Consider the following 72,089-nt stretch of genomic DNA (forward strand, 5'->3'; position numbering starts at 1 on the left):
CCCACCCCTAAGCTGGACGAGCTGAAGTGGACACTTCTTTTTAAATTCACCCATCTTGTTTGAAATTAGGCCACAAGGATTAGTGTTATGCTCACTTCCCAGCAGATGTGGTCATAAAAACAATGTAGTTACCCTAAAGGTGAGTAGCCCATTGGCTACCACCTGTCACTCACTGTAACCCTCCCTAAATTCAGTATTTATATGGCACCCCTGAACCACCCCCCCGGAACTCAGATTCCTGACAACCTAAGAAGAACCAGATGCTACAGAGTCGCATCAGCAGAGAAGACTGCAGACACTGACTGACTTGGCCCCTGCCCTACCAGCCTTGTCTGCAACCCTCGATGATCCTGTCCCAAAAGACGACCCGACCTGCAGCCCACGGATCTCCAAAGCTTTGGGAGGAATGCCTGTCTTCAACAAAGATCTCCCAAGAACAGTGGACCTGTTCAAGAAGAAAACTGCTTTAAAAGAAAAGAACTGAGGAACTGCGAAACCACCTGCAGACCCACCTCTGCACCCGACGCCCACAGCCCATGTCTAAGTGGCCCACTCCATTGGTCCTGCAAAGTTCCCCAACGATTCTGAGTCCGAGGTGGGCTGTCCTCTGCTGGACCCTGCCTCAAAGCCTGCAGCCTGAACTCAAAGACTCCCCTGACCGCGACCTGCCTGGTAAGTTGTTCCTGACCAAAGGACACCCCTGCATCAGGATCCCTTAGGACTTGGGAAGCTGGACCTTTGGTGTTCCTACATCCCCTAGGATCAGAACTTACCTGGGCAGCTGGTGGTTTCTTCATTCAGCCTCCTGACCCAAGCCTAAAGCCTTTTTCCAAAACTGATCCCCCTCATTGAAATGCATTGGGCACCCAATGCTGTGTTGGCACTCTGCACCAGGCTGCCCCTGTGCCGCTGAGGGTGTAAGTTTGGTGCTGCCTGTGGCCCCCTCTTGTGGTTACCTCAACCCCAGGAGATCGACCCTGACACCACTTTACTCACCCATGAGCAGCCCATCCTTGTTCTCCTCCTAGTCTCTTTTGGTTGACATTGTGCACCAACTCCGAATTCGACCTCTGCACCCAGCCGCCCCTGTGCTCCTGTGGGTGTACTCTTGGTACTGATTTGAACCTTGCCTGATGTTGACTCCTGAAAACTGCATTTGTAAGTCGTGTATTTACCTGCAAAACTACATTCTAGTTTTTCTCCCTTAGGTTAACATTGCCAAACTGAAAAATTGCACTGTGCTGATTTTTAAAACTTCTAGGTATTTATCTTTGAAAAACTGCTTACCTTATAACGAAGTTCTTTGGTTCAAAGAATATATAAAAGCAAATGTAATTTTTCAAAATTGGTCTTGGATTTATTCATTGAGTGTGTGTCTCATTTATTGCCTCTGTGAGTACTACAAATGCCTAACACATCTCCCCGATAAGCCTAACTGTTTGCCCACACTACCACAAATAGAGCATTACTCCTATCTACTTTTGTCTCTGCAATACCAATGGGGATTCACTGGACTCTGGACAGTGTACTTCATTTTAGTGCCCTATATAGAGAGTCAGCCTCCTACAATGTGTTTTAGTGGTGACTCCATCATAAGTTGAGCAGTTTTTGTGGGACAGATACCTCTAGCTTTTATGGTTTTAGGGAACCTTAAGTTCTAGTCTGGTAGTGGGGAAGTATATACACAGGGATTGTTAGTTCTAACTACTTTACAATGAGCTCAGCATTATTTATAGATGCATCAACATGAATATTTCACAATCACAAATAGCAATGCCTTTCTGGGAGGATGGTCCAAGGCCCTCTCACCCCTAGTCGGTCCAGAGCGCCCCGCCGCGTAACCGGGGCCTCGACACTCATGGGTGGAGCTCCAGGCCAAGACAAAGTAAATGACTACTGCAATGGAGAGGTCAGTTCAGACAGGGCCCCTTATGGTGCTCATCCCCAATACAGCTCTGTTGTAGTCGTCCACCCCTGCCAACATGAGGCAGGCCCAAATCGGGCAGATGCTTCCAGCAACAGGCCACCAAAATACGGGAGAGGTAGGCCACGTGCAGTCTCACCTCGTGCACGGGAGGGCCACACAGGGAAAATCAGCAGACCAAGGGGAGGGCCCTTCCACAATCAGGGCCGGCTCTAGACAGGACCGGGAGCATGTCCTCTGCTCCAGGACTCCCCAGGTAGGGTCAGGACTCTGCAGCACAGGCCACACCATGGGTCAGGTCTTCAGCGCTGACTGTCCCAATCCACCAGTCCCAGTGGCTACACGTTGTGGTGGAGGTTGTCCCTTGTTGCAGTGTCTTCGGGAGGGCAAATATCAGCTGAGTGGGGACCAGCCAGACTTAGGTGACCGCAGTTAGATGTCAACAAGCCCCAGTGCGGGCAGAAGCCAGCCTCCAAACCCTGCATGCACTCACCATGGTTCCCATGAATGGTGCGTCCTTAGGCTTTCCCTCATTCCTCAGGCCTGGTCAGCAGCAGCCAGCTCATTGGGGGTGCACCCCAGCAGGCAGTCTCTCCCCAGCCGGCCAGATCAGCAGCGCGCGCCTGACATCTGAGCCGCCATTTCAGGAAAACCTGTGAGGAGACTGCTGGGTCTCCTCAGCCACAGGGTAGTGTTCAGCCCCGGCGTCACCAATATGTTGACTATAATGCAGGCAGTATTTCACTAAAGTCTGGTGATGTGGGAGGCTTTCTGTTAGGCGGCAGATGGCTGCGGATTACGAAGGGGTCTGGAGCACTCCTAGAGGGAGACCACCATCTTGACGCACGAAGCCACACCCCATCTTTATTGAGATTTTAGGCAGTAAGGTACAATAGACGTCTTCATCAAACATATGTACAACAGTAGTATTGAAGGTAAGGTGTAACATGACTCAGTACATACAAACACTTGTGTATAAAGTCATGGCAGTTTAAATATAAAGACCAGAACAGCTAAACCAAATCTTAAGCCTCAAAGAAAACTTGTGTCATATGGTGCGTAGTGGTGGCATGTAGCCTGCCTGTTGCCCCTCCACAGTATCAGGGAGTTACAACAGCACAGTGCATGCAGCATGGCAATGCAGTACATGACTCGTGCCTGTGTACTAGGGTGAGGTATTGGCAAAGTTGGTAGAGGGGGGATGGGTAGGGCCATCCAGGAAAGAAGTTAGAGCCACCATGAGTAGGGATATTCTCAATAGTCAATTGTGCAATGTGCAATTTGAGGCAGTGTAACTATCCAGCATGCCCTGAAAAGTGGACAGCAGGTTCTTCATTACACAGCTGCAGTGGGGTGCTTCTGCATCCCACAAGCTTCCTTGGGTGGAGCGCTGTGGCCTCTGCCCTGCCTCATTTGATGATCGCTGCTTGCCAAGTAATCACGCCTGTAAGTGCACTGGCCTTCCAGTGCATTGCAGTCATACGTCGTATCACTAGTGAAGGTAGATCAATGAAGCGGGCAGAGGTGTGGCCAGTTTTCTTACGCTTATACAGGCCTAGCAGACAGCTGGTAAATTTTTATGACAAGAGCCCTAGCTAGCCAGGTGACAACCTGATGACCAGTGCTCATTGCTAATTGTGTATAATGTTTGTGTCAGTGGGTGTGGATCGGGCACTGTGTCCACTATCCTCCGCAGTTACCCCAGCTCTCCTTTCAGGTGTCTACATGCTAGGAATTGACCCACAGGGAGATCCCTGTGCTCTGTCAGGTCATTAAACCCCATCTTGCAACTGGTCCCCCACGTAGGAAGCTGGCCTCAGAGGATGCGCAGCCAGGGAAATGTTGCAGTTGCTGGAAAGAGCCATGGAAACAATGTTGCAAGCAGAGTCGTCGCTGTTGATGCAGATTGTCGGTTCCTGGAGGGTCCAGTTGCAGTACTAGTGGCCGGAAGATGACATAAGCAATGCAGAGGAGTCCTGCTGTTGTCTTGCACATTGGATCTGAGGACCCACCCAAGAGGGAAACCCTAAATAGCCCAGGAAGGGGGTTGGTCACCTAGCAGGAGGCTGTGATGTTACCTGCCTGTCCTGGCCACTCAGATGCTCCCAGAGGCCTCTGCCCTCCTTGGATTCAAGATGGCAGAATCAAGTGGCCACCTGGAGGAGCTATGGGCACCACCCCTTGGGTGGTGATGGACAGGGGATTGGTCACTCTGGGTACCATATACTAGGGACTTAGATGGGGGCACCAGTATGCCAAATGTAGGGTGTGTGAAGTCAGTAACAATCAAATTTAGAGGGGGAGAGCACTGGTTATCCTGGTTAGCAGGATCCCAGTGAACGCAGTCAAAACACACTGACAGCAAGCAAAAAGTGGGGGTAACCATGCCAATAAAAAGGATACTTTCCTACACCCCAGGGTACCGAACGGCCTGAAAGGGGCACAAAGGCATCTCCCAAAAGTATTGCAACATGCCTCACATGGCCCGTAGCGCCCGTTTATACTTCTCATGTGCCAACATAAGGAGGCCGCTAGCAGGCAAGGGTAACACTGCATTGAGGAGAAAGTGTTCTCTGGCGAGTCTAAGCGCCCGCTCCTTAGACCTCAGACCTATCCCTGTCAAATAGCGCCCTGCCAAACAGCATGTGGGCCACTGTAGCTGTGCTGCCTGATAGTAATGCTCAAACATCGGATCTCCAAGCCCCTTCGCTCTGTCGGAAGCTGCAGTTTGGCCAGGCCGACTCTGCGTCTCCCCTTATTCCATAAGAGGCTACCAAGCATTGCATTCTGTGACCTAAATGTGCTTCAGGGGATGCTCACTGGCAGCTTAGTGAAATAGTACAGGGATCGCAGGAGCATCACCATTTTGGCGAGAGATAGACACTCGGCCACGCATTGTGAGGGGGAGCAGAAACCAAAATATGATTTGGAGCTTTGGGGAGGAGATCCCCTACATGAGGTTTCCATCAAGTAAATCTTGTGGTGTATGGTACATATAAAGGGTGAGGTTCCCAATGAATGGCGTGGGCATCTACTTCAGTATTCTGTGGGGGGCAGTCCAAGTGGAGCGGGAATGGGCAGGTCTCGACTCAGTTGACTCCCAGCCTTGAGGTAGACCGGAAGGCATCCAGTGTTTGAGCAATGTCATCTATATCCTTGTGGATATCTCTAACATAAACCAGGACGTCATCAGCATACAGGGAAACAGCATGAACCATGCCTCAAAGAGGTATTCCCCATATGCCATGTGCCTGGTGGAGCCGCTGCACCAGTGGCTCCATCGCCAGTGCAAAGAGCAGGGGGAAGAGAGGCCGCCCCTTACGCATGCCCCTGCCCACTGAGAAAGGGGCTTGTATTGTGCTCCCTATCTTCACCCTAGCTGTGGGATTTGTGTATAGGGGTTTGATCAGTCTGTGCAACCTGCCCCCATGCGAATTGAGACCAGTACCACAAACATTTTGTTCCAGTCTAAGGTATCAAAGGCTTTTTTCGAGGTCCAGAACCAAGCAAGCAGCATGTGTTGAATGCTGCATGGCCTCCTCTAATGTTATGTGCAACCTATGGATGTGGAGGGTCGTAGACCTACCTGGTATGAACTTATTCTGGTCTTAATGGACCAGGGCAGCATGTGGTCTAGTAACCGCATCGCTATACCCTTACTTAAGATTTTATTAGTGTTACCCGACATAGACAATGGATTGTATGAAGCTATCTCAAGGGGGTCGCGTCCCACCTTCGAGAACAAGACCAGGAGTGCTCCTCATAGAGTTGGGGTGGGCTTCCAGCGGCGAAGGTGGCTGTGCAGAACTCCAGCAGTTTGGGGACCAATGCACTTTCCTAGGCAATATAAAACTCAATTGGCAGGCCATCCAGGCCAGGGTTTTGCATGTGGGGGAGTTGTGGATGACCCCTCAAATCTCTTGCTGTGTAGAGGGGTGTTTAGGGCCTCCCTGTGCTTCGTCATCACTGCTGAGAAACTCTCAGATGTGGATCTGCCGCTCCTTAGGCATCGCATTGTATAGCGTGTGGTAGTATGCGCAAAAGAGGCTGTGAATCTCGTCCTGGTTTGTGACAGTAGACATCAGGGAAACATGCATGGCAGTCACAGGTGAATTATCATTATCGGGCTGCAGTAACTATGCTAATAGTTGGCCTGGTTTATTGCCTTCTGCATGCATTTTATCCTGGTACACCCTATAACCTATACAGTGGAGTGACTCCAGTATGCAGGTGTGACAGTCGCTCTGTTTGGACAGTGCACCCCCACACACACAAATGCCCCCTTGGGGGACATTTTCCTGTGCGTCCCTCTCCAGGTCCCCAAGGTACGCCTCCACCTGAGCCAGTTCCTGGTTGAGAGTGCATTGCCCACCCACCACTGTGTGAATGCAATGCCCCTGTACAACCATCTTAAGAGCCTCGCTTTCCATCAGACTTGCGGTAAGCGTTCCACTGTTTTCAGCTATATAGTTCATCAGGGTATCTCGGGTCGAGTCCCAAAACGCAGGGACCTCCAGCATTGTGAGTTGCAGAGGCCAGGTTGGCACTGGCAGGAGGGGTTCTCCCCATGTGAGGTGTAAGAAAAGTAGATTGTACTCGCACAGGGTCTTCCCTCAAATACTCCGTCTCTGGGACTTTGTTGTGTAGTGCGGTGGCAAAGAACGCAGCCTAGGCACACATGCAGGTCATGCAGTCGTGAGTAGTAGGAGAACTTTCTGGCAGCTGGATATAGTGTATGCCAGTTGCCGACCAATGACCAGTGTGCAAGCAGTTGTGATAGGTGTGTCACTGCATGTGCTGAGATGGATTGGGTCAGGGGGATGCAGTCTGTCCAGTTGGGGGGTCTAGCACACAGTTGAAGTCCCGCCTCCCACTCCCCCTCCCCCAGTAATCCATGGTATGTGGGAGCATCTGATGAGAAGGGACGATATGTGGTCAAAAACTGCTTCTGTGCCACATTTGGCGCAGATGCTTCTCAGCAGCTCGGACCTGCCCTCCAGTCGCCTCACAACAAAAGAGTATTGAACTTCCGGATCAATCTGGACCCCCAATGCGACTGTACGATGAAACAACGACTGCAAAAAAAACTACTGCCTTAACAACGAGGTCAGAACACCGACCTCGTTGCTACTACTAATGATTTTACCACGAATGCCTTAACAACGATATTTTGTTGTAAAGGCATTCCTGATAAAATCATTAGCAATAGGCACCATTCACCCTACATTCCTCACCCCACCCCCCCAACCCCACCCCAAAACCTAAAACCCCCTGACCCCCACCCACTCCCCAAAACCAAAAACGCCCCACCCCCCCAAACCCACCCCAAAACCTAAAACCCCCTGACCCCCCCACCCACTCCCCAAAACCAAAAACGCCCCAACCCCACCCTAAAACCTAAAACCCCCTGACCCCCCACCCACTCCCCAAAACCAAAAACGTCCCACCCCCCCAACCCCACCCCAAAACCTAAAACCCCCTGACCCCCCACCCACTCCCCAAAACCAAAAACGCCCCACCCCCCCAACCCCACCCCAAAACCTAAAACCCCCTGACCCCCACCCCCTCCCCAAAACCTAAACCCACACTTACCTTCGCCAAGTCCCTTCTTTGTACCTTAACCACGCATGTTCGTTGTTCAGAACATACGTAGTTAAGGCACAAAAAAACGAAGTCGTGGTTAAAAAAAGCGTTGTTGCGCTTTCGTTAACCACGACCTTTGGAAAAAAAAAGTCGTAAAAAAGGATGTTTCCCACCTTCAATATTTCTAATGTAGTTTTCAGCTAAAACATGGTGCCTGGAAGGCAACATCTAACCAGTTTCTTGTTCTAACAGGATTAAGTAATCCTAGACTAATGTACAAAATTGTCTGTGGGCTAGGAGAATAGTCCTTATTTGTTTGTAGCAAGACAAGAATTATGGGGATCGAGATCTTACAAGAAAATCTCAAGGGTATATCTCATATTAATGACATTTGCATCATAGATGACTCGATTGAACATCGGACTAGGGTGAATGAACAGTGACTGACATTGCTAGCTACATATGGATACAAATTAACCTCAAACAATCACAAATTGTATTTGTAAATATAATCGTTCTTAGATACAAGTTAAGAAGTGAGGGTAAAGGTTTGGCACAAGACTTTCTACAGAAGTATGCTACTTCACAACCTTCAATCATGTTAGGAATTTTTAAAGGTGGCGACTTCAAGGTGCTACACACTAAAATCTGAGGCAATTCTATTGCACAGCTCACAGAAACACATACCCTGTTACTTACACTACAAAAAGGTGATTTTTCAGTACCCCAGCTAACAGTGTTGGATTCAGCCCTTTGTATGCACGGTTACAAAACACATTTACTGCATTGGCGCTTAAATCAGAGATTCAAAAGGGAAGTCAATAAAACATAAGCAACTCTGGGGAAAGGTGGCTATCCTCTATGATAAGCTTCTATTGATGCACATATAACACACCAAGGCCCATTAAAGTGAAGGAATTCATGCTAAAAGGGAAATGCGCAGCATATTAGGCTGCTAAAGCAGCAAAGCATATCTTTAAGGTACCTGTGGTAAACAGATCTTAAACCTATACCACTCTTACTTCCATAATTAATATAACGTCCAATGGTTTGCCTACCCAGAGTGGGAAATAAGACATATTACTAAATGTGCAAGCTAAATTACATATAATGAGGATAGCTCATCAGCGTATACTATCTGCACATGTTGACATACATACTAGTATATCAAAGCTACAGCAACAAGACCATATCTACAAACAAAACTAAAACAATATATGTGCAGCAATGCAATATTTGTCACAGAGATTGAATATTTTACTGCTGCAAGGTCAATGCAGACTTCTCTTACTACCTCTGATCGCCCCTTTGGATTTCCGCGACAAGTGGCAAGTTTAATACGGGTAGGCGTAGGCGTAGGCGTGACTTGCCACAGCAACATGCTTGGACTCCTGCTAGCACTGCTCCACAAAGGAATCCTGCAATCAGACCCCAGCTGGGTGGCGACAACAACGGACACCAGCCCCAAAATACTAGAGGAGGCGCAGCCCTGCAGAAGCCACGTAGAGAGTGGGCGAGAATGACCACGGCACTGAGGATGGCAGCAGCGACCCTGGAGGACTGGGGCCCCGTGGAGCACTGCGTGGGTTCTGGATGGTGAGACACGGGCTGTTGGAGCCCGGGTCAGAAGCAGACGACTTTCAGTGCCTACTGTACAATGTTGGTGGCGTGGCACGGGACCATGGGGCCCTGCCAACAGTTGCAGAGGGTATGGGAGCGGGGCTGTGAAGGCAGGTACTGCACTGCCAGCAGGTGACTTGGGGAACACCACTCTCCCACCTTAGAAGGCCCCCCTTGTCATGCTCGGGGAGCATGGCTTCATCTGGTCAGAGCACAAACAACGGGAGAAATGAAACTGCAGCCCCCCCCTCCCTTTTTTTAACGACGCACAGGATGAGGCCCTCTTGCTGGTCAGTGTGGGCACGGTGGCGGAGGACTGCGCTGCAGGGCTTTTGGGTGGCAAAGGAAACACTACTCAGAGGGCACTCGGCTCTCCCCTGTCGGACCGGATATGGGGGGGCCTTCCTCCCCATTCCTTTCATTTTGATCAGTGGTATGGGACACCCGCAAGCGGCATAGTGAGGAGGCACCTATGCCGCAACAAGGATGCATGGCAGAGAATACCCGAGAAGGAGCTTGACTAGGGGTCACCTCGCGAGAGACTGCTGGGGTGAGGTGGGTCCCCGAGGGCCACTACTGCCACACTACAGATAACTGTGGATATTCTCTCGGCCCTGAGCCTTCACACCCAGACTGCACGTGCCTCCTTGGATTTAGGCGCCTGCCGGCCTGGGGGAATGCAGGTCCCCACTTACCTGGGGCTGGGGTGCTTATCACTGGAGGACCTCCCCCTGAGGTAGGAGTTTCAGAACCTAAGTGTGAAATTTAATCAGCACATAGAACATAGAGGAACTTGCATGGCTCACCCATTGATACACTTGGACACTGGATAAAGTGCCATGCACCAGGAGTCGCTCCTGGCTCCTGCGGCACCAACCACTGCAGAGATATCAGGCTCCACAGACGCAAACAAAAGGATCCTCACGGCTATCGCTGACACCAGACAAGACCTTGGAGGTAGGGTGGACACGGTGGTGGTGGAGTTGGGCTTACTGTGCTTAGTGTGCGACGACCAACGTAAACTCTATTAAAGGGTTACAGAAACTGAAACAGCCCTCCTCTCCCTACAACCGGTCACAGTGGACCTTGAGGGACAGGTTGAGGTGCTCACCGCCAGACTATGCACACTGAAGAGTATAGCAGAGGAGACTGAAGGAAGATCTCTTCGAAGCAACATATGCATTGTCGGCTTCCTGGAGGGGGTAGAAATACCAGACCCAGTTACCTTTTTTGAGTACTGTTTGTCCTGCATCATTGCTCTCAGGGGTCTGTATCCCTTTTCTCTGTGGCACTGTCCCTTCAGGTGCCCGCTCAGTGCACCACCGCGCCTGGTGGTGGCTAGGCTGATGAACTTCAAAGGTAGGGATATCATTGTGCAGGCTGCTCGATGCATGGAGCCCATCAACTATGACAATTCCTGCATACTTCTATGTCCTGATTATACTCTGATGATCCAACGCCATTGGGCCTTGTTCTTGGGGATGAAGAAAAAGCTACAAGCTTGTTTCACTTATTCCTTGCTATTCACGCCAAAACTGAAAGTCACTGCAAATCACACAACTTACTTCTTCATGGAACCAGCAGACGCTTGGAACTGGGTGGAACAGCCCTATTATGAACCAATGGAGTCAAGCAACCCCCTACTGGGCCAGTGCTTGACCAGTCGTCAGCCTGGCAGCCTGGCTGGGGGTGGCGCTGCTGTCATGGGAGGGGACAGTCAGCGACTGGCACGCTGACGCCAATTCAGGCAGAGAGGCACGGATCCAGGCCCTGGTGGCTGCAACTCATATGCAAGCGAGAGAAAGAAAGGATGGCCAAGCCACAGATAGCGCACTCGGTGGCCATATCCAGTGAGGCCTCAACTCTCGGCCCCATGGTTATACCTCACACAGCTGATGATATCGCCCAAGTGGCCGTTGGTGGCATCCTGACCCTACAGCCCGGTAAGAAACTGCACTGCAACTAACCCCATTAAGCAGACACCCACCGCTGACCCAAATCGCCACCCCATGCCCTACTGAACCCCAAACAAGGGTGTGCCGAATTAGACCGACTCTGTCAGCCTGCGCCCTTCAATGTGTGAAAAGAGGACAAAATTCCATGGTACCCAGGCTGCATGTGATCAACCGCCTTTGCATGGTGCCCGCCCCCTCATGTTCCTGTGGGAACTTTTAGGGTATCGTGGCGCAATGCCTCGGGACTCACACTATCAAAGACTTATGTTACCTGTTTGGGCAGTTAGATGTTACTCTGCAGTCCTGGATTGGGTAATTTGTTTGTTGTTAACATTAAGTCGAACACTTTGTATATTAGACATCACACGTGCAGTCTGCCCCTTAAGCTGCGTGCTCGGAGACTAATGCCTGACACTCCCTCTTGATCTGCCTGTGACAGCTTGATTACAAACCTAGAATGGCTATGTTATCATTTATAATCTGGAATGACCATGGAATGGGCATTGCAAAAAAACAGACACTCGGTTGTTAAGAGACAAGGGGCCCACATTGTGTTTAATTCAAGAAACAAGTCGCTAAAGGAAAAGACCTCTGGCTCTGGAAGCCGTGGAGGGGCAAATGTCATAACACAACTTCCTTGGACTATACCAGAGGAACACTCATATGGATTTGACCATCCGTGTCCTTCAAGAGCATTGGGGGGGAAACATCCTTTTTTACGACTTTTTTTTTCCGAAGGTCGTGGTTAACGAAAGCGCAACAACGCTTTTTTTAACCACGACTTCGTTTTTTTGTGCCTTAACTACGTATGTTCTGAACAACGAACATGCGTGGTTAAGGTACAAAGAAGGGACTTGGCGAAGGTAAGTATGGGTTTAGGTTTTGGGGAGGGGGTGGGGGGTCAGGGGGTTTTAGGTTTTGGGGTGGGGTTGGGGGGGTGGGTTGTTTTTGGTTTTGGGGAGTGGGTGGGGGGTCAGGGGGTTTTAGGTTTTGGGGTGGGGTTGGGGGGGTGGGGCATTTTTGGTTTTGGGGAGCTGGTGGGGGGTCAGGGGGTTTTAGGTTTTGGGGTGGGTTTGGGGGGTGGGGCGTTTTTGGTTTTGGGGAGTGGGTGGGGGGTCAGGGGGTTTTAGGTTTTGGGGTGGGGTGAGGGATGTAGGGTGAATGGTGCCTATTGCTAATGATTTTATCAGGAATGCCTTTACAACGAAATATCGTTGTTAAGGCATTCGTGGTAAAATCATTAGTAGTAGCAACGAGGTCGGTGTTCCGACCTCGTTGTTAAGGCAGTAGTTTTTTTTGCAGTCGTTGTTTCGTTGTACAGTCATTGAAGGTGATTTAGTTTGTTATCTCATTAGGGTAATCGTTAATCTTGTGCAGTGACTATTTTAAACAGCATGCATGCATAATGTATGTATTGATTTTTTCTCATATAATTAATACTACTTTATATGTTCTGTCAGGTTTTAAACCCAGTAAAAGACAGGTTTTCATTGTAAAACTGCAAGGTGCTATACTACTTAGCTATTGTATATGGTCTAAAAAAGCTTTTATGTAATTTTTGGCTTCAGAGGATATTAAGGGGGTCATTCTGACCTCGGCGGTAAAAGGCTCTTACCGCCGGTCAGAAGTCCGCCATTCTACTGCCGCGGCCGCGGTAAACCGCCACGGGCATTCTGACCCACAACTGCCAAACCGCCAAAAACCCGACATCCACGGAAGGCCGCCTCATCAGCGGTCAGCGATAAACTGGAGATGGCCAAACCTCCACTGTCACGCCAACACAAACACGCCCATGCCATTACGACCCACGAATCCACGCAGCGGTCTTTCAACCGCGGTATTCCATTGGCGGTACACACCGCTGCGGTCAAAATACACACACCTTTACAAAACTCTGCCACATTGGACAATTCCAAATACACACACCTGATACACATACATACACCACTCCCACACATCCAATCAACTATAAAACACACACCCACATCACCCACAAACCCCCACTACTAGAATTTCGGAGAGAAGGCGAGAGAGAGAGAGAGAGAGAGAGCACAGCTATCGACAAACCCAACACACACAGGAACACAACATCATCACCCACACTACATCCACGCACAAAACACCACACACCACCACACACACCACACTCATCACCACAAACCCCACACCACCCCATGGCACCCCAAAGACACCCCAGGTTCTCGGACCAAGAACTCAGGGTCATGGTGGAGGAAATAATAAGGGTAGAGCCCCAGCTATTCGGCACACAGGTGCAGCACACCACAATAGCTAGGAAGGCGGAGCTATGGCAAAGGATTGTCGACAGGGTCAACGTTGTGGGACAGCATCCCAGAAACCGGGAAGACATCCAAAAGCGCTGGAACGACCTACGGGGGAAGGTGCGGTCGATGGTGTCAAGACACAACATCGCTGTGCAGAAGACTGGCGGTGGACCCCCACCCACTCCACCCGAATTCACAGCATGGGAGCAAGAGGTCTTGAACATCCTGCATCCTGAGGGCCTCGCTGGAGTAGGGGGAGGAATGGACTCTGGTAAGTGTAATCTCAACTACTTCACCCCCCCCCCACCCACCAGCATGCCAACCCACACCCCCTCCCTCACCCCCAAACCCCCAGCACACATCCTCCCTGCCAATGTCTCACCAGCACAACCCACCCAACACAACCCCAATCCCTGAATGCCACCACAAACCATGGACACCCATCACCTAAGCATGACCACTGCACATACCCATCCCCCCCTCACAAACCACCCTCACAACTCCTCCCACAAGGGAATGCCAGCACTGGGGGGCAAGGGCACCCACAAATCGCACGCCATGGCACACACAGAAGCAATAACCATACTCTTTTACCACTGCAGGGCCCGAACGCCAACACACCGGCCAGGAGGGTCCAGATTTGTCCATCCCGCCCCCAGAACAGGCCCCCAGTGATGACAGCAGCTCTGTCGACCTAGAACCTGATGACCAGCCCGGACCATCGGGGACCTCTGGACAGTCGGTTCCCCACACACAGACACTGGCCACAGCAGACCCAACCCCCTCTGGGAATACCAGCACAGCACCCACCCAGCGGGCCCATGCCTCTGTCTCCAGGACACGTCAATCAGCGGTGTGTCCGCCACTACAGGGCACCCAGGCTGACCCACCACCCCAACAACAACAGGGACCTGGGGGCAGTGGTAGTGGGCACACCGTCCAGGGGACAGAGGCCCGGGGAAACAGGGCAACTGGGAGGGCTGCTGTGCGAGAGGGGGTTGACCGGCCCAGGGAACCCACTCTCCAAGAGGCCCTCACCACCATCATGGGAGCATACCACCACTCCCAGGAGACGATGGCGACGGTACTGGCCAGGTTCCAGGAGATCCAGGCACAGCAGGAGGAACGGTACATGGGGTTCAGAGACGAACTCAGGACCATCGGTACCGCAATGGGGACCATCGTCCTGGCCCTCAACCAGATAGTCACCACATTGCGGGACCATGTGGCACCCCAAAGGGCCCCTGTCACCAGCCCGGACGACGAACAGCCTACCACCTCCGCCGGCGCTAGTGGACAGGAGGCCCCCACACCACGACAGGCCACCAGAACCCCACCTCCTGCTGAAGATCAACCACCCCGCAAGCAGAACCTGAGATCACACAAGAAGACAGAGTAGGATGCCAAGACCCCCGCCAGCATAAGATACCCCCTGATGTCATCCCACTGTCCCACATTGTCACCCTGTCCAACCTTGAACTGCCCCTGCTCCATCCTTCCACAGGCATATGGGCAATGCACCTGTGCTACTGAGAACTGGACTCTGCCATGGACATTACTCCACCCCCACCCATCACCGTTTTACTATCATGGACCTATACGCAGCACTTTAAATAAATCACCAATTGCACTTCAAATGTCAGGAGTCTGCTTGTATTCTTTACAAATGTATTACACATAACGGTGCAATAATGTTCATTTACATTGTGATGACAACATACCAGTGTCAATAAGCATTAGACCATGGGCTAACAAAGCAGAGGTCACGCTGTGGGTCATACAGCTCTGAAAAGGGGAGGGAAAGTCAAAAATCAGTGAAAAGGAACTGGGGGAAACACAGAAAGTAGAGATGTAGGAGGCCAGAAGTAAATGTAAAATGGCGTGGGTGATTCTTACCTGTGTGCTACTGAAAATACTGTTGTATAACTGTGTCCCTGTTGTCCGTGTCGTCCCCGTCGTCTTCCTCCTCTTCACTCTCCACAGGCTCCACAGCTGCTACAACACCACCATCTGGACCATCCTCCTGCAGGAAAGGCACCTGGCGTCGCAAAGCCAGGTTGTGAAGCATACAGCAGGCCACGATGATCTGGCACACCTTCTTTGGTGAGTACATTAGGGATCCACCAGTCATATGGAGGCACCTAAACCTGGCCTTCAGGACCCCGAAGGTCCGTTCTATAATCCTCCTAGTTCGCCCATGGGCCTCATTGTACCGTTCCTCTGCCCTGGTCCGGGGATTCCTCACTGGGGTCAATAGCCAAGGCAGGTTGGGGTAACCAGAGTCACCTATTAGCCACACACGGTGTCTCTGTAGCTGTTCCATCACATAAGGGATGCTGCTATTTCGCATGATGTACGCGTCATGCACTGACCCAGGGAACTTGGCATTTAGATGGGAGATGTACTGGTCAGCCAAACAGACCACCTGGACATTCATCGAATGGTAATTTTTTCTATTTCTGTACACCTGCTCATTGTCTTTTGGGGGTACTAAAGCCACATGGGTCCCATCAATGGCACCAATGATGTTGGGGATATGTCCAAGGGCATAGAAATCACCCATCACAGTGGCCAAATCACCCTCCTCAGGGAAAACAATGTATCTCCGCATGTATTTCATCAGGGCAGACAACACTCTGGACAAAACCTTAGAAAACATAGGCTGAGACATCCCTGATGACATGGCCACTGTTGTCTGAAAAGACCCACTTGCCAAAAAATGGAGTACTGACAGAACCTGCACCAGAGGGGGAATCCCTGTGGGTTGGCGGATGGGGGACATCAGGTCTGGCTCCAGCTGGGCACACAGTTCATGTATAGTGGCTCGGTCAAGTCGGTATCGAAGTATAATATGTCGTTCTTCCATTGTCGACAGGTCAACCAGCGGTCGGTACACAGGAGGATTCATCCTTCTCCTCGCAAGTCCCAGCGGACGGTGCCTAGGAAGGACAACATGGAGCACAGAGTCAAGCAACCCACAGGTTCGTTCACACAGCTTGCACAGTACACGAATCGTTATGCATTGAAAGGCTTGTATGAGTGGCAATGCAATGCCTAGGCCTGTGTGACGCAGTAGAAATTAAGATATGGGGGCCCTTGAAATGGCGGCTGCCTGACCTGTGAAGTGTGACAGTGGGATGTGAGGTCACTGCGCTGGCGTGGCACACCGTGGCGGTAGGCGGTCGACGACCGCGGCGCAAAGCAGCATTGGTTAACATTGAACCCTATGGGTCTCAGGAGCCAATGACGATGTGCGCCGGCGGTTGCGGTACGCACCGCCGCGGGCGTGACCGCCATTTTCTATCTGATTAATCACTCGAGACCTGATCATCCACAGGAGAGGACCTATACTGCAAGTGCTGCTGTGACCTCGGTCTGGAAGAGACAATGGCTGCTGCGACTGGGGAAAGGGCCCCTGCCTTCACTTCAGAAGAGTTGGAGAAACTTGTGGATGGGGTCCTGCCCCAGTATGCGCTACTCTACGGTCCTCCAGACCAACAGGTAAGTCCACTGGGTGCACGTTGAATGGGCTATGCCTGGGTTGTGTATGGTGGATGTAAGATGGTGGGGTGGGGAGCAAATGGGGAGTGCAAGGCACGACAGATGAGAGCATGTGCCACATGGCAGGGTTGGGGAGGGGGGGCAATCATATCTAACATGCAGAAAATGTTGAAATTTTCTTTCCCACCCTGTACATGTCAAATAGGTCAGCGCCCATCAGAAAGTCGACATTTGGCGTGCCATCGCCAAGGAAGTCCGTGACCTGGGGCTCCACAACAGACGGGGCACCCACTGCTGAAAGAGGTGGGAGGACATCCGCCGCGGGACCAGGAAGACCGCAGAGTCACTGCTGGGGATGGCCTCCCAACGTAGGAGGGGTGCCAGTCGTACCTTGACCCCCCTGATGTCCCGGATCCTGGCGGTGGCCTACCCCGATTTGGATGGGTGCGTAAGGACATCACAGCAGACACAAGGGGGTGAGTACCAGCACATTCTGCTATCTTTACACGCAGTGGAGGCGTCTGGGTGGGGGAGGAGGGCTGTGGGTGACATTAGGCCAGGGCGCTTTCTGTAGTGTAGTCCCCTCCTTTAGGCATGGCCCTGTGCCCCCGCCCCCCACCTCTGTAGGGTGCCAAGTACAGCAATCCATGGTCCAGCATCACCCATGTGCGCATTTGTTGTCCATAGACCTGTTGACCTAGTCACAAGTACTGAGTAGTGTACCCCGATTGCGCGGCGTAGTGCATGAGGCTCCTGTGTCTGTCCTCTCCGCCAACGGTGTTGGCAATGCATGCACTCAACCTGTTTTTATTTCTCCCCCCACCCTTTTTCTTTATCTTCTTGTGCATGTGTGCATTAGCATCATCAGGTGGAGGAGAATTGGCATCGGAGCACGAGGGAGCTGCAAGTCACAAGGCCCCGGTGGGCCATGGTACAGACACCGAGGTCACCAGTGATACGGAGGGCGAGGGGAGCACCACAACGGGGACCCGTGGTGACACCAGCGACACCGACACGTCCTCGGAAGGGAGCTCCCTAGCGGTGGCGGCAACATCCGGGCCCCCCGCCTCTACAGGTACAGCCGCCACCCAGCGCACCAGCTCCGCCCTCCCAGCAGCCCCTCAGCCTTCGCTCCGTGCCCGCTCGCCCAAGAAGGCGGGCATCTCCTTCGCCCCAGGCACCTCAGGCCCTGCCCCTGTTACCCCTGCTGCCCTCAGTGAGGAGGTCATTGACCTCCTACAGACCATCATTGTTGGGCAGTCTACCCTTTTGAATGCCATCCAGGGGGTAGAGAGGGAGGTGCATCGGAGCAATGCATACCTGGAGGGCATTCATTCGGGTCAGGCTGCCCATCAACGATCGTTCAATGCTCTGGCCTCAGCACTGACGGCAGCCATTGTCCCTGTTTTCAGCCTCCCTCTTCTGACTGCCTCCACCCTGTCTCTGTCTCCTGTTCCTCAGCCTATCCCATCCACACCATCAGACCAGCCTGCACACACCTCAACACCCAAGGGCAGCTCATCCAGACATAAGCACCACAGATCACACAAGCATTCACCCAAGCAACACCCAGATGCAGACATGCCAACAGTCACTACCACCCCTGTGTCCCCCTCCTCCTCGTCTCCCTCCTCCCTCCCTGTGACGTCTCCACTCACACCTGCATGCACACCACCATCAGCCAGTACTTCCATCACCAGCACACCCTCCAGTACAGTCCGCACACGTGCAGTCACCACCCCCACTGCCATTTACACGTCCCCTGTGTCCTCTCCCACTGTGTCTGTCACCCCCTCTTCCAAGACACACAAACGCAGGCAGCCACCCACCCAACAGCCATCCACCTCACGCCAGCCTCCGTCACAAGCACCTGCACCCAAAGACAGCACACCTGACTCTCCTATAACCACATCCTCTTCCTCCACTCCCATACCCACTTCACCTACCCTTTACATTGGTCCTAAAAAACTTTACCTCTCCAAACTTAACCTCTTTGCCCCACCTGACCCACCCCCTCCATCTGCTAAGAGTCCCAAGAGCACCTCAGCCACCACCACCCCTGCTTCAAGTGTCAGCATTGTGCACGGGTTTTGGAGTCCACCCTTTCCCAGCACAGATACATCGGCCAGCAGCAAGGGGACAGCCAGCCCCCCCCCATGGAAAGAGGACCCGTAAAATCAAGGGCCGCTACGAGAAGACTGACACGGCTGCCCCCAAGGAGCAAAGTCCTGGGCCGTCACCTGCCACAACATCCAGGGGAAGCAAGGGCCAGAGAGCCTCATCGAAGGAGGGCAAGGGCAGCAGGGCGGAGAAGACAGCCAGCAGGGGCGCGGACCAGGAGGGACCCACAAGCCCCATCCCGGGTGTGAGGGAGGACACCCACGGGCCCAGGACTCCGTCACAGAAGGGTCCAGCAACTGCACGGTCGGAGGGCGACTAAGCAGGGAGTCCTGGCCAGGTCTGGCTCCCTTGATTGACTGGACAAGGACTGCTGAAGAGGGCCCCGCCGGGCAGCAAGGCACCGCTGAAGAGGGCCCCGCCGGGCAGCAAGGCACCGCTGAAGAGGGCCCCACCGGGCAGCAAGGCACCGCTGAAGAGGGCCCCGCCGGGCAGCAAGGAACCGCTGAAGAGGACCCCTCCGGGCAGCAAGGCACCGCTCTACTGGGCCCCGCCGTCTCAAGCACCGCTCCGCTGGGCCTCGCCGTCTCAAGCACTGCTCCGCTGGGCCCTTCCTGTCAAGCACCGCTCCGCTGGGCCTCGCCGTCTCAAGCACCGCTCCGCTGGGCCCTTCCTGTCAAGCACCGCTCCGCTGGGCCTCGCCGTCTCAAGCACCACTCCGCTGGGCCCCGCCATCTCAAGCACCGCTCCGCTGGGCCTCGCCGTCTCAAGCTCCGCTCCGCTGGGCCTCGCCGTCTCAAGCACCTCTCCGCTGGGCCCTTCCTGTCAAGCACCGCTCCGCTGGGCCCTTCCTGTCAAGCACCGCTCCGCTGGGCCTCGCCGTCTCAAGCACCGCTCCGCTGGGCCCTTCCTGTCAAGGACCGCTCCGCTGGGCCCTTCCTGTCAAGCACCGCTCCGCTGGGCCTCGCCGTCTCAAGCACCGCTCCGCTGGGCCCCGCCGTCTCAAGCACCGCTCCGCTGGGCCCTTCCTGTCAAGCACCGCTCCGCTGGGCCTCGCCGTCTCAAGCACCGCTCCGCTGGGCCCCGCCGTCTCAAGCACCGCTCCGCTGGGCCTTGCCGTCTCAAGCACCGCTCCGCTGGGCCCCGCCGTCTCAAGCACCGCTCCGCTGGGCCCTTCCTGTCAAGCACCGCTCCGCTGGGCCCTTCCTGTCAAGCACCGCTGGCCCATTGACAGTGCCGGTTCTGTGTCGAGCTAGTGTTCACGCTGCACTCGGGGCAACCTGCCTCCTCCATTACCTGTGGAGTCTGTAATCCACCTGATGGCCTGTGTCTCTGCACTCCCCAGGATGGCAGAGTGGGCAGACCACCCACTGTAGAGACTTGTGAGACTGTGGCTTTGCACTCCCCAGCATGGCACAGTGGGCAGACCACCCACTGTAGAGACTTGTGAGACTGTGGCTTTGCACTCCCCAGGATGGCACAGTGGGCAGACCACCCACTGTAGAGACTTGTGAGACTGTGGCTTTGCACTCCCCAGGATGGCACAGTGGGCAGACCACCCACTGTAGAGACTTGTGAGACTGTGGCTTTGCACTCCCCAGGATGGCACAGTGGGCATGGTGGACCCTTCGTGGATCTGGCGTCGTGGACTCATGTGGCTGAGGTGCCCCCCCTTCCCTTCCCCCTGAGGTGCCTGTAGTTTTGTCATCTGATGCCCCAGCAGTGTTCTCTCCAACGGACTCAGGTCTCCTGTGTGGGCTTTGCCCATGTGTTGATACACTTTGGCCCATGGACAGTGGAAATTTAAGTGACTGTGCAGGACTTATTGCCTATGTTTATCGGTTTCGCAAGATTCTTACTTGATTGTTTTGAATTCATATTGCTATTTTACCATGACTTCAATGACCCTCTTTTATACATAAATTTTGATTCTCACTTTAATTATGTCTTTGGATTATTCCGGGGGGTTTGGGTGGTGTCACTGTGACTTGGTGCTCTGCATTGATGTGTAGATAGTTGGGGGGGCGGTCGCATATGTGTGTGCACGTAAGCTTTCCTCCTCCCCCCTCCCCCCTCCCCTGTGTCGTAGGTGCAGTACTCACCGTTGTCGTCTGCGCCGGCGTTCGTACTCGTGGTAGATGAGCAGGTAGACAATAGCTGGTAGGATGTTTAATTCGGGTTCCATGCTGTTCTCCGTCCTCGTGGAGTGTGTATAGGTGAGCGTTTTCCCGTTCGTAGTCTGTTTCCGCCGTGTTTTTATCGGCGGGGCTCCCGCCCCGGAAAAGGTGGCGGATTGGTGAGTTGTGATAGTGTGGGCGGTACATTGTCTGCCGCCTGTCTGTTGGCGGTGACCACCGCGCTGTTTGTTTGTGCCGCCGTGGCGGTCGGAGTGTTAAAGCGGCGGCCTGTGTTGGCGGTTCCCGCCAGGGTCAGAATTCCATTTTTTGGACCGCCAGCCTGTTGGCGGGTTGGCCGCCGCTTTAACACTGACCGCCAGGGTCAGAATGACCGCCTAAGTCTCTCATTATGACATTGGTGGTAAATCCCGCTTACTGCTGCAGTGACGGCCGCCAGCATACCACCACAGTGTCGAAAATCTGTTCGCCATATTATGACACACACACACCAATCTGACAAAATACAGCCACAAACACAAATCGGCCAGCCCAAAGGTCAGTGATAAAGTGGCAGTCCCAACACCCATACCGTTACGCCAACAAAACAATGCCCATCACATTATGACCTACAAATCACCACAGTGGACATTCAAGGGCGGTAAACCATTGGTGGTACATACCGCCGCGCTGAGAATGGACACCCACATACAAAACAATACTAAATTGGCCAGTACTAAAAACACACACCTGACACTCATACACACACTACACCCACAGCACTATAAACACACACCCACATTACCAACAACCCTTTCCGAATACAAATTATTGCCACCAGACTGACACCAAGACCACTGCGACAACTAGACACACACACCACTTACACCCATACATCCCTCATGCACCCCACAACACACACCCCACCTTATTACTCAACACACTCTCACCAACACACACATGTCCCCACAAAGGCACCTCCTTTTCACTGATGAGGAGTTAAGGGTCATGGTGGGGTAAATAGTCAGGGTAAAGCCACAGCTGTTTGGAGCACAGGTACAGCAAATATCCATTGCAAGGAAGATTGAGCTGTGGCAGAGAATAGTGGACAGGGTGAACGCGTGGGACAGCACCCAAGAACCAAGGACGACATCAGGAAGAAGGTATATTCTATAGCAGCAAGGCACCAGATTGACATACAGAGGACTGGTGGTGGACCCCCACCACCTCCCCCACAGCTCACAGCATGGGAGGAGCAAGTCTTGGCAATACTGCATCCTGAGGTACTCGCTGGAGTAGCCGGAGGACTGGACACTGGTGAGTCAAGATTTACTACTAATCACCCCCCCATACCTGCATGCCACCTCACCCCCTCACCCTCACTCTCATCAATCCACTGCACCCCACACACTGCAAACACACATCTGACTAGCCCCAATGCCAAATCCTGCATGCTATACCAATGCATGGACAGCCCTCCCAGCCTTCCATGGACACCGATCACCAAAGCATGCACAGCGTAGGGAAACTAACAATCACACAATACATCACCATACACAAGCGATAGAGGGGAAGATAGGGATGTACAATATGTCACAGACATGAAGCATAATACATCACTTACATCCCCACAGGTGCCCCACCCAATGTCAGCGGAGAGGAGGTGCCACGACTATCCAGTCCGCCAACAGAAGATGCCCCCAGTGATGACAGTAACTCTGGACTTCAGGATCTGGACCAACAACCTGACCCATCAGGGACCACTGGACAGTCGGTCACCCCAGCCCACTCACAGTCCACCACAGAGCCTTCCCCGTCAGTATACAACACCACAGCACCCACCCAGCCTACCCACACCTCTGTCCCCTAGGACACGTCAATCTGTAGTGTGCCCACCTGTACAGGGACCTCAGTCCACACCTCATATCCAAGACAATCAGGGACCTGGGGTCAGTGGCAGTGGTTACACCGTTCAGGGGACAGAGGCTCAGGCCATAAGTGACACTGGGATGACTGCTGTGCTCCAGGGGGAGGACAGGACCAGGGAACCAACTCCAGGAGGCACTTTCCAAGATCCTGGGAGCCTACCAACATTCCCAGGGCACGATGGGCCAGATCCTTGACAATGTGCAGGAGAACACGCGGCTGCAGGATGGACAATATCAGGGGATCAGGGAGGACCTGTAGACCATCAATACATACCACCTTGATCTCCATAGAAGGGGTGCTGGCAGACATGGCCACCATCATGAGGGAGGCCCCTACCACTAGCCAGTCCATTGACCAACCCTCCACTTCTGCTGCAGCTGGAGGGCAGGAGGCCCCGCCACAGGACCCATAGGCCACCAGCAGCCCTCCCCCTGCAGAAGGTGAACCACCCGCAAATGTTCCCTGCAACCCAGACAGAAGCCAGAGACACTTGCAAAGACCACCGCCAGGAAATTAGACTCTCCTGACTGTCCCCCTTGTGTCCCACACAGTCACCTTGTCCACTTTGAACTGCCTTTGCTCCCCTTCCTATGGCCACTTGGACACTGGACCTGTGCTACAAACAGACTGGAACAACACCCTGCACTTTCCTCCATCATCACACCATTCCATTGCACTTTCGGCTCAGTTTCTTAGCACTACAATAAACACCCTTGAACACAACTTGACAACTAGTGTTTTTTGTTTTGAAAATATGCATTTATGGAAACAGTCACATCTAGTGCCAATGATCTGAACACTATGAGAGCATAGAAATAAGGACCTGTAGCTGTCTGTAGTCAGCACATCGGTACACAATTGTTATATCACCAGCATTTGTAAAATGACAAGCCATAGGTGACAGTAAGTTGAGATGCAAAGGAAGTTAATGCCATCATGCTACAGCCACACAGAATACACCAATAGTCATAGGAATGGTCAGTTGCTCTGTCTCACCTGTGTGTCATCGGAAGTATTGACGGATAACTGATGTTCTGTTGTCCTCATCTTCAGCCTCTTCATCCTCACTGTCCTCAGGGTCTACTGCTGCCACAGGGGCATTTCCAGTCTCCTCCTCCTGCAGAAAGGGTACATGCCGTTTTAGGGCCAGGTTGTGCAACATGCAGCATGCCACTACTATCTGGCAGACCTTCTCAGGTGAGTAGCACAGGGATCCACCTGTCAGATGGAGGCACCTGAACCTGGCCTTCAGGAGCCTGAAGGTCCTCTAAATGATCCATCTGGTTCACCCATGTGCCTCATTATAACGTTCCTCTGCCCCTGTCCTGGCATTCCTCACAGGGGTCAGCAGCCACAATAGGTTTGGGTAGTCAGAGTCACCTGCAAGTATTGAGGGACCACGTTTAGCATCACACAATGATTTGGGGATGACACCTGAAGGCATACACTATTGTACAGTGGGTGGGGACCAAAGCTCACCTATTAGCCACAACCTGTGCCTCTGGAGTTGGGCCATCACATTTGGGATGCTGCTATTCCTTAGAACAAAGGCATCATGCACCGACCCAGGATACTTAGCATTGACGTGGGAGATGTACTGGTCTGCCAGGCAAACCATTTGCAAGTTTAGTGAGTGGAAACTCTTACGATTCCTGAACACCTATTCATTCAGGCGGGCGGGGGATGCAATATGTGTCCCGTCAGTTGCCCCAATAATATTGGGGATATGTCCCATTGCTTAGAGTCCAGCCTTCACAGTGGCCAAATCTTCCACTTCGGGGAAAAATTTAGCTTCACATGGGGATCTGCAGTGACGGTGTACACCGCCGTGGACGTGACTGCCATTTTCTATCTGATTCCTCACTTGTTTCCTGACCTTCAACAGGAGAACACCTACACTGTGTGTGCTGCTGTGACCTGTGTCTGGAACCCACCATGGCCCGTGTGACTGGGGAAAGGGCCCCTGTCTTCACTTCGGAGGAGTTGGAGCGACTGGTGGATGGGGTCCTTCCTCAGTATGGACTGCTGTATGGGCCTCCAGACCAAGAGGTGAGTACACATTGGGCACGATGCATGTGGGAAGGATGCATGGAGATGTGTGTGCTAGCATTGTGTCATCCGGAGGGGGCAGGGGGAATTTCTTGTGGTGGTGTACATGGTGTGCGCCGGACCATGTGTGTGCCAATGGTGATGGAAACGGGGTTGGTGGGCCATATGTGTGACAGGCTGGACTGTTTGTTTAATGGTGTTCTCATGTCTGTATTGCCTCTGCAGGTCAGCACCCATCAAAAGAAGGGATTATGGCGTGCCATCACCAAGGACGTGTGGACACTGGGGATCTATGGCAGGCGGAGCACCCACTGTCGGAAACAGTGGGAGGACCTGAGACGCTGGGCACGGAAGACCGTAGAGGCCAAGCTGGGGATGGCCTCCCAACGAGGAAGGGGTGGCCGTCAGAACCTGACCCCCCTGATGGCCCGCATACTGGCTGTGGCCTACCCAGTGCTGGATGGGCACTTGAGGGAATCACATCAGCCACAAGGGGGTGAGTACAGTTGGTATTATTCTAATATTTGGCAGGCAGGGTGGGATCTGGGTGGTGGATGTGAGTTAGTGGGTGCCCCTAAGGCCAGGCCAGACATTGCAGCGTGGTTCATCTCTAGGGTAATGGGAGTATGGCAAATGCAGGTCACCTAGCTTGTTAGCATTCCATTTCAGGCATGGCTTTGTGGGTACCAGGAGGGGTGCAGTTGGCGGTGTGTGGCCCTCCTCTTGCATTAGCATCTAGCCAAATCACTGGGAGTGCAATGCATGGTGCTTAAGCCTGATCCCTGTGTGTGACGGTGCTGTGGATGCCAACTGTGGTGTTGGTGCAGTAATTGACCCAGTGTTTCCTTTTTCTCCCCCCCCCTTTTTTGTTCTGTCATCCTGTCCATGTGTGCATTAGCATCATCTGGTGGAGGAGGCAGGGGCACCGGTGGCAAGAGGGAGCTGCATCCCACAGGACCCTGGTTGCATAGTCCACGACGCCGCAGGAACCTGTGGGACGGAAGGCGAGGGGAGCACAACAGCGGAGAGAAGAGGTGAAAACACAGACTCAAATACCTCCCCCGAAGGGAGCTCCCTGGTGGTGGCGGACACCTCTGTGACCACCTCAGCTGCAGGTATAGCCACCACCCCCTTACCAGCACCGCCCTCCCAGTAGCCCCTCAGTGAGTTGCCCATGCCCGCTCACCCAGGAGGGTGGGCATCTCCTTCGCCCCAGGCACCTCAGGCCCTGCCCCAGTGAGCCCTGCTGCCCTGAGTGAGGAGGCTATTGACCTCCTGAGATCCATCTCTGTAGTGCAATCAACCGTTGTGAATGCCATCCAGGGGCTGACATCCAATGCATTCCTGGAGGGCAGCCAGGGTGGATTGGCGGCCCAACAAAGATCGATTCAGGCTCTGGCTTCCTCTCTGATGGCAGCCATTGTCCCTGTTTCTACCATCCCCCCTCCAACTACCACTTCCCAGTCCTAGTCTCCTCAACCCCAACCTACCCCATCCACACATATGTGTATGTATGTATGTATATGGAGATTTATATAGCGCATTCCGGCCTTAGCATCGAAGCGCTCGAGGACATGAATAAAGAGGGAACGACTGAGACCAGCAACCTTACTATGGGAACAGCCGTGTTTTTACTCGCTTCCTGAATATCATGAAGTTGTGTTCTTTCCTGATGTCCAACGGTAAAGCATTCCAATATCTGGCAGCCGCCACTGTAAAAGCTTTGTCTCCCCACCGGCCTCTACGAGTTGGACAAACCTGAGTCAGGTAGGAATTGTCCGATCTTAGGACGCGCCCTGGACGATACCACCTGAGTCTATCAACATACTGACGAGCATGCACACAAGACAACACCCAAGAGTGGCACAGGCAAATACAGGCACCACACTTCATCCCACAAGCACTCACGCAAACACCAGACTGTTTCAAACACATCCACATCCACTACCTCCACCGTCTCCCCCCCTCCTCCTCCCAGTCACGTTCACACTCACACCTGCATGTACTGCACCAACATCCACCACCAGCATCACCACACCAAGCAGCACACACACCTCATTAGCAGACACCTCCACAACATCTATGCACGCGTTCCCTGTGTCCTCTTGCACCCTGTCTGCCACTCCCCAAAGGACACAAACGCAAGCACTTACACACCCAAAAGCCATTCACCTTACATCACCATACTGCCCATGCACCTGCACCCAAATCCAGCAGACATACACCTCCTACAACCGCTTCCTCAACCTCCACTCCCATACCTCCTCCTGCCCCATCGTCCCTAAGAAGCTTTTCATTGCCCAACTTGACTTCTTCCCTCCTCCTCCCCCCTGTCTTGCCTGTAAGAGCAGGGTCCCAACGACCCAGCCCAGTACCTCAGCCAAACAGTCCACGTGGACAGTGGTGGCACTACCTAGTCATAGTGGAAAGTCAGTGAAGGATCCCATTCCACCAGCCAAGAAGGGAAAGGATCCCACACCTCCAGCCAAGAAGGGGAAGGATCCCACACCTCCTGCCATGAAGGGGAAGGAGCCTGCACTTCTGGCTTTGAAGAGGAAGAAGCCCTCGACTCCCGCCCGGAAGGCTAAGGAACATGTACAACCTGTCATGAAGGGAAAGAAGCCAGTAAGGGTAAAGATTCCACGCCCCATGTCATGGAGAGAAAGAAGCCCTCTACTCTAGCGGAGGCTGTCAGGGTGACACCTTCACCACCACCAGTGGTCACGAGGCCCCCACCGCCAGCTGAGGAAGTGCAGCCATCACTACCTGCAGAGGCTGCTCAGGAGGCACCTCCATCTGCCACCAACGTGCAGCCATCACCACCTGCAGAGTCTGCCCAGGAGGCACCTCCATCTGCCACCAACGTGCAGCCATCACCACCAGCGAAAGTCATGTAGGCCACCCTCCAGGGGCTGCTGTACGGGGGTCCCCCACCAGAACCAGTGGGAAGGTCATCCACCTGAGAGACTGTGACCTTGCACTCCCGAGGACGGAGAAATGGGTATGGGGCCCCCTCCAGAACTAGTGTGCAAGTCACCCACCTGACTGACTATGGCCTTGCACTCCCCAGCACAGAGTAATGGGCATGGAGCCCCCTCCAGAACCAGTGGGTAAGTCACCAACCTGAGAGACTTTGGCCTTGCACTCCCCAGGACAGAAAAATGGGCATGGAGCCCCCCTCCAGAACCAGTGGGCAAGTCACCCACCTGCGAGACTGTGGCCTTGCACTTCCCAGGACAGAGAAATGGGCATGGAGCCCCCACCAGAACCAGTGGGCAGGTCACCTACCTGACAGACTGTGGCCTTGCACTCCCCAGGACAGAGATGTGGGCATGGAGTTCCCTCCAAAACCAGTGGGCTTGTTCCCGACTTCGGCTGAGGTGGCCCCCGTCCCCCTGAGGTGCCTGCCCACGTGCAAACTGATGCCCCTGCAGAGTTCTGTCCTGATGAAGTCAGGATTCGAGTTGGGCCTTGAACTGTGCCCTGTGGCCATGTGGGACCTTTGAACATTGGACTGGGCAGTGTCCCTTTGTGTACATTTCTGTTTCACAGACAATTCGATTATTTATTAGCTGTTGATATCAATACATTCACCTTGGTACATGCCTGTTGTCCTTGAATTATTCTGCCGTCTATTGGGTGCAAATTGTTTTTCGTGTGAAGCTGGTTGTGTGTTTGGTGGGTGTGTGTCGTGCGTGTGTGTGTCACTCTCATTTTCCTCCCTCCCTTGTGTGGTAGGCGGCTGTACTCACCGTCTTCGTCAGCGTTAGTGTTCCAGGTGGAGCATAACGTAGAAGATCATCAGAAAAACTTGCAGTTCGGGTTCCATGGCGACATTGTTCTTCCCTGTGTCTCTGATGCATGTCCGCCAGGCTTTCAATGGCGTTGGTACCGCCCTGGTAAATGTGTCGGATTGTAGTGTCTTAATATGGTGGGCGGTACTTTGTCCTCCACCTGGCTGTTGTTGGCTGCCGCTGTGGTGAGTGTTGTTTCCGCCCTGGCGGTTGGTGTGGTACATTGGCTTTCTATGGGAGTTATCACCGCCATGGTCATAATTTGACGGTAGTTACCGCCAGCCTGTTGGTGGTATTACCGCCACTTTATCACTCACCGCCAGGGTCATAACGAGGGCCTAAGTCTGCACTTTTGACTCCCTCCTTACCGGAATGACATGTGGAACTGATTTTTTTGTCCCACCCTTTGTGTTGTTTCTATACGAGGTTGGAGCCTTTTATTAAGCCGACCTGCTTGCATATTTTTGCCTGAGCTCTTCAGATCTCAAGGAGGAAAATGATTGCATTATTACCTGCTCACCATGAAATACATCCCTTATAAATACCTGAGGCTAGTCATCCTCTGCAAGAATAAGATCCTCAGATAAGTGTGACCAGGATATTGCTTTTATTCTGTGTGTTATGCTTCCCTATCAATCTGTATATGCTTTTCTGTTTTAGGGTCACAATTGGATGCTCTTGGAGAGTCTGGTGTATTATTCCATGTTTCTTTTGCACCAGCCAGAAGTGCTATTTGTGGACTGATTGTATATATTGTGGCATGTGCATGTTGTGCAGGTCTAGGTGGAACTAGTCCTGTAAAAATATTTTTTAGGACATGTAGACTGACTACTTAATTCAGTTTGCATGTTACTTTTGGGAGTGTCACAATTTGAAATGTCAGAATATTGTGTATACCCAGCCAACACTGGCCAGGTGGTCCATCATTACTTAGGGAGGCCCTTCTAACATTTCATGGTGTATGTGGGATATTACTCCCACAAAATGAGGTGTTCTTGATAAGTCAAGGGGTTCCAGGTACCAGTAGGGTACATACATTAATTTGAAGCTGTACAGGTCGGTATGTGTTGAAAGTTCGCTGTGTTGGGATCAACAACATAAAACGTCACCCATGAGTAAAAAACTATTTCAAAGAGGTATGCACTGTGTGCATTTACAACAAATGTGACCCCTCCTCCTTTGTTGAGGGCACATTTAGAAATGAGAGATTGTGTGTGTGTGTGGTGCCACAAAATTAACCCTTATCACAACAATCTGCTTGCTCTATTTTAACCAATAGATTCAATAAACATGAGATCCAACATGCAGACATCGAAACTGTGAATAACCTGTTATAAGTCAAAAACCTGGCAAACCTACAGGTAGTAGATGCTCCCTATTTAAAGGAAAGAGGTAACAAACATTACCACAGATGTCTCTGTTAAACTGCAATCATTGATCTTTTGAGCGTATCATCCATAACTACTCAAAGATCTAGGTGAATCCACACTGCATTAGGAGGCAAATGATATGTTGTCTAGAGCCATAGGAGTCAAATTTTGAAACCCCTGGAATAATGACGTAGTCAGGGTGTCAACCCAGATTGGAAATACATTTAGAGTAAAGAGCAGCCATATGAACAATATTTCTTAGGAATGTTTTCTGATAAAGATGAGGTATGGTGCTGCTTAATCTAGTATCTCAGACCCATACAGAACTGATGTTGCCTTGAGCCGGGCATTTCTTCACAGAGTCAAAATGGTGGCCCCACTGTTGCTGGGAGTATGAAGCGGCCTGTGGGAGCACAGGGCCACGGGCAAGTCTCTGCATAACCGTCCTCCACCCGACAAGACCCTTCCTTGAAGGTGCCTGGAGCTGAAAGTCCCAGCTACCCTACATATAGCAGGTTGCTCTCCCTCCATTCCTCGTGGGGCTGACTGAGTGGCCAGTGCAAGGCTCGAGAGCCCTTTCTGGACCAGGCTTTGAATTTGCTGGATCCTGCTGGGAAACCCATGGCCATGGGAGGGGTGTCTGCACAAGCTTCCTGGCATTGAAAATCTGCTGGGAGGGTGGGAAAACTTTGACTAAACAATAAGAGCTGTGAAAGACATACCGTGGGCTTGGCTTTGTATGGAACACAGACCCACAATTGTCAAGAAGTTATGTTGGGCCCAAACTTGGGTTACATCATAGTCCTGCATGATGCTCGTGAGCCAAATCTCCCCCCCAACCCCTCCACTGCATGCTAACAAGCAGCCATTGCTGTACGCATGTTGATACTTGAACAATACCGGACTCCAATTGTTTCAGTTGGCACCTTGTTCTATTAAAGGCTGCACTGAAAGATTGTGGGACCCCCAGCCACCTGCTGGCATTTGTGACGTGATGACTGTGCCAGCTGCTGAAACACTGTTTCCGTCCACCGTCCCAGCTGGATGTTCGTAATGTGGCCGGCGGGGGGTTCTGCACGCTGGCGGTCTTCTGTTGACCGCCAGCGACAATCTCGGCGGGTTTTCCTACCAAGATTGTAATGACCCCCTGAGTCAGCAATAAGAGAAAACAATCAAAGCAACAAATGCGTTAGCTTGATTATCTTATTGATACAGGGTGCAGACATTTCTAGCATTTGTATGCATGTTTAAAACCTCACACTTTCAATGACAGGAAAGTTTAAACTGTAGAAACAGATTCATTTAAACGCAGAGAGGCATATTTACAATGAACTGGTGCAGTGCGGTGCTGCGCCAAAATTGGCAGTGCGGCGCTGCGTCAGCTCTGAAATGCAGGAATGTGCCACACTTACAAAAATAGGGTGCACCCCTGTTTCCCATAGCGGTGGTGCTAAATTTAGCTGCCCACAAAGGCATCCTTGCACCATAGTGCAAGGGGTCTGTGCTCAAGGGACTGATTGTTTATGGGCAGGAAGGTGTCCCTTCCTGCACATAAACAATCAGTAATGGCGATCTGGCACTTCGATGAAGTACCAAATCATCATTATTTAATGATTGTTTATGCGCAGGAAGGGGCACCTTCTTGCACATAAACAATCATTCATGGTGGTTTTGCTCTTTCTATGTGTGCCATAGAAAAAGCAAAAACAAGGAGAAATGAACGCCTCATTGCGACATGCTAACGCCACCCCTGAAGTGGCATTAGTTTTTGCAGCTGCCACAGATTTACAGATTCTTGTAAATCTGGGGCAGCGTCAAAAGCAAAGGGTATTGCGGTGGAAAGCCCACAGAAATACCCATTGCACACCCCTCTGCCACAGAAAACTGAGTCAGGCGGCATATTTACAAGGCAACATTAAACTACAAAAAGAGATTAGCGCCGCCTTGTAAATATGCGTAATGCACAGCGCCACAGGAGTGTCTCAAAAAGGGATGCTCTGGTGGGCTGTGGGGCTTGTAAATATGCCTTGTAGTAAGAAGGAAATAAAAGTCTGAAAGAAAAGTCAATATTTACGACATCCCTTGAATAACTCCTACACTAATCACTAAACATAGGACGACAAAGTGATTCTTGCAGTTACTTATTGAACATTTCTAAATTAAACTTTCACATAGATATTTAACTATTGTGAATGTGTTTTTCATAAGCTTATTATCACAATTTCTTGAGACATTGGCAAAACACAAGAACGTGCTAGAAACATGCACTTGATGGAAGCATGCTTTTTCACTTGTTGCATGTTTGATCAAGGCATGTTTTCATACTGAAACTAATAGGTCTCTGAATTAAACAAAAAACACACACTGGCCCTCATTACAACCCTGGCGGTCGGTGTTAAAGCAGCGGTAATACTGCCAACTGGCCGGCGGACAAAGAATGGAATCACGACCATGGCGGAAACCGCCAACATAGACAGCCACTTTAACACTCCGACCGCCACGTCGCTAGCAACAAACACTGTGGCGGTAACCGCCAACAGACAGGCGAAACACAAGGTTCCGCCCACTGTATTACAATATGCCTATCCGCCACCTTTTCTGGGGTGGTACGAATGTTATCAAAAGCACGGCGGAAACAGGACTTGGAAGGGAAACCACTCACCTCTCGACAACCAACGAGGAACCAGGATGCCATGGAGCCCGAACTAAAGGTCCTGCCCATGCTGGTCTTCCTCCTCTTGTATTAGGAGCAGGAAAGACGCCGTCGGCGACCACTGTGAGTACTGCACCTACAAGACAGGGTAGTGGGGAGGGAAAAGAGAGTGACACACACACGCAACACGCAACACCCCCACCTCCACCCTCACCCACAACACCATACACACAAATACATGCAGCAACATTACATATACACCCCTTCTCCCCCTGGAAGAACGCAAGGACAAAATTAAATGATTGTAACAAGTGTAATCAATACAAATCAGATAGGGCAATTTAAAAAATCAGTATATACAAATATGTACACCAATTACATAAGTCCGGATATTAATCAAATCATTGTCCGTGGATCAGTGTCCCAAAATGCATGGGCGAAGTCCACACAAGATACCTGACTCGATTCGGAGAGAACACTGCAGGGGCATCAGATGGAAAATAAACAGGCACCTCAGGGGGAGGGGGATGGGGGCACCACAGCCGGTTGAACGGACGACGCCACTGCTCCACGAGGGGGCTCCATGCCCACTGATTGGTCCTGGGGAGTGCAAAACCACAGTCTCTCAAGTCTCTCCAGTGGGTGGTTTGCCCACTGCTGTATCCTGGGGAGAGCAAAGCCACAGTCTCTCATGTCTCTTCTGTGGGTGGTTTGCCCACTGCTGTATCCTGGGGAGTGCAAAGCCGCAGTCTCTCCATTGGATAACAGTCTCCACTGGTTCTGGAGGGGGCTTGGTGCCCAGAGTGCTTCATCCTGCCAAGGACTGGGGTAGTGGATGTCATTCTCCACTGGTTCTGGAGGGGGCTTGGTGCCCAGAGTGCTTCATATGCAGTGTGGCAGGTCCCATTCCCTCACCTGGGTGTGTGTGCCACCAGATTGATGGGAACAGGTAGCATAATGCGCTATGGAGGCAGAGACACACTCCACCCTGCTGCGACTTCGCCTGCCACCTGCAAGTACAAACAGTGCTGGGAGTCATGCCTCATGGACACTGGGCAGGGTACAGGACGTCTCCTGCAGCCTCAGATGGCTGCCCACTGGGGATGATTGCCATGTCAGCTGTGGTGGCACTGTCTGAGCACGTCGAGGGGCTGGTGGCGGTGGTTTGCGGCGGTGTCTGTGGCGGAGGTGTTGGAAGTGGTGCATGTGTCTGCCCCTGTTGAAAGACACAGCAGGACATCTCCTGCAGCCTCGGACGGCTGCCCACTGGGGATGATGCTGGCGACTGTTGCTGAGGTAGCAGAAATGCAGGTGCTGGTGGCGGTGCTGGTGGCGGTGCAGGTGGCGGTGTCCACCGGCGTACAGGTTGGTGTTGTGGGTGACAGAAGGGGTGACTCTGGTCCCTCAGCCGGAGCCACTGTGCCGTCCTGACCTGATCTTCGGCTTGTGTCCCTTCCCGTCTTTTGATGTCACTGCTGGTGTCTTGCCACTGTCCCCTTTTGGTTTGGAGGAGCCCTTGCTGGTAGGTGCGGCTTCTCTCTCCGGCATGTGGGCACCTTCTTCACCTTGGCAGGTGGCGGAATGGCCTGCTCCTTGGCCTCGCTAGGTGGCACACTGGCAGCCCTGATGAGTGGCGCCCGCGATGAGACCGGAGTTGCTGGGACCACTGTGCTTGTGGATTTGGTGTCTGAGGTGCTGGGCTGGGACCTAGACAGCCTGGCCCTAGGGGAAGGACGGGGGAGGTGTAGGGAAGAGATCAGTGTTAGCCAGGAAAAGTTTCTTAGACACACTGGGATGAGAAGATGGAGGGGGTTTGGGAGTGGAGGAAGAGGTAGTGGTTGTAGGAGGTGTACGTTTGCTGAATTTGGGTGAAGGTGCATGGGCCGGAGGCTGTTGTGATGTGGATGGCTGTTGGGTGGGTGTGTGCTTCCGTTTGTGTACTTTGGGAGGAGGGCACACAGACACAGTGGGAGAGGACACAGGGGATGTGTGAAAGGTAGTGGGGGTGGTGAGTGCACGTGAGCAGTGTGTGGTGATGGGAGTGCTGGTGATGAAGGTAGTGGCTGAGGATCTAGTGCATGCAGGTGTGAATGGAGACGATACAGGGAGGGAGGAGGAGGAGGACGTGGAGGAGGGGGACACAGTGGAGGCAGTGGATGTTGCTGTGTCTGCATGGGGATGGTGCTTGTGTGAGTGCCTGTGGGATGTGTGGTGCTTATGTTTGCCATGTCCACTCTTGTGTGTTGATGAGTGTGCATGCTGGTCTGATGGTGTGCTTGGGATAGGCTGAGGTACAAGGGATTGGGTCTGAGTGGAGGAAGTTGGAGGGTGAGGCTGGACACAGGAACAATGGCTGCGATCAGTGCTGAGGCCAGAGCCTGAAATGCTCTCTGTTGGGCCGCCTGGCCAGAATAAATGCCCTCCAGGTATATATTTGTTTGCTGCAAATGCCTCTCAACACCCTTGATGGCATTCAAAATGGTAGATTGCCCAACAGTGAGGGATCACAGGAGGTCAATAGCCTCCTCACTGAGGGCAGCAAGGCTGACTGGGGCAAGGGCCGAGGTGTCTGGGGCGAAGGAGATGCCCACCCTCCTGGGTGAGCGGGCATGGGAAACATGCTGAGGGGCTGCTGGGAGGGCGGTGCTGGTTAGAGGGGGTGGCGGCTGTGCCTGTTGATGCGGTGGACCCAGAGGGGCCCGCCACCGCAAGGGAGCTCCCATCAGAGGAGGAGTTGCTGTCACTGGTGTATGCTCCTGTCCCCGACGTAGAGCTCCCCTCGCCCTTTGTCCCACTGGTGCCTTCAGACTCCATGTGAATGCCAAGTATCCTGGCTCAGTGCATGACGCTTACATTTTGAGGAATAGCAGCATACCTTATGTGATGGGGCAACTACAGAGGCACTGTGTGTGGCTAATAGTTGAGCCTAAAGTCCCCACACAGTTTCATTTGCTGTCTGGGTATGGGAGATTCACTAATGTTTGGAGGATGTCTAACAGTTGTCCCTCGATATTTGCAGGTGACTCTGGTTACCCCAACCTGTCATGGCTACTGACCCCAGTGAGGAATCCCAGGACAAGGGCAGAGGAACACTACAATGAGGCACATGGGCAAACAAGGAGGATAATCGAGCGCACCTTCGGCCTCCTTAAGGCCAGATTCCGGTGCCTCCATCTGACTGGTGGCTCCCTATACTACTCACCGAAGAAGGTGTGCCAGATCATCATGGCCTGCTGTATGTTGCACAACCTGGCTTTGCGACGGCAGGTGCTTTTTCTGCAGGAGGATGGGCCTGATGCTGGTCTTGTTGCAGCTGTGGAGCCTGTGGACAGTGAAGATGAGGAGGCAGAAGAAGAAGATGTAGACAACCGAAACAACATCATCATGCAATACTACCAGTGAGACACAGGTAAGATGATGGAACTGCTTCCCACATCTCATACTATTGTAGGACCTAGCATAAGTCTGCCTTTTTCACTCTGTGAATGGACCCTGACTTGTCACTTTGGCTTTCCATTTCACAGATCAGGGTCCCAATTTGTGCCCTCTGCTATGTTTACTCCTGCCCTACAGCTGTGTAACATTGGTATGTGAACAAGTACAATGACATTGCTATATTCCAGAGATTTTGCAATTACACATTTGTGAAAGCACAGACTGACTCCCGATTTTTTGGTGATTCGGGGGTGTTTATTTCTGTGCAAATAAGTGGAGGGGTGTGTGAAATGGGATGGGGTGATGGTGGAGGAATGTCCATGGCAGAATCCAGTCTCTTGGTCTCACAGGTGCATTGTCCAGTGGGGCATAGGAAGGGGAGCAATGGCAGTTTAAGGTGGACAGGGTGACAAAGTGGGACAGAAGGGTGACATTCAGGAGGGTCTTATTTCCTGGCGGGGGTCTTGGCAATGTTCTCTGTCTTGTTCCTGGATCCCAGGGACCGGTTGCGGGGTGGTTCTCCTTCTGCAGGGGGTGGGGGTGCTGGTGGCCTGTTGGACCTGTGGCGGTGCCTCCTGTCCACTAGCGCCGGCGGAGGTGGAGGGCTGTTCATCGTCCAGGCTAGTGTCAGGGGCCCGTTGGTGTGCCACAGTGTCCCTCCTGGTGTTGACAAGGTCTGCCAGCACCCCTGTAATGATTACCTGGGTGTTGTTAATGGACTTCAAGTCCTCCCTAATCCGTGTAGTGTTCCCCCTGCAGCCGCTGGGTCTCCTGAAACTTGACCAGTACCGTGCCCATGGTCTCCTGGGAATGGTGGTAAGCTCCCATGATGTTGGAGAGTGCCTTGTGGAGTGTCGGTTCCCTGGACCTGTCCTCCCCCTGTTGCACAGCAGTCCTCCCAGCTTCCCTGTTATCCTGTGCCTCTGTCCCCTGAACCGTGTGCCCACTGCCACTGACCCCAAGTCCCTGATTTTCTTGGGTTGGTCGGTTTGCCTGGGTTCCCTGTAGTGGTGGACACACTGCTGATTGACGTGTCCTGGGGACAGAGGGATGGGCCCGCTGGGTGGGTGCTGTGGTGGTGTTTCCTGAGGGGGGAGGTTCAGTGGTGGTTTGGGACTGTGTCAGGGGAACCGACTGTCCTGAGGTCCCTGCTGGGCCAGGCTGGTCATCTTGATCCAGGCGTGCAGAGCTGCTGTCATCACTGTAGGCCTCTTCTGTGGGGGGACTGGATATGTCTGGCACCTCCTGTCCGGTGACGTTGGGTATGGGTCCTGTTGGGGTGTAAATGCATAGTTTTAGTATCTGTGTGTGCCATCTTGTGCATTGGGTGAGCTACCCTCTACTCCTGTGCTTGCATCATTGTGTTAGCCCTTTTGTGATAGTTGGTTTGAGGTCTGTGTGGGTATCTGTACCGGACATGCTTTGGTGACGGTCCATGCATAGGTGTTGCATGCAGGGCCTTGGTATTGAGATGTGTGGGTTGTGATAGTGAGACAACATATGTGAGATGATGGAGTGATGGGAGTGAGGGTAAGGGTGGGGGTATGTGATGGCATGCAGGTGGGGTGGGGGGGCTAAAGTAGTTAAGATATGACTTACCAGAGTCCAGTCCTCCTGCTACTCCTGCGACGCCGTCAGGATGCAGTATTGCCAAGACTTGCTCCTCCCGTGTTGTTAGTTGGGGGGGAGGAGGTGGGGTCTACCGCCAGTCCTCTGTACAGCAATCTGGTATCTGAATACCACTGAACGCACCTTCCCCCGTAGGTCCTTCCACCTCTTCCTGATGTCATCCCGTGTTCTTGGATGCTGTCCCACGCATTGACTCTGTCAACAATTCTCTGCCATAGCTCCATCTTCCTCGCAATGGAGGTGTGCTGCACCTGTGATCCGAATAGCTGTGGCTCCACCCGGATGATTTCCTCCACCATGACCCTGAGCTCCTCCTCAGAAAACCTGGGGTGTCTTTGAGGTGCCATGATGTGGTGTGGGTGATGTGTGAGATGCTGTATGTTGTGATGTGTGGGGGGATGTGTTGGTGTGTGTTGTTTGAGGTGCGTGGATGTTGTATAAGTGATGGTGTTGTGTGTCTGTGGATGCTGGTGTTGTGTTTGCTAATCTCTCTCTCTCTGGCCTTCTTCAAAACTTTAAGTTGTAGGGGTTTGTGGGTAATGTGGGTGTGTGTTTTATAGTGTTGTGTGTGTGTGTGGTGTGTGTATGTGTATCAGGTGTGTGTATTTGGAATTGTCCAATGTGGTTGTGTTTTGTAAGTGTGTGTGTATTTTGAGCGTGGAGGTGTGTACCCCCAATGGATTACCGCAGTTGAAAGACCGCCGCGTTGATTCGTGGGTCGTGATAGTGTGACGGAGTCGGTTTTGGTATCGCCATGTTATTACTGACCTTTGGTGTGGTGGACTTGTGTGGGTGTCTGTATTGTGGCGGATTCCGAGATGTGGGTCATAATACCTGTAGCGGAATTCCATCGCCGCAACAGTATGTTTGCGGTCTTCAGCACGGCGGAAAGTGGTATTTACCGCCAGGGTTGTAATGAGGGTCAAGGTCTTCACAGCACTTTCCCAAGCTGCCCTACAAAAGCAAGTTGCCTGACTGCCTCTCTGCTGTGCATAACGTGACAGGACAGGTTCTAGAGCATTAAAGTGAAGGTGATAGTTGTCAGTCACTGAGAGCATGTATATGAGAGTACCAATCCATGATTTCAGATATACTTAAGTCAAACTTACTTGGCTTAACTGGCCTATGTTTTAAAATAATGAAAGACAGAAGGCGCGGCTAAGATGGTGGTCGCAAGTTAGCAAGCTCTGCATGCAAGCCCCATTATCTGTCGCTTATACCTGCATCACTGAGGAATCTACAGCCGGGAACTGCATCAGTACTACTTTAAATGTGGCTACACCGTTAATCGGATGTTTCAGTGGAGATCAAGGCTCACAAAACTGACACTGTACGACCCTGGCTTAACATTGCCCGCGGCTGCATGGTGCCTGTACAGTGATTACGGACCTGGTGAGACCCATTGAGGTGCTGACATGCTGACCCGTTACCTGGCCTCAGCGGTGAACCGGGTGAGAGCAGTAAACAGCGCTGACGCAGTGGACCCGGGGCTGCACTCCGAGCGAGAGACTGTGTGGGCCTTGCCAGAGAAGTTGGAGAGTTCAGGAACCAGCCCGATCAGCGGTATTGCACGGGCCCCCTGGGTGATGACCTACATTGATGTGCTTTTTAGGGGTAGCCGGTGCGCAACCTGAAGGAAACCTTGCAGTGGCACACTAGGCGAGTGCGGGGACTGCTGGAGAAGGGGGGAGATATGTCTGTGATTCTCCCTCTTGTGTTTGCCATTCCATGGGCCCATGTGATTGTCCTTCTGGGGCCGCGCCAGAGGCTTGCACGCCATAACTCTTAGACTGTGTAATTGTGCAATGGAGAGACATGGAGGGACAAGCCCTCGAGACAGTACTATCAAGACAACACTGCTGGGCCCTGGGTGTGGTGGGCGCCTGCAAGGGAGGGTGGAGGCCTGTGAGACCTGCACACAGTCGGTATAAATGCTGCCAAGCAACGCTGGTGGACCTTTATTCTTCTCCCTACTACTAAACTGCTAATACCAGGCTTTGGTTACTGAGGAGTGCCCCTTCTGCGATACTTGCCTGCAATCAACTGACTGTAGCTCATAAGCGGGAATCCCTAGTGCTGTGCAGCTCTGCTTGCATATCCAGAGACGATAGGAGACCCTATCACCTGAGCAACATCTCGGACCTGACTGATGACATTGCCCCTCCGTATCAGCGCCTCTTTCATCATCATTGTGCTGTTCGCCATTTGGACTGTAAGAATGGGGCTTCTCGTGCTGCGGTGCTCATGGTCCTTTGGGCACCTACAAACCAGCCCTCTTCACCTCAGTTCTTTGATCGTACACACAGCAGCAACCTCCCAACAATACAGGGAAATGGGGTGCACAAGCAATGCTGTGCAGGGCCTAAACACATGCCCATCTATTGCATCTGTGACGCCTGCCAGCAGGCAGCTGACTCAAAGCTCTTGGGAACACAACATATCTCTTGACGCCAAGATTGATTCAGTGCTGGAAGCAATAGAACGCACAAGAACCTCCCTGGAAAGCAGAATTGATAATGTGCTCATGGACCTGACCCTACTACATGCAGACCATGATAAACTTGTGGATAAAGTAACCGTAACAGAGCAAGCAATAGCAGAACTCCAGCCAAAGACTGAACAGCTAGAATCATCCCTCCAGACCCTATCAGAACGCGTTCACATTCTGGAGAAATGAGCGGAGGACGCAGAAGGAAGAGCTAAGTGGAATAATATACGCATTGTTGGCCTACCAGGGGGAGCGGAAGGGCAGGACCTTATACTATACATTGAACACTGGATCTGTGATAACTCCTATAGACCACTCTGTCCCTCCATTTCCGCATTGCACCAGCACCTCGAGTACCAGCGCCGAAACCACCACCTGGATATAACCCCAGACCACTAGTCATACACCTGCTTCATTACAGGGACAGAGATGTTATACTCGGTGAAACTTGAAAATTGCCTGAAATCAAAGTAGACAATACAAATGCCATGTTTTTTCTAGACTATAACATAGCTGTACAATATCAGTGCAGCTCATTCCTATTAGTAAAATGCACCTCTGTGGGCTGGAGATATGGTACTCACACCTCTTCCTCGTGCACTTATGAATAATTTCTGAGGGAACTGTGCACTTCTTCAACACCACGGAATCTGCGTGGGAATGGCTTAAATCCACAGGAAAGTGAACAGCTGTAAGCCACCCCTAACAAGGCGAAATGCCAATGGTACGCCAGGAGATCATCGTCGTGGGCGTAGGCAAGACTCACAACGTTTGTCCTCCCTTAAAGCTGTGCCTAACCTTGAACAGGTAATTGAAGAACGCTGGAAAGGAATTCAACAGGCTGTTGCCCTTGCAGACCCCTGGCAGCACTCGGCTTCGGAGGACGAGGCAACCCGATCCTCTGAAGATGAGAGCTCAACATCCACCTGGCTGTCTCCCTTAGGCTGGAAGAAGTGACTACACAAACAGCTGATATAGTTGTCTAATTCACTCATTAGAGACACTATGCAGCATTGTCTAATACATGATGTTCTAACATTCTTCCCTCTACTGTAAACCGGCGTCCTTTTGTAGTTGCCAGAAGGCTGGAGAAACTATATTACACATGGATATGTAACAACTTTCTCTATATATGATTTTGTGATGATTCACGCCGTAGATGATATAAGTGTATAAATCCTCCTCGATTGGATGCACACTACAGACTGGAAATTTGGGGCAGAGACAACACCGGAAGCCACAACACACCACTACGCCCTAAAACAAAAACTTCCCACAATTAACACAGTGTAAAACTTTAAAGGTGGAGGTTTGGACAAACACTGGTTGTAGTGAGCTGTCCTGATTGTATTCTCTCCACTACATTTGATATTACCAGTTGTGTTTGTTAAAATCGTAGTTATGCATTTAGAAGATTTAGTGGATATCCCTCCAGTCAGCAGCATGAAAGGTCCCCCTTGTGCCATGTACCAAGACAGTGACACGCTTTTATGAAGGTGGCAAGGTTGTCACAGAGGTTTTTGAGGGGGGGAATGACTGTTGTCTCTGTTGAGTTTGGCGAATTATTTAACTACGGCAAAGAGTTGTATGCTGTTGTGTGCGTTGGCATTGATGCGTTCCTGTATGGCTGCTTTCTCTGTTGTTCCGATGAAGTGGTGATGTGCAGTGACCGCGGTTTTGAAGGCTGTGTGGTCTGCCACGGTCTTACTGCTCCTCCATCTTTTCTCGAGCCATCTGCAGGTGATCTTGGACTCTTGGAGGTTGGGAGAGAACTATATGGCTTTCTTCGAGGGCTGCTTGTCTGAAGGTTTCCTGAGGGGAACCATTGTCTTGGTGCAGTCAGATACCCATCGGTGAAGGTTGCATCCTGAGGTGTTGGCGTCCGTGGATGTTGATGGTGTTTTTTTTTTTGCTGAGGGAGGTGGTGAGGTGGTCTTCGGTGAACTTGTTCCAGCTTTGGCAAGGATCCCAGTGGGCGTGGTGGCGTACAGTGGGTTCGGTGAAGGAGAAGTGGACGCATTGGTGGTCGGTGCAATGTAGCTCAGAGGTGTGGATGACAGGGATGTTACTGCTTGCGGAGAAAATGGGGTTGAGCGTGTGTCCTGCTGAGTGAGTTGGAGTTGTAACCAGTTGTTTAATTCCGATGGTGGTGAGGTCCACCAGTAGGGATGAGGTGTTGTGGTCATCGAGGTTATCCAGGTAGTGGTTGAGGTTGCTGAGGTGGATGTAGTCCGTTAAGGTGAGAGCATGGTGAGTGATGAAGTCAACTAAGGCTTTGCTGAAACGGGGGTGGGGGCCAGGGGGGTCAGTAGACGAGTGTGCCGTGGAGGGTGGTGTTCCGGTTGGTCTGGAAGTGGAGGTGTTTCATGTCGGGTGAGGGGTTGTCAGAGCTGGTTGTGTTGCAGAGGGTGTTTATGTGTGCGTTGGCGATGCGTCCTCCTGATCGGTTGATGCGATTCTTGTGGATGATTTTGTAGCCATCGAGATGGTGGTTGTGTTATCCGGGGCTGGGATGGAGTTCAACCAGGTTTCCGTAAAGAAGGTGACGTCGGGGAGATGAGATGGAGTCGAGCAGGTCCCAGATTTCCATAGCATGTGTTTTGGAGGAGTGGGTGTTGAGTAGGATGCTTCTGAGGTGTTCGGGTCCGGTTCTTGAAGGTCGTGCGGTCGGTTGGTTTGGTGTGCAGTGAGAGGAGAAGATGTAGTTGCGGCAGGTGGACAGGCCTTGTTTTTTTTTCAGAGATGCAAGGTGTCAGGCGGTGGAATGTCTGGGGGTGAGTGCGTGGAGGGTGCTGGAGTTGAACCGTTGGATGGTCCGAGAACCAGGGTTTGTGGCGCTGGACGTGGTCCAGGCATGGTGGGCGCAGATGGGCTAGCCTTTGCGTGCAGCGGCAGCCATTAAGTAGTGTTGGGGAGGGCTGGACAGCTGGGAGGTGTGAAGAGGGAAAGCAGTGCTGGAAAGGGGCGGGGCCACAGGGGACAAGCAGCGGCAAGGGCATGAAGAAAACAACAGGCCCAAAAAAAGAAGAGAATTTAGATAAAGTGAATAAAAGCAGTACTAGCTGAAAAGGTGGAAAAAAGAGCAGAGGAGCAAAAAGGCAGAAAAGACACAGGGCAGAAAGCAGCAGCAAAGCAGAGATGCTCCCCACTGGACCACCAGGGATGAGGAGCAGGCGGGTGCCTGCGGGCGGAGGAGGACCTTGAACTAAGGACCTGAAAGGGTCAGGGGCAACAGCTACCAGGTGGACAGGGGCAACAGCTACCAGGTGGAGCTGTGCAGTGAGGGAAGCAATTTACTGCCAAGTAAATTCCCAGAAATATGGGAGGCCATTTGCGCACTGGCCACCGGCAAGACACCGGGACCCCCCATGTGGTTTTATGAAACATATGATTCTCTATTAGCCCCGCTCCTATAGGTAGTATATGAAGAGGCCCTAAAGGCTCTGAGCCTCCCCACCCCCTTAAGAGAAACGCTCCTTATCTCAATACTAAAACCGGCAAAGGGCCTCACTAGCCTAGATGCTTACCGCCCCCTGGCGATGCTCAATACTGATTATAAAATACTGGCCAAAATATTAGCAGACCGCTTAGCACCCGTGGTACCCACTCTAATACACGTAGACCAGAATGACTTTATTCCGGCCAGCACTACCTCTTTGAACCTTCTACGATTCTTCAGAATATGTGAATCCCGTCCGGAGAAAAGGCCTAGCTCGGGGTGCCTGGTCCTAGACTTGGAAAAAGGCCAAGATACAGGCTTGGAGGAAGATTCTTGTGTCTAGGGCACCTGCTATATATGCTGCTGACTACCAGAGTCAAAACAGGATCCCTCATATCCAACCCCATCGAAAAATACAGAGGCACGGGCCAGCAAACTCCTCTCCCCCCTGTTGTTTCCCCTGGCAATAGAACTCCTAGAGGCGGACCTACGTATGCAGGGATGTGAATGGGGCACAGCCCTAAGCTATGACAGTCACACTGTCTGACTTTAAGCGGATGATATGCTCATATACCTTAGAGACGTCTGCTCAATACCAGCTACACTGATACACACCCTCTGTAACTATGGAAACCTGACGGGTCTGAGTGTTAACTGGACTAAGGCCCTCATTACAACATTGGCGGTAAAAGGCGCTTACCGCCGTGCAGAAGACCTCCAACACACCGCCGCGGCAGTGGAATTCCGCCACAGCTATTATGACCCACATCTCGGAATCCGCCAAAAGTCAGACACCCACACAAGTCCGCCACACCAAAGGTCAGTGATAAACTGGCGAAAACAAAACCTGCACCGTCACGCCAACAGAAATACGCCCACACTATCACGACACACTAATCCACGCGGCGGTCTTTCAACTGCGGTATTCCATTGGCGGTACACACTGCCGCGCTCAAAATACACACACTCTTACAAAACACTGCCATATTGGACAATTCAAAATACAGACACCTGAGACACATACACACACCACTCCCACACACCCATTACAATATAAAACACACACCCACATCACCCACAAACCCCCACGACAAAAAATTCCGAAAGAAGGCCAGAGAGAAACACCACCAGCAAGAACAACAGCATCCACAGGCACACAACACCATCACCCACACAACTTCCACGCACCTCACACAACACACCACTACATATCACCACACTTATCACCACACACTCCACCCCACACATCACCTACACCACCCCATGGCACGGCAAAGACACCCCAGGTTCTTGGAGGAAGAGTTCAGGGTCATGGTGGAGGAAATCTTCCATAGCTAGGAAGATGGAGCTATGGCGAAGAATTGTGGACAGGGTCAACGCAGTGGGACAACACCCAAGAAATCGGGAGGACATCAGGAAGAGGTGGAACGGCCTAAGGGGGAAGGTGCGTTCCGTGGTCTCAAGACACCACCTGGCGGTTCAGCGGACTGGCGGCGGACCCCCACCTCCTCCACCACAACTAACAACATGGGAGGAGCAGGTCTTGGTGATTCTGCATCCTGAGGGCCTCGCAGGAGTAGGTGGAGGAATGGACTCTGGTAAGTCAAAGCTTTACTATTACATCCCCCACCCTACCTGCATGCTATCACATGCCCCGACCCTCACCCTCACCCCCAGCACCCCAACTTCTCACAAATGTCCCAACATCAAAAACCACACATCCCAACACCAAGCCATGCATGCAACAACAAAGCTTGGACATCCATCACCAAAGCATGCCCACTGCACATACCCATACACCCCCCTAAACCATCATCACACAAGCTCTCACACAGGAATGCTAGCACTGGGGTACACGGTCACCCACCCATTGAACACCATTACACACACAGATTTAATAAACATCCTTTTCTACCCCTGCAGGACCCCTACCCAACGTCACCGGACAGGAGGGTCCACACATGTCCACACCACCAACAGACGAGGCCCACATTGATGACAGCACCTCTGTCCAACTGGATCTAGATGACCAGCCCGGACCATCGGGGACCTCTGGACAGTCGGTTCCCCTCACACAGGCACAGGCCACCACTGACCTTCCCCCCTCTGGAAACACCAGCACAGCACGCATCCAACGGGCCCATACCTTCGTCCCCAGGACACGTCAATCAGCTGTGTGTCCACCACTGCAGGGAACCCAGGCTAACCCACCACCCCAACAACAACAGGGACCTGGGGGCAGTGGTAGTGGGCACACGGTCCAGGGGACGGAGGCACTGGAACACAGGGGAACTGGGAGGGCTTTCGTGCGACAGGGGGCGGATAGGCCAAGGGAACCCACTCTCCACGAGGCCCTCTCCTCCATCATGGGAGACTAACACCACTCCCTGGAGACGAAAGCAACGGCACTTGTCAAGTTTCAGATGACCCAGCGCATGCAGGAGGAACAGTATATGGGCTTCAGGGAGGAACTCAGAACCATCAGCTCCACCCTGGGCACCATCGTAGGGGTGCTGAAGGAACTACTCAACACCAGAAGGGACACTGCGGCACTACAAGGGGCCCCTGACACTAGCATGGACGATGAACTGCCCACCACCTCCGCCGGCGGTAGTGGACAGGACGCCCCGCCACAGGACCACCACACCAGCACCCCACCCCCTGCAGAGGGAGAACCACCCCGCAAACGGTCCCTGAAATCCAGGAACAAGACAGAGAACGATGCGAAGACCACCGCCAAGAAATTAGACCACCCTGATTGTCATCCTACTGTCCCACTTTGTCACCCTGTCCATAATTAAACTGCCCCAGCTCCACTTCCTAAGCCCATATGGGCAATGCACCTATGAGACTAATAGACTGGACTCTGCCAGGGACACTCCTCCGCCATCACCCCTCACCATTTCACTACCCCCTCCATTTTTGAGCATTTAAGTGAACACACCTTAAGCACAAAATGATCTGGAGTCTGTCTGTGATTTTGAAATAGTGTATTAGCAATTACAGTGACAAAATGTTTTTTAAATAGTAATGTCAACATACCTATGTCACACAGCTGTAGTCTATGAGGAATCTAAGCAGATGTCACACAGTGGGACCCACATCTGTGAAACCGTAAGGGAAAGTGACAACTCAGTGACCATACAGTGGGTGAAAACGACAGACAGGCGAGAGGTAGTAGTGTTAAAGTACATGTAGTAGGCAGGATTGTATTCTTACCTGTGTCTCACTGGAAATATTGCTGGATCACTGAGTCCCTGTTGTGCATGTCTTCTTCCTCTGCTTCCTCCTCATCACTGTCCACAGGCTCCACAGCTGCAACAACACCGCCATCTGGACCGTCCTCCTGCAGAAAAGGCACCTGGCGTCTCAAAGCCAAGTTGTGAGGCATACAGCAGGCCACGATGATCTGGCACACCTTCTTTGGTGAGTAGAATAGGGATCCACCTGTCATATGGAGGCACCTGAACCGGGCCTTCAGGAGGCCGAAGGTCCGCTCGATCACCCTCCTAGTTCGCCCATGGGCCTCATTGCAGCGTTCCTCTGCCCTTGTCCTGGGATTCCTCACTGGGGTCAGTAGCCATGACAGGTTTGGGTAACCAGAGTCACCTGTAATGGTGAGTGGCAACTGTTAGACACACACTAACCTGGAGGGATAACCCCAGACCCAGACAACCATTCCCACTGACTTGCTTCCAAGTGCTCTCCTAATAGCCACACACAGTGCGTCTGGAGTTGACCCATCACATAAGGGATGCTGCTATTCCGCAGGATGTAGTCGTCATGCACTGAGCCAGGGAACATGGCATTCACATGGGAGATGTACTGGTCTGCCAAACATACCATCTGTACATTCATGGAATGATAACCCTTCCGGTTTCTGTACACCTGTTCACTCCTGTGGGGGGGGACCAAAGCCACATGGGTACCATCAATGGCACCTATGATGTTGGGGATATGTCCCTGGGCATAGAAATCACCTTTCACTGTAGGCAAATCGTCAACCTGAGGGAAAACGATGTAGCTCCGCATGTGTTTCAGAAGGGCAGACAACACTCTGGAAATACGTTGGAAAACATAGGCTGGGACATCCCTGATGCCATGGCCACAGTTGTTTGAAAAGAGCCACTTGCAAGGAAATGGAGTACTGACAGCACCTGCACTTGAGGGGGGATTCCTGTGGGATGGCGGATTGCTGACATCAGGTCTGGCTCCAACTGGGTACACAGTTCCTGGATTGTGGCACGGTCAAGCCTGTAGGTGATTATCAAATGTCGCTCCTCCATTGTCGACAGGTCCACCAACGGTCGGTACACCGGAGGATGGCGATATCTCCTCACATGTCCCAGCGGACGGTGCCTATGAAGGACAACAGCAAGCACAGAGTCAAACAACTCAGAGGTACGTACCCACAGTTTACCCCGAACACCAATCATACACAAAAGGTGGCCTGTATGTGTGTTGAGACTAGGCCTAGGTATGTGTGACGCAGTTGAAAATGAAGCCATGTGGGCCCCTGAAATGGCGGCTGCCTGACCTCTAAAGTGGGACAATGGGATGTGAGGTAACTGCGCTGGCGTTCTACACCGTCGCGGTAGGTGGTCGAAGACTGCGGCGCAATTCTGCATTGGTTAACATTGGACCCTATGGGTCCCAGGAGCCAATGACGATGTACGCCGACGGTACGCACCGCCGCGAACGTGACCGCCATTTTCTATCTGTTCAATCACTCGATACCTGATCTTCGACAGGAGAGGACCTACACTGCAAGTGCTGCTGTAACCTCGGTCTGGAAGAGAAAATGGCTTGTGCGTCTGGGGAAAGGGCCCCTGCCTTCACATTGGAGGAGTTGGAGAAGCTCGTGGATGGGGTCCTCCCCCAATACACACTACTCTAGGGTCCTCCAGACAAACAGGTAAGTACACAGGGAGCATGTTCTATGGGCTATGCCTGTGTGGAGAGGGCTGGATGTAAGAAGGAAGGGGGCAAAGTGCTGCGTGCATGAAAGACGGTGAATGCATGTGCCACATGGCAAGGGTAGGGATGGGGGCCAATCACTTTGACGGTGCAGTTGGTAATGACTTCTCTTCTTCCCCTGTACATTTCATGTAGGTCAGCGCCCACCAGAAGAAAGATATTTGGTGTGCCATCCACAAGGACGTCCGGACCCTGGGTGTCTACCACAGACGGAGCACCCACTGCCGGAAAAGATGGGAGGACATTCGCCGCTGGAGCAAGAAGACGGCGGAGGCTCAGCTGGGGATGGCCTCCCAACGTGGGAGGGGTGCCCGTCGCACCATGACCCCCCTGATGTTCAGGATCCTTGCAGTGGCCTACCCGGAGTTGGATGGGCGCTTGAGGGCATCAGAGCAGACACAAGGGGGTGAGTACACTCTCATTCTGCTGACTTTGCGCGCAGTGGAGGTGTCTGGGTGGGGGAGGAGGGCTGTGGGTTTCCCTAGGCCAGGGCGAGTTCCGTAGGCAAGGCCCCTCCGTAATGCAGGCCATGTGGCACCCCAGCCCACCTCTGTAGAGTGACAAGTACAGCTATTCATGCCCCTGTGTCATCTATGTGTGCAGATGTCGTCCATAGCCTTGTATGCCATTTCCCAGGAATTGAACAGTGAAGCCCAAGAGCGCGGCGTAGTGCAGGGGGCTTCTGTGTCTGTCTTGTCCGCCAACGGTAGCGGTAATGCATGCGCTCAACATGTCTTTCTTCTGTCGTCGTACCCCTTTTTGTGGTCTCCCTGTTCTTGTGTGCTTTAGTATCATCAGGCGGAGGAGCAGTGGCACCGGAGCAAGAGGGAGCTGCATCCCACATGGCCCTGGAGGGCAACACTACGGACTCGGAATTCACCAGTGGGACAGAGGGCGAGGGGAGCTTCACGGCGGGGACAGGAGCTGACACCTGCGCCACGGACTCGTCCTCTGATGGGAGCTCCCTTGTGGTGGCGGCAACATCTGTGCCCCCCGCATCTACAGGTACAGCCGCCACCCCCCCTACCAGCACCGCCCTCCCAGCAGCCCCTCAGCCTTGGCCCCGTGCCTGCTCACCCAGGAGGGTGGGCATCACCTTAGCCCCAGGCACCTCAGGCCCTGCCCCAGTCACCCCTGCTGCCCTCAGTGAGGAGGCCATTGACCTCCTCAGGTCCCTCACTGTTGGGCAGTCTACCATTTTGAATGCCATCCAGGGTGTAGAAAGGCAGTTGCAACAAACTAATGCATTCCTGGAGGGCATTCATTCTGGTCAGGCGGCCCTTCACCGGGCTTTTCAAACTCTGGCCTCAGCACTGATGGCAGCCATTGTCCGCGTCTCAAGCCTCCCCCCTCCAACTTCCTCCACTCAGACCCAATCCCCTGTACCTCTGCCTATCCCAAGCACACCATCAGACCAGCCTGCACACATGTCAACACACAAGGGAAGCTCAGGCAAACATAAGCACCACACATCCCACAGGCACTCACGCAAGCAACACACACATGCAGACACACCAACATCCACTGCCTCCACTGTGTCCCCCTCCTCGTCGTCTCCCTCCTCCCTCCCAGTCTCGTCTACACTCACACCTGCATGCACTACCTCTACAGCCACTACGTCCCTCACTAGCACACCCACCAGCACACCCCGCTCATGAGCAGTCATCACCCCCACTACCATTCACACGTCCCCTGTGTCCTCTCCTAGTGTGTCTGTGACGCCCCCTCCCAAGATACACAAACGCAGGCACACACCCACCCAACAGCCATCCACCTCACGACAGCCTCCAGCGAATGCACCTGCACCCAAAGTCACCAAACGTACACCTCCTACTACCACCACCTCTTCCTCCACTCCCAAACCCCCTCCAGCTACCCGTCCCAGTGTGTCCAAAAAACGTTTCCTGTCCAGCCTTGACCTTTTTCCCACACCTCCCCCACCCCGTCCATCTCATAGGTCCCGAAGTAGCACCTCAGCCACAACATCTCCGGGACCAGTGGTGCCTGTAGTCACTGGTATGTGGAGTGCACCGGCCACTAGGACAGCCAGTGTGGCACGGAGCCACAGCACAGACAGTCCCCCACCTGTGAAGCATCAGGAGTTGGCCAGTGCCCGGCAGGAGAGGGGGAAGACTCCAGCCGCCAAAGCCGCTCCCAGGGGTCCCGTTGGGAGTGTGGAGTCAGCTGTGACACCTTCCAAGGTGGGGAAGGGCCTCAAGAAACCCGGCAAGTCTGGGAAGAGCTGCACGGCGGAGAAGACCGCCATCATCCCCGCTGTCCAGGAGGCCACCGCCAGCCACAGCTGCCCAGGAGGCCACCGCCAGCCCCAGCCCAGCTTCCCAGGAAGCCACCGCCAGCCCCAGCCCAGCTGCCCAGGAGGTCACTGCCAGCCCCAGCCCACCCGCCCAGGAGGCCACCGCCAGCCCCAGCACAGCTGCCCAGGAGGCCACAGCCAGCCCCAGCCCAGCTGCCCAGGAGGCCCCGCCAGCCCCAGCCCAGCTGCCCAGGAGGCCACCGCCAGCCCCAGCCCAGCTGCACAGGAGGCCACCGCCAGCCGCAGCCCAGCTGCCCAGGAGGCCACCGCCAGCCGCAGCCCAGCTGCCCAGGAGGGCACCGCCAGCCGCAGCCCAGCTGCCCAGGAGGGCACCGCCAGCCCCAGCACAGCTGCCCAGGAGGCCACCGCCAGCAACAGCCCCGCTGATCCATAAAGGACCGCGTGCACCAGCCCCGCTGCCCAGGAGGCCACCGCCAGCCCCAGCCCAGCTGCCCAGGAGGCCACCGCCAGCCCCAGCCCAGCTGCCCAGGAGGCCACCGCCAGCCCCAGCACAGCTGCCCAGGAGGCCACCGCCAGCCCCAGCCCAGCAGGCCATCGCCAGCCCCAGCACAGCTGCCCAGGAGGCCACCGCCAGCCCCAGCCCAGCTGCCCAGGAGGCCACTGCCAGCCCCAGCCCAGCTGCCCAGGAGGCCACCACCTGCCCCAGCCCAGCTGCCCAGGAGGCCACCGCCAGCCCCAGTACAGCTGCCCAGGAGGCCACCGCCAGCCCCAGCCCAGCTGCCCAGGAGGCCACCACCAGCAACAGCACAGCTGCCCAGGAGGCCACCAGCAGCCACAGCCCCGCTGATCCATGAAGGACTGCCAGCACCAGCCCCGCTGGGCCATGAAGGACCGCCAGCACAAGCCCGCTGGGCCATGAAGGAGCGCCAGCACAAGCACCGCTGAACAAGGCACCGCCAACTCAAGCACCGCTGAACAGGGCACCGCCAACTCAAGCACCCCTGAACAGGGCACCACCAACTCAAGCACCGCTAGCACATGAGCGGCAGGGGCACTGACGCAACTGGCTCCGTCACGGGGTGAGTGATGCACTCTGGGCACCAGTCCCCCTCCAGAAACAGTTGAGAGATCCATCCACTACCTCTGTCCTTCACAGGATGAAGCACTCTGGGCACCAGTCCCCCTCCAGAACCAGTGGAGACATCCATCCACTACCTCTGTCCTTCACAGGATGAAGCACTCTGGGCACCAGTCCCCCTCCAGAACCAGTGGAGACATCCATCCACTACCTCTGTCCTTCACAGGATTCCCTCCAGAACCAGTGGAGACTGTTATCCACTTGAGAGACTGTGTCTTTGCACTCCCCAGGATATGGCAGTGGGCAACCCACCCACTGTAGAGACTTGAGAGACTGTGGCTTTGCACTCCCAGGATTGAACAGTGGGCAACCTACCCACTGTAGAGACTTGAGAGACTGGCTTTGCACTCCACAGGATTGAACAGTGGGCAAACCACCCACTGTAGAGACTTGAGAGACTGTGGCTTTGCACTCCCCAGGATTGAACAGTGGGCAACCCACCCACTGTAGAGACTTGAGAGACTGTGGCTTTGCACTCCCCAGGATTGAAAAGTGAGCAAACTACCAACTGTAGAGACTTGAGAGACTGTGGCTTTGCACTCCCCAGGATTGAACAGTGGGCAACCCACCCACTGTAGAGACTTGAGAGACTGTGGCTTTGCACTCCCCAGAATTGAACAGTGGGCAAACCACCCACTGTAGAGACTTGAGAGACTGTGGCTTTGCAGTCCGCAGCATTGAACAGTGGGCAACCCACCCACTGTAGAGACTTGAGAGACTGTGGCTTTGCACTCCCCAGGATTGAACAGTGGGCAACCCACCCACTGTAGAGGCTTGAGAGACTGTGGCTTTCCACTCCCCAGGATTGAACAGTGGGCAACCCACCCACTGTAGAGGCTTGAGAGACTGTGGCTTTGCACTCCCCTGGATTGAACATTGGGCATGTGGCCCACTCGTGGATTTGGCGTCATGCACTCAAGCGGCTGAGGTGCCCCCCCTTTCCCTCCCCCTGAGGTGCCGGTTTTCTTGCTGTCTGATGCCCTTGCAGTGTTCTCTCCGTCATGGTCGGGGATCTTGTGTGGGCCTCGCCCATACCGTGTGGTCCCAGTGTTCCACGGATTTTCTTTGTGCAGTACCTGTACTACTATGCCTGGTATATATTTTGTACATGGTGTTTATATATATATATTTCTGCCTACTTGTTTGTAAGATATTCCGATGGTTACACTGATTTTCTTTGGTCTTTGCATTCTTCCGGTGGGGTTTGGGGGGTGTAACTGTGATGTATTGATATGCATTAGTGTGTGTGTTGTCGTGGGTGAGGGTGGGGGTGGGGGTGTTGCGTGTGTGTGTCCCTGTTTTTTCCTTCCCCCTTCCCCTGCGTCATAGGTGCAGTACTCACCGTGGTCTTCGCCGCCGGCGTTCATGCTCCTGGTAGAGGAGCAGGAAGACTATTGCAGGTAGGATTTGGAGTTCCGGTTCCATGGTGCCCTCGTTCCTCGTGGAGTGTGTAGAGGTGAGCGTTTTCCCTTCGAAATTCCTGTTTCCGCCGTGTTTTTATCCACGGTGTATCCGCCCCGGAAAAGGTGGCTGATTGGCCTGTCATAACAGTGTGGGCGGTACATTGTCTTCCGCCTGTCTGTTGGTGGTGACCGCCGCGCTGTTTGTTTGTACCGCCGTGGCGGTCGGAGTGTTGAAGTGGCTGTCTTTGTTGGCGGTTTCCGCCATGGTCGTAATTGCTATTTTTTTACCGCCGGCCTGTTGGAGGTCTTAGCGTCGCTTTACCACCGTCCGCCAGGGTTGTAATGACCACCTAAGTCTTTGCCTTTTCCCTTTGAACTCACTAACACCCAACCCACAGTTAACCTTAGCCGGCATACCACTTACCTGGCTGCCTGATACATTTAGATACCTGGAGATCAGGGTGTACCATACACACAAAGACTTATTAGACAGCAACATCACCCGCGCAGTCAAATCGCTACGGACTCAAATATAATTCTGGAAGTCGCTGCCGCTGTTAGTGGCAGGACGTTTTGCATTACTTAAGATGTTTACCCTCCTCAGGCTCTTAAAATACTTTGCAAATTTACCGCTATACATATCCCCTCCGTTCTTCCGTGCCCTGGAGAGCACGCTCAGAGACTTCAGATGGAACACCTCCCGGTGCCGAATGGCACTCTTTAAATTATACCAAACAACAGATCATCATGGGCTGGCAGTGCCAAGCTTTGAGCACTATTATTTGGCATCTCAGCTGCAATGCGTGGCACGCCGGTTGGTTGGATTGCAGCTGTTAGACACTGCAACTGGGGCAACTGTGTGGCGACAAATGCAACTGTTAAATTATTTCCACCCCTGCACTAAGGCCCTTGCGCTTAAACCCACTCTCTTACGAGTGGCATATTGATGTTTTCGTAGGAGTCTCTACTTCACAAGGGAAACACTTGCTTACTCCCCAGCGCTGGCTCTCTTGGGAAGCCCGAGGGGGAAGCACATTACCTCAAGACCAGAACTGACCCGCTTGCACGAAGTGTGAATACAGAGGACTTATATAGCGATGGCAATCTCCTCCCATACGAACCTCTGGAGGAGCAAGAGGGCAGTTGGAAAAAAAAATTTAGGCTGTCAAGTGGGGCAGAATTTTTATTGGTATAGATGAGACAAAACTGGGTGGTAGGAACTTTGTGGATTCCTGCAGATTCTGGAAGGTTCCATCACAAAAATGTGGGGAAAATGTGTGATTTCCAGCAAAATTGGTGGTTTGCAGGGCATTGTGGGTAAGAAAATGGTGCGGGGTGCATGTGAAGCACAGCACCCTGGACTCACGCAGATGTTTAGTTTTCAGATGTGTCTAGTTCTCGTGGATTTTTCTACATGGCAGCTCCCCAAAGTCCAAAAAGTGCAGCCCTCACCACTCCAAGTGGGACGATTTAATCAAATGTCCTCTTGCTTGCTGTGGGATAAGATGTTTTAGTGTCCCGGGGGAGAGCTGAAAGACTGTTACCCCCTTCAGTTGTGGTGGGGGCATAACCAGGCCCATACAGGTTGGTAGCCATCACCCCACTATTTTTTTTTTTTAAATTCCCTGGCATCTAGTAGACTTTCTCGGTGTGGATCGGAGATAATTGGCAGCTATGGCCAACAGTAATGTGCCCCCATGGGGAGCGAACCTTGCCCAAGGGGCTGCCCCCCCAAACAAAACACACACATACACACACACAAATCCCTGGTGTCTAAGTGGTTTCAACCCCCACCCCACCCCCACCCAGGGGATATCGACCTAATAGAAATAGGAAAATCAGCCCCCAAGGGAGGCAAAAATGGCCTAAAATAAATCCCCCCCAGGGGAGCAACCCTTGCCTAAGGGGTCGCTCCTGTTGCTTGAAATTGGCGCAAAAGAAATCCATGGTGCCCAGTGGTTTCTGCCCCCCATGCGGGCATATTGGCCTAATAAAAATAGGCTGATCTGCCCCCAAGGGTGGAATGGCTTAAAATAAATTTGCCCTCCCCAGGAGAACGACCCTTGCCCAAGGGGCCGCTCCCCTCATTCAATAATATAAAAAAAAAAATCCCTGGTGTCTAGTGGTTTCTGCCCCCCTTGGGGGCAGATTGGCCTAATAAAAATAGGCTGATCTGCCTAATAATTTCCCCTCATGGGGAGCGGCCCTTACCCATGGGGAGCGGCCCTTGCCTAAGGGGCCTCTCCCCTCATGACAATAACATAAAAAAAAAACTCCTTGCTGTCTAGTGGACATTTCTACTGCCTGATCGCATCACGATCGGGCAGCAGAAATGTTGAGAAAGACATCAAAGGAAAGGAAAGGCCTTTTCTTTTCTTTGATGCCTTTGTCAGCCCCTCTACTTGATCGGAGAAGAAATGCAAAAGTAACTGTTACGTCCTTGGCTGCGAAGAGGTTAACAAGCCGTTTTGTTGAACTGGACAGTCCTTGTATGCCATTGCTGTTAGACCAGTCCTTCTTCTCCTTATTTTTGACATTATTCTAGACTTCAGAGTCCCAGGTAAACATGAACATGCTAGTAAGTCACACGTAACTGTGACAATGGTTTTTAGGATTGTGTATCTTTCTGATATTCAGATCCGACCATATGTTTGAGGAAAAGTAGCTTATGTGTCACTGTTGGTACATGGCATGGATTCTACCATCTCAGTATTGTCCAGAGGTCTGAAAGAGGCCGATCTCATACTGGAATATGAAAATGTTTCTAAAATAAATTGAAACTTTTTTTTGAGGTTCTCCTGAACATTAGAAAAATATTAAGTGTTGAATTCTCACGAATTTGTATGCAAGAGAAATATTGTAATAGATAGCTAACCTCCCAATTTTCCTAAAAAATAAAATAATTGTCTCTAAAGTGTCTTAAAGATTGGTAGTGGTTATTATAGACAAATACATGTATATACTTTCTTTTTTAGATGCCAGCAACAAAATGTTAAAGGAAATGATATTATGAAGAAAGTGTTCTCAAACAAGCTGAAATATCCTCAGGTGAGTTAAAATGTTAGTCAACCAGTATTGTTACCTTTTTTGCTATGCAGCTATTTGAATATGACACCAAAGACTTTAAATCAAAAGCTATATAAAAAAACAAGTAATGCAATGTTTATAACAATTCAGCAGGTACAAGATATAATTATGTGTAATGTTTAATTATGTTTCTAATACTCTAGTTTGAGAGACTGGTGCAGGAATATTTTCTTAATGAGTAGACTTGCTATGCTTTGCTCTATCTACAGTTTTGATTATCTATAGAAGACATATTATTGTGGACATCTTCACTTCCCCACAAGTGTTTACTTGTTAGTCCGTAAAGATGCCAGAACTGGCTAACTACTTTGCCTTTTGCTGTAATTTGCTGTGATAAGTGATGACACTGAGCTGGAAGTCGTTTGGACGGTGCTCTTTCCACAAAAGGCTTAGTTGCTGTAGCTGTTACCTCAAATTTGTCCTCTTCCCAAACTTGTGTTCCAGCAAATTGTTTGCTGAGCATATGGATGCACTATGCTTAAATAGTAGTGCAGTGATAAATTACCACTCTTCTAAGATTTTCCACTCTGCCAGGTGTTGGAATCAGTGTTATTGATTACTGTCAGCTGTATGACACTCCATTCAGTAGTAATTACCACACACCATTTTCTACTTAACAGCAGCTAAGTTGGAGGTTTTTCTTTAACACTGACAATACAATTTTTACCCAGCTTTAACAACACAAATACAACAAATACAACTGTAAATCGATAATTGGAATGTCAGTGACAGAAACTGTGTAGTAGGAGCTATTCCACCAGTAATACCTAAATATGGTGATCATATCAAGCCTACACTTCACGTAAGAGTAGCTGGGTATAGCTGTTAGTCAATCTCTCACTACACCCTCACCTCAAGACTCCACCACATTGGGATCCGAAACAACGCTCTTAAATGGATCATGCCTTCATCACAGGACGCACCCAGAGTCTGCCTCCCTCCTTTTACATCGGAACCAAAGAGCATCGTGCGTGGCGTACCCCAGATATCCTCACTCAGCCCCACCCTTTTTAACACCTACGTGACGCCCCTAGCCAAGATCGTCCACTCCCACGGTCTCTGCATCATCTCATACGCCAACGACACCCAACTTATTCTCCTCCTCTCTGAAAACCATGCCTCCCCTAGAGGCAACTTCCACAGCGCCATGACTAATGTTGTCAATTGGATGAAATCCAACTGCCTTCAACTGAACACAGGCAAGGCAGATGTGATCATGTTCGGAAACAACTCCTCCCCCTGGGATGACTCCTGGTGGCCCTTCACTCTCGGTCAGCCCCTACCGACCATGCCCGCAATCTCTGCATCATCATCGAGAGCAAGTTCACATTCAAACAACAGTTAAACGCTGTGGCCGCTGCCAGCTTCCACAACCTACACATGCTATGGAAGATTTTGAGATGGATCCCCATCGAAACCAGAAAAACTGTATACCAAGCCACCATCACCAGCAGGCTAGACTATGGGAAAATCATCTGCGTCAGACTCCCCACCCAACTCCTCCACTGCCTTTAGACCATTCAGAATGCAGCCGCAAGACTCATCTTGGACCTTCCCAGGCAGACCCACATCACCCCACACTTCAGGAGTCTCCACTGGCTGCCCAAGCACAAGATATGCAGATTCAAGGTACTCACCATCGCATACAGAGCCCTCCACAACATTGGACCCAGTCTCATCAAACACAGACTCTTCTTCCACCAGCCTGCAAGGGACCTCTGATCGACAACCCTAGCCCAAGTCCTAAAAATTTGTTGCAGCCACAGTGGAGAACGTGCCTTCTCCCATCTCGCCACCAAGATTTGGAACAACCTCCCCACCCACCTGCAGACCACGCACTCCCTCATCGACCTAAAGAGAAATCTCAAAACATGGCCCTTTGAGGAATAACTACCAGCTGCAGCAACAACCCCTAGGACCTGCATACCCCGGGGGTGACAAGCCACCCTTTATAAAACAATTTATTGATTGATTGATTGAATTGAAGAGACAAACGATGAGTGGATCGTATTTACTGTGTTGCAGTTCCTGTAATGAGAATATCATTTGTACAGTTGGTATCACCAGGGATAATTCTAGGACTGCCAATAACTAAACTGAGTTTCTGATGGATACTTCTAATCACCGATTCCTCACCTTTTTAATATTCACCTGGCATCATACTATCCAAACACTTTGCACTGGTATTGGTATCATGTGGCTCCATAATGCTGCTGTTCTGAGCAGACCAATGTATAGACGGAACCCATGTGTACATTCCTATTTTGTTCCCTTTAGACAAGGACCTTCAGCTTGAAATTGGGGAATTTTCAAAAAAATTACCACTGTGCAAAGGAAAATGTCACTCCCAGGGTAAACTGTGTAGGAACTGTTGGAAACAGATGTCGGTGAAGGACCCTCACAGAGTTTGTCTTTGGTGCCTGGATTTGACGCTTGAACCCAGGGCCTGCAATGACTGTACCCAGATAAATTTGAAATCCGTGTGGAACTACAGGCCAAACTTTATATCATCAAATATTAGAAGACTCCCAGCCGTGGCCAGTCAAAGTCAAAAGGAAGGTCCTGTTGCTGTTCCTGAAATTATTGTCCTGCAGCAGACCATTCTCTCTGTCAAAATCTTCAAGTAAGAACCAATAAAAAGCATAAGAAATCAAAACGTGAATCTGCACATTCATGCCACCCTGAGACTGTGGACAGGACGCGAGGGTTTCAACATGCCTCCTGATCTTGTTTGTGAACTCCATCAGAGCTGATTACGAGTCTAGTCCCAGTGCTTCCAAGGTTCCCATGCCTGTTTCCAGGCACATTGGAGATGTTGCCGCAAGTAGAGGCCATCATAGAGGCCATGGTATGCATTTTTGGTACTTTCCTAGGTTCCTCTGATGTGCCTTTGGGCTCTAAGGATCCACAGGGGCCTTCAGTCAGGTTTCTGCTGGCATATCCATTCTCTGCACCTTGCGAGCCACTTAAACCCACATCGGATTCAAGACCCTCCGTGGTGCCGACTTCAGCTTCAGCACCAACCCCTGTACCTGTTCCCTTTTCATCGATGCTGATGACTGTGGAGGACGATTTCCAGCCTATTGTGCTATCCATCTCAGAGCAGATTCCACCTCAATGGATGTTGCCCCTAACTCTGATCAACAAAAAGCCAAAGGACAATCCTTTCAATTATGACCCCTCTGGTCCTGTTATGGAGAAAAAAGCACATCTTTTGCAGTAGTTAAGCAAAGGGCAACACACGTCTTAGTTCTACAGCTACCCACTATCATGGTCAAAACTAATGTTTTGACTGAGGTACTATTGCCAGGTCATGCCCATACAGAGCCTCTATTACCATTTAATGAGGCCATCAGGAAAACCCTTTTTGTTCACTTGGGTGAAACCACGTGCAGACCCACCTGTTAATAGGCCGGTTTTTCGTCGCCAGTGTTGTGCACCTAGCGATGCAGCCTTTCTTACACAACATCCAACGCCATAGAGTGTGTTAGTACATGCGTCCATCAGAAAAGTCAATCCCAACTCCTTCCCTACCACTCCGCCTGATCATAAGTCAAAACAGATCAACATTTGGCAAGCAGATATTCTTCTGTACGAGCCTTGCTCTAAAGTTCAGCTGTTCTAGGCCACTACTCCTGTGTGTTGTGTGACACAGTGGCACACATTTTACCTCATGTTTCAGATGACCTTCAGGCATCACTTAAACTATTCAGGATGTTTGAGATGCAGAAAAAGTTGTAATACGTTCTAGTTTGGACACAGCTGACTACTTAGGCCGAGCAATGGTTGATGAGGTCTACAGGCTTCTCTGGAGATGTCCAAGCGTCCTTGATGGACATGCCATTTGATGGCTCTCGACACTTTGGCAAAAAAGGATTCGGCTTTGGAACAGATTAGAGAGTAGGGCCAGGGCATGTTCTTTGGGTCTTTCTGCCTTACCAGACAATTTCTCCAACAATTTTGCCTTCTCCAAAGCCATAGCTGGGGTTTTCAGTATGGCCAGTCTCTTCCTTGAGCCCAGCTGACCTTTTTAGTGGTCAAGGTCGTGGTTCTCAAAAACAACACACAAGACAGCCAGGACAATGTGCAGCTCAGGCCCCTGCCTCTCCGGCATCAGCAGCCGCAAAACCTTTCTTTCTATTCTGCAACACTCCTCCTCCCCCCAATCAGGGTGGCTGACAAAGGACCATCTGTCTGTCTTTCAGCAAGAAATACAGGCCTTTTTGCCCAAAGGTGCCATAGAGAGGGTTCTGGCCTCAGAAGTAGGAACTGGGTGTTGCTCCAGCTACCACTTTGTGCTAATAAAGGACGTAGGCCTTTGTCACATTTTGGTTCTTCGCCCTGTGAGCACCTTCCTACGGAAGAACAGGTTCAGGATGCCCACATTAGCCCAGATCCTGTCTGCGTTAGACCCCCAGGACTTGGATGCAGGATGCTTATTTCCATATCCTCGTCCCACAGGTGCTGCCTGCAGTTCACAGTGGGCCAGGAGCATTTTCAGTTTGCAGTGTGCCCTCTTGGGCTCACCAGTGCCACTCACATGTTTAAAAAAAGTGATGACGTTGTCAGGTTCACCATACGTCAATAACTATTTAATTTAGGTAGGTTTGCTCCAGGCAGTCTTCAAAAACCTTCAGATGACAGCAAACTTCATAACATCTTTGGTGTTCACTATCAACATGCAGAACTCACACCTGACTCAGTTGAGATGCTTTCTTCCTCAGAGCTATTCTGAATATGATACCGTTTTGTGCCTTTACCCTTGGATCACAGAGCCCGGATTATTCAGGCTATGATCTAGATGTTTCTGTCCCACTCTTGGATCTTAGTGTGGATGGATCTGGGTCGCCTGGGATTATTGGCCTTCCAGCTGACCCAACATATCAGGTGCTTCAGGCACGCTCTGCAGTGGGACCTCAAATCCCAGTGGGATGCATCAGGGTAATCTGTCGGATTGTATCCATATTTTGGAAGACACTACAAAAGTCCTGCACGGGTCACTACTGACTGTGATTGGATCAGTGGCACACCCCTATTTTTTTACCTTATCCGGAGCCAATGGTAGTCACAGATGCATCACTACTGGGATGGGGAGGCCATCTGGTAGAGGGGAGATCTCACTTATCTGGTCTACAGCGGAGACTCAAATCCACATCAATTTTTAAAGCTGAGGGCAGTTCACTTGGTGTTGAAGACCTTGATGCCCATCATCAGAGAAACACTGGTGCAGGTGCCCATGGACAACCCCTAAGCCATGTTGTTCTGCAACAAGCAGGGCGGGTGGGGTCTTGGACCATGTGTTAGTGGCCTCTGCACATGTAGAAGTGGCTGGGTGGCTAACAAATTTCTCTGGTGGTAATCCATGTAGAGGGATCTCCAAACACCAGGACACTCAAACTCTGCCACTGAGGCTTAGCAGATCACGAAGGGCATTTGCACCCAGAGGTGGCACAGGATGTCTTCTGTCAATGGGGAGAAATCTGGTGATTTATTTTTTGCATTATGTGTTTGAGTCTCTATCTCTGAGATGCTATCTGCTACGAATGGAGCTTGGGACTCCTACATGTTCTCTTGCAGCTGCCTCTCCTGCCACGATTTGTGAAGAAGTTCAAGATGCAACTGCAGGGTAGAGGACTGCTCCCAAGCCTGTGCAATTTACATTTCAAGGGTTGGAGATTGAACGCCGGTAGTTGACCTTCAGTCACCCTTCTGAGGTCGTTGATGGTATTTTGACAGCAAAGCATCCTTCCACAAAATTGGGATACATTTGTGGCTTGATGTGGCACCTGACACATTGACCCTTGGCAAAGAAAGTTGTCTCAAGTTTTGTTGTTTTAGTCTTTTGCCCAGTAAAGGCTTGCTTTGAGCACGGTCTGCTCTTTTGGCATTTTTGCGGTTGCTGGATCAGCTTTCTTTATTCAAACCACCTGTTGAGGTGAGATTTTTTTAAAGGTTTGCAACATTTGTTTCCACCAAAGCCCTTTGTGATGCTGCAGTGGGACTTGAGCTTAGTTCTCACTTTTTTGATGTGCACTTCTTTTGAGCTAGCACCCAGTTGTCTTCTGTGACTTTTGACATTGAGTCGAAACAGTCTTACAACATTGGCTGGGCACATGAGCGCGCTCCATTCTCCTTCTGTCAACTTGCCATATGCAACATTATTTTCAGATAAGTTGGGGTGATATGTACGAACACGTTTTCCCATAGACACAGAATGGGTAAAAACCTTTGATAAATCTGGCCCTTGATGTTGAGGACCTGAGCTCCCTTTCCACCAAAAGTGTTCATACTGTTTCATGTCAGTCAGGCTTACACCCTGCTGCCATTCTTTGCGTACTCATCCATCTAAGGAGGGGAGGCTTCATCATTTGGAGACCTTAAGAGGTCACTACATTTTTCTATTGATCGTAGCAAAGGACATCGGGTGGACTATTTGCTCTTTTAGGGGTTCTCTGGGGCTAAAAATGGCAAGGCAGTGCAAAAACAGACCATCTCCCAATGGATTGTTCTCTACATACAGGTGTGCTATGCACTGGTGAGGAAGCACTGCCAAGCAGGCTTACAGGCACATGCCACCAGAGCAAAGGCTGGTACCACTGGTTTTGTTTGTAGAGTACCTATGCTGGTCTTTAGTCAGACTATGTGGGTGTTGGTTCATATGAACATGGAGCATTACTGCCTTGACAGTCAAGTCAGTTGAGAGGGGCCTTTTGTCTGCTCGGTCCTTCAGGACTTTTTGGTCAGAGCCAGGTGACACTCCCACCTCGTGGGGAGGTACTGCTATGGTATCTACTCATATGGTGAGGTTAGAGGTAGCTATAGGGAAAACAAGATACTTACCTTTGGTAATGATTTTTCAGGTGAATACTTTAACCACAGATTCCTCACCGATCCTCCCACCTTTACGTTCTGTGAATTCTTGGCATGCAGAAGTATTACTTTAAAGTTTCATAATCTAGTCTCACAGCTGGGGACTATTCACAGGGTAGGGAATCTTTCTAGTAGATGCCCTATCTAACCGCAGATTGTTACAGAAGGTAAGTAACTTATCTGTTTTTTTACACGTGGCAGGATTTTTCTCATCTACAATTGTAGGTAAAATACTGGAGACAGCATTTCTCATTTAACCATCTGCAGTAAAATGACCACTATTCTTCCTACTGAAGCTCATTGAGTCTACTGAAAACCAATAGTTTGTAGCTATTCTACAATTTTAAGACAAATTTTAAAAAATACCTGATGTGGGATTGACAACTTTTTCAGGCTATTGTGCATTAAATATTCTCAGCCAAAAACAGATTCAAGCAGTATGCCAATTCAGTAGAGTCAAATAATCAATGAATTGAAAAGTATAGTCATTGGTGTCCTCTGAGGTATGCCAAAAATATTTTTGGGTAAAGCAAACTGCAAGGACAGAGATAGGTTGTAACGTCAGAGATGAAGAACAACAAGAAAAGGAAAGAAAAAAAGGTTTGGTACCTCACAAGTCCTAGAAAAGAAATCTATCTGCATTAATTGCCTATGTTGGTCATAATCTCATTTCTAGCACTGTTTACAGTAGGGTCTTTCCCTCTCACTTCCTCCAGAAACTGATGTCCCCAAGGATCTAAAAGTGCTGGTGTACCCACCAACTATCTAGCTAATACTGTCCCTATATATGTATAATGTGCCTAACGGGGCTCATGGCCATGCACAAAAGGCCATCCTTTGCTTACTAAACCTGATTAAGTAACATCACACACATCATTCGATAGTGCACTTAAATTAAAAACATTCTGGTTTACAAAAACACATTTGACAACTACTTGTTGACTTGCATCAGTTGTCTTATAAGATTTGCCTTTAAGATACCTAAAGTCAACCTTCTAGTTATTAAATGCTGTAATGATGCATCTTCATTGGGATGTGATATGATACTAATTGATGCTTTTGTCTTGCCTTATTGCCAGGATAGCTCGGTGTGTGTGCATACTGCTGCTTGCGTCACTTAGCCCAAGTTAGCCACAATGGTTATGGTATTCAGATGATTTAAAGCTCAGCCAGAGACATCTACAATGTTTTCAAGTCTGCTTTCAGACAGTACCTTTAGAGCTTGTTTTTTGAAAAATTATCGTTGTGCTCCTGCACGCACTTCCCATTCCATCAGTTTTATAGGTGGAGCGGTAACGCCATGGTTGAGATCAAAAGGATAAAGTTACCATCTACAAAAACAGTTAACTTTGATGCCGGTGTCATTTGACAGACTCAGACTCCACATCCATTAAAGAAGATCTCCGTTCAAATATCTCTATTCATACCAAAGCTCATTCTTGCCACATAGACAAGATAAATGTGCTATTTTTGAAGGAAATTGTATGCTACTACTGTAACATTCGAACACTGTTGCTGCTCACCTTATTTGATGAACTGGTGCGCACATTGGGTCCTGTTACGGTTAGTTGGGGCCTCTATTTGCTGCAGTGCACTTTCGCATGGTAAGCAGGCTAATGTTTTTGGATCTTGATGGGCTGTATTACCACAATGCGCTTTGGGCACCTCAAGCCGAAGCCGAAGAAGACAACTCCTGCACTTGTCTTGCTCCAGTATCTTCTTAATAAATCCTATGGCTACCCAGTAACCATACTTTAAAGAAACCAACCAGTGCTCAATTCTTATGTGGAATATAACTTGTGGCCGCTTTTTATTTATTACAAAAGATGCATGATTGCCCATAAACATTATTATTCATTATCGTAGCGAGGCATCAATTTCTATTACATGGCCATCAATCAATCACTGGTATCATAAATCAACTTTTTATGTCACATCATCATAAATCGATCACTGGTATCTTAAGTCAATGTCACAAGGTCATAAATCAATAATTGTGATTGGTCGGCCTTTGAGTTCTGGCCTCTGCTTGCCATGTCTCTCTAGCACTTTCTTCTCTAGGCAATCCTACATGTTGCATCGGAGGGGGCTCACCCTATACTGTTCATTTTACCATGTTTTTCTCAGGGGGTAGCCTCTTGTTTTTGGATTAGGTCCAACTCGCTACCTTGCGTGTCTCCGTGCCATCCGTCCCAGCAGGTCTGGGCTGCGAGTGTAGTCTTCCGCTTACTCCCCTTAGCCGGCCCCTTTTCACCCTGGCATAAGGCATCCGCAGGTGAATGGCCTTTCCTTCGCACACTGCCTTACTAGGTGTGCTTACCTTCAAAATTGGTAAAACCTCCTTTAAAAACCGCCTGCCCCTTTTCTGTCCAACATCGCGACTAAATGCTGTAGTTCCGGAATGGGAGGGTGGGTTTCTTGTTATGTCTTTTGTCATGCGCTGTCCCCAAATACCGTATTGTCCATTGGGGGGACAGCGTGCTTTAAAAAAAATATATAAGTCGCCCCCCTTCCCCCTGAGGGTGTCCCCCGATTCCTCATTAGGGGGTTTAAACAATTCAGTGTCCCCCAGTGACCCCTTGTCCTTTGTGCCTCACCACCTTGGCGTCAAGGGGAGGCGTCTACAGATGGGGGCGCAAGCAGCCCCCCAAACCGGTTAAACTGGTTCTTTTGGGTCCAATGCAGCCATTATGGCGCCAGCCCTCTAGCCCCCTTCGGGGCGGCCTTTGCGATTCCCGACACAACGGTGAGATCAGTCATTTGAATTGCTGCTTACAGAGAGAGGTTCGAGTGTGGTTATGCCACAGTCTTGCATTTTCCTTTGCAACTCAGAAGGCAGGTAGTTTCCAGCTTCTGGGTGTTGCTTTGTCAGTGGAAGTGCTCCTTGACGGTTCAACACCATTAGTGCAAGAGAAGCGCTGAATGTAGTGCCAAATGTACTAATTCAACAGTCACAAACCCTCCCTTTAGCTAAATCAGAGTTTTTGCGACTGCTAAACAGCGAAACTGTGACTACTAAGGTACTAAAGGTACTAAACTCATTAAAGAGTTCACACATTTTTTTCCAAATTGTTCAAGGGGTTTAGAAATGGATACTGATTCAAAATTTGGAAGGGGGGTGTTATATGTGCATTTGCCCACTGTACCATCCTGGGGAGTGCAAAGCCACAGTCTCTCAAGTCTCTACAGTGGGTGGGTTGCCCACTGTACCATCCTGGGGAGTGCAAAGCCACAGTCTCTCAAGTCTCTACAGTGGGTGGCTTGCCCACTGTACCATCCTGTGGAGTGCAAAGCCACAGTCTCTCAAGTCTCTACAGTGGGTGGCTTGCCCACTGCTGCATCCTGGGGAGTGCAAAGCCACAGTCTCTCAAGTCTCTACAGTGGGTGGGTTGCCCACTGTACCATCATGGGGAGTGCAAAGCCACAGTCTCTCAAGTCTCTACAGTGGGTGGGTTGCCCACTGTACCATCCTGGGGAGTGCAAAGCCACAGTCTCTCAAGTCTCTACAGTGGGTGGGTTGCCCACCGTACCATCCTGGGGAGCGCAAAGCCACAGTCTCTCAAGTCTCTACAGTGGGTGGGTTGCCCACCGTACCATCCTGGGGAGCGCAAAGCCACAGTCTCTCAAGTCTCTACAGTGGGTGGGTTGCCCACCGTACCATCCTGGGGAGCGCAAAGCCACAGTCTCTCAAGTCTCTACAGTGGGTGGGTTGCCCACTGTACCATCCTGGGGAGCGCAAAGCCACAGTCTCTCAAGTGGATAACAGTCTCCACAGGTTCTGGAGGGGGACTGGTGCCCAGAGTGCTTCATCCTGTGATGGCAAGATGGAGTCAATGCATGTCTCCACTGGTTCTGGAGGGGGACTGGTGCCCAGAGTGCATCACTCATCCCGTGACGGTCCCAGTTGTGTCACTGCCCCTGCCGCCCATGGGCTTGCGGTGCTTGCGTTGGCGGTCTTTGCCTTGTTCAGCGGTGCTTGAGTTTGCAGTTTCTGACCTGTTCAACGGTGCTTGCCATGGCGGTCTTTGCCCTGTTCAGCAGTGCTTGAGTTTGCAGTTTCTGACCTGTTCAGCGGTGCTTGTCCTGTTCAGCGGTGCTTGCCATGTTCAGTGGTGCTCGACATGTTCAGTGGTGCTCGACATGGCGGTCTTTGCCCTGTTCAGCAGTGCTTGAGTTTGCAGTTTCTGACCTGTTCAGCGGTGCTTGCCGTGTTCAGCGGTGCTGGCCCTGTTCAGCGGTGCTTGCCATGGCAGTCTTTGCCCTGTTCAGCGGTGCTTGAGTTTGCAGTTTCTGACTTGTTCAGCTGTGCTTGCCCTGTTCAGCGGTGCTTGCCATGGTGGTCTTTGCCCTGTTCAGCGGTGCTTGAGTTTGCAGTTTCTGACCTGTTCAGCGGTGCTTGCCCTGTTCAGCGGTGCTTGCCATGGCGGTCTTTGCCCTCTTTAGCGGTGCTTGCCCTGTTCAGCGGTGCTTGCCATGGCGGTCTTTGCCCTGTTCAGCGGTGCTTGAGTTTGCAGTTTCTGACCTGTTCAGCGGTGCTTTCCCTGTTCAGCGGTGCTTGCCATGGCAGTCCTTCATTGGGCAGCTGGGCTGTGGCTGCCTGGGCCCTCCTGGGCAGCTGGGCTGTGGCTGGCGGTGGCCTCCTGGGCACAGACTCTGGAGGTGGCCTGGCCAGTGACGATTGGCCTGCCCTCCTGGGCACTGACTCTGGCGGTGGCCTCCTGGCCAGTGATGATTGGGCTGCCCTCCTGGGCAATGACTCAGGCAGTGGCCTCCTGGCCAGTGACGATTGGCCTGCCCTCCTGGGCACTGACTCTGGCAGTGGCCTCCTGGCCAGTGACGATTGGCCTGCCCTCCTGGGCACTGAATCTGGCAGTGGCCTCCTGGCCAGTGACGATTGGCCTGCCCTCCTGGGCACTGACTCTGGCGGTGGACTCTTGGCCAGTGACGATTGGGCTGGCGGTGGCCTCCTGGGCAGCGGGGATGATGGCGGTCTTCTCCGCCATGCTGCTCCTCCCAGACTTTGGAGATTTCTTCTGCCCCTTCCCCACCTTGGGAGGAGTCACAGCTGAGTCGACACTCCCCCGGGACCCTTGTGAGCGGCTTTGCTGGCTGGAGTCTTCACCCTCTCCCGCCGGGCACTGTCCAACTTCTGGTGCTTCACAGGGGGGGGGGGACTGGCTGTGCTGTGGCTCCGTGTCACACTGGCTGTCCTGGTGGCCGGTGCACTCCACATACCTGTAACAACAGGCATCACTGGTCCTGGAGATTTTTTGGCTGAGGTGCTAGTACGGGACCTATGATTTGGAGAGGGGGGTGGGAAAGAGGTCAAGCTTGGTCAGGAAAAGTTTCTTAGGAACACTGGGACGGGTAGGTGGAGGGGGTTTGGGAGTGGAGGAAGAGGTAGTGGTTGTATGAGGTGTACGTTTGGTGACTTTGGATGAAGGTGCATGCGCTGGAGGCTGTCGTGAGGTGGATGGCTGTTGGGTAGGTGTGTGCCTGCGTTTGTGTATCTTGGGAGGGGGCGTCACAGACACACTGGGAGAGGACACAGGGGATGTGTAAATGGTAGTGGGGGTGGTGAGTGCACGTGAGCGGGGTGTGGTGGTGGGTGTACTGGTGATGGACGTAGTGGCTGTAGTGGTAGTGCATGCAGGTGAGAGTGTAGACGACACTGGGAGGGAGGAGGGAGACGAGGAGGAGGGGGACACAGTGGAGGCAGTGGATGTTGGAGTGTCTGCATGTGTGTGATGCTTGCGTGAGTGCCTGTGGGATGTGTGGTACTTATGTTTGCCTGAGCTTCCCTTGTGTGTTGACGTGTGTGCATGCTGGTCTGATGGTGTACTTGGGATAGGCTGGGGTACAGGGGATTGGGCCTGGGTGGAGGAAGTTGGAGGGGGGAGGCTAGACACAGGGACAATGGCTGCCATCAGTGCTGAGGCCAGAGTTTGCAGGGTTCGATGAAGGGCAGCCTGACCAGAATGAATGCCCTCCAGGAATGCATTTGTGTGTTGCAATTCCCTTTCTACACCCTGGATGGCATTCAAAATGGTAGACTGCCCAACAGTGAGTGACCTGAGGAGGTCAATGGGGCAGGGGCTGAGGTGCCTGGGGCGAAGGTGATGCCCACCCTCCTGGGTGAGCGGGCACGGGGCGAAGGCTGAGGGGCTGCTGGGAGGGCGGTGCTGGTAGGGGGGGGTGGCGACTGTACCTGTAGAAGTGGGGGGGGCACAGATTTTCCCGCCACCACAAGGGAGCTCCCATCGAAGGACGAGTCCGTGTCGCTGGTTGCTGATCCCGTGACCGCCATGAAGCTCCCCTCGCCCTCCGTCCCACTGGTGTATTCAGAGTCCGTGGTGTGGCCCTCCATGGCCATGTGGGATGCAGCTCGCTCGTGCTCCGGCGCCACTGTACCTCCGCCTGATGATGCTGATGCACACAAGAACAGGGAGACCACAAAAAGGGGGGGACGACAGAAGAAAGACATGTTGAGTGCATGGCTTACCGCTACCGTTGGCGGACAATACAGACACAGAAGCCCCCTGCACTACGCCGTGCTGTTGGGCTCTACAGATGCAATTCCTGGGATATATCCCACATGGCTATAGTCGACATCTGCACACATAGATGACACAGGGGCATGTATACCTGTACTTGGCACTCTATAGAGGTGGGGTGGGGTTCCACATGGCCTGCATTACGGAGGGGCCTAGCCTACGGAACTCGCCCTGGCCTAGGGAAACCCCCACCCATCCTCCCCCACCCAGACACCTTCACTGCGCGCAAAGTCCCCTGAGTGTTGTTGTACTCACCCCCTTGTGTCCGCTGTGATGCCCTCAAGCGCCCATCCAACTCAGGGTAGGCCACCGCCAGGATCCGGAACATCAGGGGGGGTCATTGTTCGACGGGCACCCCTCCTACGTTGGGAGGCCATCCCCAGCTGAGCCTCCACCGTCTTCTTGCTCCAGCGGCGAATGTCTTCCCATCTTTTCCGGCAGTGGGTGCTCCGTCTGTGGTAGACCCCCAGGGTCCGGACGTCCTTGGCGATGGCACGCCAAATATCCTTCTTCTGGTGGGCGCTGACCTACATGAAATGTACAGGGGAAGAAGAGAAGTCATTACCAACTGCACCGTCAAAGTGATTGGCCCCCATCCCTACCCTTGCCATGTGGCACATGCATTCACCGTCTTTCATGCACGCAGCACTCTGCCCCCTTCCTTCTTACATCCAGCCCTCTTCACACAGGCATAGCCCATACAACATGCTCCCTGTGTACTTACCTGTTTGTCTGGAGGACCGTAGAGTAGCGTGTACTGGGGGAGGACCCCGTCCACGAGCTTCTCCAACTCCTCTGCAGTGAAGGCAGGGGCCCTTTCCCCAGACGCACGAGCCATTGTCTCTTCCAGACCGAGGTCACAGCAGCACTTGCAGTGTAGGTCCTCTCCTGTTGAAGATCAGGTATCAAGTGATTGATGTGATAGAAAGTGGCGGTCACGTCCGCGGCGGTGTGTACCATCACCGCCGGCGTACATCGTCATTGGCTCCTGGGACCAATAGGGTCCAATGTTAACCAATGCAGCATTGCGCCGCGGTCTACGACCGCCTACCGCGACGGTGTAGAACGCCAGTGCAGTTACCTCACATCCCATTGTCCCACTTTAGAGGTCAGGCAGCCGCCATTTCAGGGGCCCACATGGCCTGATTCACAACTGCGTGACACAGACCTAGGGCTTGTCGCACAACACAAATACAGGGCAGATTCTGTGTATGAATGGTGTTCTATGTAGACTGTGGGTACATACCTCTGAATTGTTTGACTCCGTGGTCGCTTTTGTCATCGTGGCCTGCTGTATGATTCACAATCTGGCTTTGCGACGACAGGTGCCTTTTCTGCAGGAGGATGGTCCAGATGACGGTGTTGTGGCAGCTGTGGAGCCTGTGGACAGCGATGAGTAGGAAGCAGAGGAAGAAGACATTGATAACAGGGACTCAGTTATCCAGCAATATTTCCAGTGACACACAGGTGAGAACATATTCCTGCCTACTACAAGTACTTTCACACTTCTGCCTCTATCCTGTCTGTCGATTTCAACCAGTATATGGTAACTGAGTTGTACATTTCCATTATGGTTTCACAGGTGTGGTTACCAACGTGTGTCATCTGGTTAGATTCCTCATGGACTTGAGATGTGTGACATAGGTATGTTGACATTCCATTTGAAACAGCATTTTGTCACTGTCACTGCTAATACACATTTTCAAAATCACAGACTGACTCCAGATTGTTTTGTGCTTCAAGGGTATTTATTGAAGTGCTAAATATTGGAGGGGAGTGCTAAAATGGTGAGGGGTGATGGTGGAGGAATGTCCATGGCAGAGTCCAGTCTATTAGTCTCACAGGTGCACTGCCCATATGGGCATAGGAAGTGGAGCTGGGGCAGTTCCAATATGGACAGGG

Source organism: Pleurodeles waltl, chromosome 4_1, assembly GCF_031143425.1.
Source record: "Pleurodeles waltl isolate 20211129_DDA chromosome 4_1, aPleWal1.hap1.20221129, whole genome shotgun sequence".
Taxonomy (NCBI): domain Eukaryota; kingdom Metazoa; phylum Chordata; class Amphibia; order Caudata; family Salamandridae; genus Pleurodeles; species Pleurodeles waltl.